Raw genomic sequence first — 72089 nt, 5'->3', positions numbered from 1 at the left:
GTATTTAGACAAGTTGGACACTACGATTAAGACTCGATATATGTAATCACATTTGGGACAAATATAGCGTGATCAACTATATTTTCCCGAGATCGGACCAATGTATATCGAGGAACGCTCGTAGTGAGCAACAAGTCAAAACATTCCAAAAACATCACGAAGATCAAACACAAGAATTTAAATACTATAGGAGTATTTTGTGCATACACTAGATTAATTAGTATTACATGTCTCAAGTTTTATTCAAATCTTATAACCCTATTCTCGTATAGTCAAATGGCTGGATTTCACCCGCATGGAGACCCCTACTACCCACAACAAGGCAACGGAGGATGGATTGAAGAGGATCCGAAGGAGGACGAAGAGCCCATTGAGTTGGATGGCGGGGACGACTCCGGGACAGCCTCAGAACCGGAAATAGTCAACCCTCCACCCATTTGGAGGAACTTTCAAGGACCAACTCCCGTTTGGGGAAGTCACCTCGTCCACTGGAGCCAACAACAAAGTATACGCTCTTCCTAAGGCATGTGCCGAGATTTCTACGATGTCCGAGGTGGAGGTTCAGCCGATCGGGCACTCCCGGTCATGTTGGGCAAACTCGCCAATCAGTCCTACCAATCGGGGGTTCAAGAAAACCGAATCCGAGAGGTCATCGTGGAAGTAAAAATCCACACAGCCGATATCAACCGCCTAGAGATTTTGCAGAATGACATCCACCTCCGCACCGAAGCATTCCAAGCACAAGCGAATGCAGCCTTCGCAGAATTGAGGGAACAACAAGCCGCCTTTGATAGGCGTCTTATGGAGTCGAAGCAATCAGATGCAGAATCGAGCTCCAAGCGCAACACCCGTCGCAAGTAGTACTTGTGAAAACCTCAAATTTTGTTATAACTTAGGACCTCGGCTAAAAGTCTTTAAATTTCTCGAACTTTGTAATCGGAGACCCTTATAGGGGTCAAATTTTCATAATCATTGTATCAACTTTTATATTAATATAAGTGACACTATTATTACTACGTTGAGTATTTCGTTCAGACCTTGAAAAGTCATCGAGAAACCAAATACTTGTTTCATACTTAGAGTCTTACAAATAACTTTCATTTTTCTATGCTATCATCTGTTGTTGAACCATGGCAATTTGGTTCATGAGACACATTCATTTGTCACTTATTCTTATCCATATCATCATCTTTTAAACGTATAGTTAAAGATGCCACCACGCAGGAATACCAGACGTAACCCTATCAATGAAACACCAATACAACCACCACCTCCACCTCCTCAATTTGATGCTGTCATGTTCCAAGCAGCAGTCACCGCAGCGGTAGCAGCTGCCATGTCACAGCTCAATAACTCGAGTACTAATGACTCGAGAACTGGCACACACCTATCCAACCATGGCGAGAGTCATGGGCAACCCCGAGAATGCACTTATAAGGACTTTACTAATGCCAAACCCCGTATGTTTTATGGAACTAGTGGTGTGATGGCTCTGAGACAGTGGATTGAAAGGACAGAATCAGTCTTTGAAATCTGCTCCTGCCCCGAGCACAACAAGGTCAAATTTGTAACCTTCACACTCATTGATAGAGCTTTGACTTGGTGGAACGGCCACGTTAAAGTACTTACTCTAATAGTGGCAAACTCCATAACCTGGGAGAGCCTCAAAGCCATGATGATGAGAGAATACTGCCCACGGGGAGAGATTCAAAAGCTCGAACATGAACTCTGGACTCTCAGAATGGTTGGTACCGACATCGCAACATATACCAACAGATTCTGTGAGCTGGCAATCCTTTGCCCAGATATGATTGCTCCCGAGAGCAAGAAAATAGAGAGGTACATATGGGGACTGACGACCCAAATACGGTCAAGCGTGTTAGCTTCCAAACCTAACACCTTTGAAAGTGCTAAGGAACTGGCACAATCTCTGATTGACTACGGAGGCCATCAGAACTCAACCATTTCTGCACCGGAACCACAGAGAGGAAACAACAACAACAACAACAATAGGAAGAGAGTTTGGAATAAAGGGAAGGGTGGGTCTTCCCAAGAATCCGCAAAGAAACAACTGGTTTCGGTGAATGCTGCCACGGTACCTACTACAGCTCCTACAAATACCTACCCAACAAAGCCTTATGAAGGTAACCATCCAAAGTGCACCAAATGCACTTACCACCACCATGGACCTTGTCGGGAAATGCAGTGCGCCAACTGCAACAGAAAGGGACACACAGCCCGTTTCTGCAAGGAGACCGCAAAGCCGATCACTCAAGTTCCCAGTGCAGGTATAGGCCAGACTTGCTACGGTTGTGGTGAGGTCGGCCACTACAGGAGGAACTGCCCTAAGGCAGCAGGCACCGGCGGTGTGGGACGAGTTTTGACTATACGCCACGACGAAGCTATAGCTGACCCAACTGTAGTTGCTGGTACGTTCCTCCTTGATAATTCATATGCATGCATATTATTTGATAGTGGAGCGGAGAGAAGCTTCGTGAGTCAAAACTTTATTCACTTACTTAAACCTAAATCTAGCAAACTAGAAAAATCATTCACTGTAGAGATGGCCAACGGAAAAACCGAAAACACTAACTACATATACAAGGACTGTACGTTAACTTTAGACGATCATTCTTTCTCAATCAATCTCATGTCGGTCCCTATTAAAAGTTTCGACGTCATAGTCGGCATGGATTGGTTAAGTCTTCTTCGCGCTGACATCATGTGTTTTGAAAAAGCAGTTCGCCTTAATCTCCCTAACAACGAGACATTAGTGATTTACGGTGACAAATCAAGTACAAACCTTCGTATCATTTCGTGCATCCAGGCTCGAAAGTGTTTACAGAAGGATTGTCGAGCATTCCTAGCGCACATCGTCGATACAAGTCAGGAACTGAAGGACATCAAGAACATTCCAGAAGTACGCTACTTTCCCGATATCTTTCCAGAAGAACTACCAGGATTACCACCACAATGCCAAGTCGAATTCAGAATCGACTTAGTTCCAGGGGCTACCCCAGTAGCGAAATCGCCTTATTGTCTAGCACTAGCAGAGATGCAAGAACTTTCCAGTCAACTTAATGAACTCCTTCAAAAAGGATTCATAAGACCAAGTTTCTCACCTTGGGGAGCACCGGTCTTGTTCGTAAAGAAGAAGGACGGATCGTTCCGTATGTGCATTGACTACAGAGAGCTGAACAAACTTACTGTCAAGAACCGTTACCCTCTACCCCGTATTGACGACCTATTCGATCAACTCCAAGGAGCAAACTACTTCTTGAAGATAGATCTACGATCCGAATATCACCAATTACGGGTACTTGAGGGGGATATTCCTAAGACAGCTTTCCGAACTCGTTATGGGCACTACGAATTTGTAGTAATGCCATTCGGATTAACCAACGCACCAGCAGTATTTATGGACCTAATGAATAGGGTATGTCGTCCCTACTTAGATCAGTTCGTCATTGTCTTTATCGATGATATACTTATCTACTCCCGAAGTAAGGAAGAGCATAGTCGACACCTACGAAAGGTCCTAGAAACACTGCGATCGGAGAAACTCTATGCGAAGTTCTCTAAATGCGAATTTTGGATTCGAAGAGTCAAATTTTTGGGCCACATGGTTAGCGAGAAAAGGATACACATGGACCCCTCCAAAATCAAGTCCATCGAGAACTGGTCGGCACCAAAGACACCTACATAAATTCGTCAATTTCTAGGTCTCGCTGGCTACTATCGCAGATTTATAAAGAACTTCTCTAGCATTGCGAAACCTCTTACTACATTAACCCAGAAAGGCGTGGCCTTTGACTGGGAAGCAAAACAAGAGAAGGCGTTCCAAACACTAAAACAGGCCTTATGCACCGCACCGATACTATCCCCCCCCCCCCCCCCCCCCCGAAGGGATAGAAGATTTCGTAGTGTATTGCGATGCGTCAAATCAAGGACTTGGTTGTGTTCTTATGTAGAGAGGGAAACTTATTGCTTATGCCTCCCGATAGCTTAAGACACACGAAGTGAACTATACGACACACAATCTTGAGTTAGGAGCAGTGGTATTTGCTCTGAAGATCTGGAGACACTACTTATACGGAACAAAGAGCACTATTTTCACCGATCACAAGAGCCTTCAACACACTTTTGATCAGAAGGAACTCAACATACGGAAACGACGATGGGTTGAGTTACTCAATGACTACGAATGTGAAATTCATTATCATCCTGGCAAGGCCAACATGGTAGCTGACGCCCTCAGTCGAAAGGAATACACTGGTCGGAGGGTCAGATCTCTGACTATGACTATCCATTCCCACTTATCCACACAAATTAAAGAGGCACAAATGGAAGATTTGCGACCTGAAAATGTGGCGGGTGAATCCCTACGGGGAATGGAAAAGAATCTAGAAGTTAAGGGTGGCGGAGCATATTATCTCATGGACCGAATCTGGACGCCGAGACAGGGCGGGTTCAGAGATGTAGTAATGACTGAAGCACACAACACGAGGTATTCCGTTCACCCAGGTTCAGATAAGATGTATATGGATCTTAAGAACTTGTACTGGTGGCCTAACATGAAAGCAGAAATTGCTACCTTCATAAGTAAATGCCTTACTTGCGCTAAGGTTAAGGTCGAGTATCAAAAACCGTCAGGATTACTACAACAAACAGAGATACCAGAATGGAAATGGGAACGGATTACTATGGACTTCATAACCAAGTTTCCCAAGACGACGGGTGGACTCGATACCATATGGGTCATCGTCGACAGATTGACCAAATCCGCGCATTTCCTACCCCTCAAGGAGACTGAAAAAATGGAAAAGCTTACAAGAACTTACTTAAGGGAAGTAGTGCGACTGCATGGTGTTCCGATATCCATTATCTCCGACCGAGATAGTAGATTCACTTCAAGATTCTGGCAGTCACTACAAGGTTCCCTGGGGACTAAGCTAGACATGAGTACAGCCTACCACCCACAAACAGACGGGCAGAGTGAGAGAACAATACAGACTTTAGAAGATATGCTGAGAGCCTGTGTGATTGACTTTGGAAAGGCATGGAATATCCATTTACCCCTTGTCGAATTTTCATACAACAATAGTTATCATACAAGCATAAAGGCTGCTCCATTCGAAGCCCTCTATGGTCGAAAGTGCAGATCCCCTATGTGCTGGACTGAAGTTGGCGATACCCAGTTAGCTAAGGGAAGAGTTCTTGAAAGCACTCTCACCGGTCCGGAAATCATACGAGAAACAACAGAGAAGATCGTTCAGATTCTTGAACGATTGAAAGCCTCTAGAGACCGACAAAAAAGCTACACTGACCAAAGGAGGAAACCTTTGGAATTCCAGGTATGAGACCACGTTTTATTAAAGGTCTCAATGTGGAAGGGTTTAATACGCTTTGGAAAGCGGGGGAAACTAAATCCAAGATACATAGGGCCTTTCGAGATTCTTGCCAGAATAGGCCCTGTGGCTTACAAGCTTAACCTACCGCGTGAACTTAGTAACATACATCCAACCTTCCACGTCTCAAACTTGAAAAAGTGTCTGTCCGATGAGACTCTTGTTATTCCACTCGACGAAATCGAGATCAACGAGAGCCTCGACTTTGTGGAAGAACCAGTAGAAATCATGGACCGAGAGGTCAAACAAACAAAACAAAGTCGCATACCCATCGTGAAGGTTCGTTGGAACGCCAAGCAGGGACCTGAATTCACATGGGAACGCGAACATCAGATGAAACAAAAGTACCCTCATCTCTTTCATGTTCACTAGTGTCTTTACTACTTTAAATTTCGGGACGAAATTCCCTCTAACGGGGGGATGATGTGACAACCCGATATTTCAACTCTTTGTAATGGCCTAATAGGTCAAGTATTGTAACCATTTTTGTGTTAAAGAAATTAACTTTGATAATAAAATGTCCAAAAAGTTTCTATTTAACTACCTGCTATGTTTAATATCATTAAACCGAGATCGTACGTAAAAAGAATGCCCAAATCCGGCTTCGTATACTGAAATTAAGATTTTTCCAAGTTCAGCTTAGAAACAGACAGCTAAAAACTCGAATCGAAGATCGAACGACTTTGGGCCGGAATGACCTAAACGAGAATTGAAGGTCTCAACAATGGTTTTTAGCGGTAAAAAGTCTGGCAAAAACCGACATCAGATAAAGGAGTTATGTGTTTTTAAAGAAATTCCTTAATCACGACATTTTATAAATAGATAATAAAAATAATTTCGGAATTTGCCGACGGAATCTAAACGAAAGTTGTAGAGTATGGTCTCACCTTCGCGGGGATATAAAGAACGTCGAATACGGAGTTCGTATGAAGAAGATATGAATTTTTGAAGTTTATTAAATAAATTATTATTTATTTAATTAAAAATCGGGTATTATCCGAAGGGGGAGTCAGCGTACTCATCCTAGTTACGCGCCGCGTACCCTCGTACCCCCCGCGTACTCAAGGCCAAGGCCTCGGATCATCCACGTCCCGGTCTATACGAAGCTAGCCCGTCCCATCCGAAGTCCGAGGCAGTCGAGGACTCGGTCATGCATGACGTACGCGTACGCCCCGCGTACCGAGGCGGTTCCAGCCTCCTATAAATAGGATGCGAGGGTTCCCGGAAAAATTGCTCATTCTCTCTCACTTTTCTTGCGTTTTGCCTCGTTTTCCGTGCCCGCACTACCTCGAAGCCCTGGTCATTTTGTGCAAGTCCCGAAGGTCGATTTTACTCCCGAGATTCCCGAGGATCCCGAGAAAAATCCGTTTCCCGAGACGAAACTCTGCCCGGTTTTCCATCTCGCTATCTTCAAACTTTCAAGTGAGTTCATACCCCTTAATTAACCCTTTTTAAATATTCTAAACGCTTTTATATGCTTTCTAAGGGGGGAAATACAAGTAAAACACACGACTACTATCGGGTGTTATATATAAAGATTATTATACACTTTTATTAAATAGAATCATATGTGATTTATAAACTTTATAGGGAACTCCCGTATACAAAATATATTACAATAGAATTCTATCTTTAAAACTATAAATTGTTGTAATGCATGTATAAACTAAACATTTTTCCTAGATTTAAAGTATATTGTGTCTGTCTTAGACTCTACAAAAATCTATGCTTTCATAACAAGTGATTCCTTTTCTAGATATTCTAAAACAAACGAGGCACACTTTTAGAAAACTATAATAGGTATAGTTTTATGAGGATATTGCTAACTTTTACATACTAGAAACACGATTTTCAAGAAATCACTTTCATGTACAATAACAAACGAACATTTCAACACGTAAATCTGTTTTTATACTACGGTTCTGTGAGACATTTACTTCACGTACGTTCGAGTACGCATTTCAAGTCCTGTATTATATACCAGAATCCCTTGGAGGGGGAGCATGGTGTTTGTGTATAGATCTATACGGGCTTGACAACCCGCGCCCTGACTGTTAGCTACAGTCCACCGTTTGGGGTGACAAACGTCATAACATTCCAACGCCTGAAGAACGTTGTGTATAGGCATCCCGATTCAATAGTATGGTTATAAAACTCACAGGAGGTATTAAAAATACATTGATTTACAAGGTTTTCAAACATATTGGTTATTTGTACACTTACATACATTTTTGGAAACAAACTTTGGTCTTGAAGGAAGACTACATTTATACTAGTAGAAAATATAGGATTTTCTAAAAACAAACAAACAAGGATAAGACATTTCATTTCATACAAACATTGTCATTAAATACTTATGAAACTCACCAGCTTAAATGCTGATCTACTCTTTCAAAATTTCTTGTATGTCCCAGGGATTCAGTAACTACAGGTATCATTATGCTTTTGATGAAGGGATGTTGCGGCGCCAGTTTAATCTCATATTTTGACATCATATTTGTAATTGGTTTTGAACATGTAACTTTTGACAAATGTAAACTTTCAAATATATATATATATATATATATATATATATATATATATATATATATATATATATATATATGATGGTTGTATTGCTTTCTTTACTATGTATTCACTTGTTATGTTACCACATGAAGTCATCCGCCCCCGAACGTTTCCGCCGTTCAGGTTTGGGGGTGTGACACTCTTGCATGTGTGTGTTTATATGCTTGTCGGCGGCGCCCGATGGCTATTTGTATGAGGAAGTTATGATTTTTTCTAAGTTTCAGCTTAGCAGTATGCAACCTGAAGTTCGAATATGAGATCGACGAATTTCTAGCAGAAACAATCTAAATGAGAATCTTGTCGATAGTAGTTCAACGGTAAAAAGATATACGAAAATGGACGTTGTATGAAGAAGTTATGAGTTTATAACGGAGTTTTCCTGTCCCGGACTACTAAAAATAATATAATAAAAATTAAAGTCAAAATTAGCCGATGAAGTCTAAATGAAAGTTGTAGATCTTGTTTTTACCTACGCGTGGAAAAAAGAACGTCGAAAACGGAGCTCGTATACGAAAGTTATGAATTTCTGAAGTTCGGGGTGCGAACCCCAACACTGTGTCAGAGTTCACGACGTGATAACTACTGAACTCACGACGTGAATCCAGAAAAATGGCCCTATAAATAGAAATCAAAGGGCAGACGACCATAGTTGCTAATCCCTTCACTCTCTCACTCCCGATACCCTCTCTAACTATCTTGAAGTACTCCTAAAGCCCTGGTATCATCCCAAGACCCGAAGCGAGTCCCGAAGCCTGAAGATCCCGAGAATAAAAGTGTTTCCGAGCTGAAGCTCTGCTTGCGAGAAGCCCGGTGTGAGAAGATATCCCAGTTTCACCGAAGAAATACTACTCTTAGAGCCGTAGTGTTACCCGATCATCTTTTGATCAAGTGAGTATATAGTCTCTTTCATATACACGATTTTAATACAACTATTGATGAATGTATTAGTTACTTTCTTCTAACACATAGATATAAAGTATTTTCTATGAACTACATGATATGTGTTTATACATTGTTTGCTTACTTGATATGGATGTTGAATGAATGTTTTATATACATGTTTTTAAATTGTATATATATTTTATATCTACGAATATTTCGGCTAAAACATGGGTAGATAAGTGATGTGGTATGAAAGATGTTATAGATAATCCTGACAGATACACCTAATGTCGAGTGTCATAATCCTAGCAGATGCGCTTAATAGTGAATGTCATAATCCTAGTAGATGCGCTTAATAGTTATATGATATAATCCTAGCAGATGCGCTTAATAGTGAATGTCATAATCCTAGCAGATGCGCTTAATAGTAAATGTCATAATCCTAGCAGATACGCTTAATATTAAATGTCATAATCCTAGCAGATACGCTTAATAGTTAAATGACATAATCCTGGCAGATGCACTTAATAGTGAATGTCATAATCCTAGCAGATGCACTTAATAGTTAAATGACATAATCCTGGCAGATGCGCCTAATAGATATCATTGGTAGTCGCGCCTTAAGTAACAATGGAATTTGTGTTTATTATTTAAAGTCAATCTTTAGGAATGAATGAATGAAGGATATGTGATTCTTAGGGTAAATCCTTAAGAAATAAAGGAGACAATGGGGATGAGTAATTGGATTGATTGTTTGATGACTGGATATAATAATTATATTATTGTGGGTTGAAAACCCTATATGCTCACCAGACTCCCAAGTCTGACCCACTCAGTTTTCTTTGTATTACAGGTAATGGCACAAGAGTATAAGTCAAATGACTTGACGAGAGATTTTGGATTATAGACCAGTAGTTATAAATAACTGTTGTAAGGTCTGTATTGTACTGTTTATGCTTTTGGTATGTATCGGAACATGACATCCTGAGATTTTGTTATTTAATGAAAATACATTTCTTCAAGAAAAGTTTTGATAAATTCTTATCATATTTTGTTTTGGGAACAAATTCTGCAATTGTTTTCTTTAAAAAGATTACTTTGATTTTAAAACGAAGCATAAACAAATCAGTTTTTTCTAGCCGTGAAATTGGGGATGTCACAACAACATAGGGCATATCACAGAAGTCAAATCAATACCACTGTTAACCAAATTAACTCTGGTAGGGAGTCTATCAAGAATGGTTCTCCAAAGACGAATATTAAGTTTAATAGGAACAAGCTTACACCAACGCGTCTCAGTCACACCTTCCAACAAAGTGATGTTATCAATATGGTTTCTAATGCTATTAATAGTAAAACCATCATCATAACTAATTGCCCACTCCCAAGTATCCGGCCGATCAACACAGGAGACATGAGAAATAAGCTCAATCAAACATGAGAGTTTGGAAGTCGTGACACCATCGTCCCGAATTTGACGATTCCAACTCCAAACCCAACCACTATCCCTCCATCTATCAGCAACACAACAATCATCCACCTCTTCCAAAGCATACAATCTCATAAATCGTAAAGAAAGGCTCTATTTGCCAATCCAAATGTCATTCCAAAATCTATTATTTTTCCATTATCAATTCATCTAATAAAAAAAAAAGAATGGGGAACAATGTGAAGAGCATCAATCTTATTATATAACTTTACAAGATTGGCCCACACCCCCTCTCTTCGGCTTTGGAGAATTTTTTCCTAACCCACCATGAATACTGTGAATCACCTTCACCCGAAGCGCTTCTCCCTCATTATAAAAACGCCACCTCCATTTAATAAGCAACGCCATATTAAAAGCTTTTAAACTTCCAATACCCAAACCACCTATATCCTTGGAATTTAACACCAAGTTCCATTTTACCCATGAAAATTTTCTATCTAAATCACTACGTCCCCAAAAGAACCGAGAGTGCATAGACTCTAAGAAACTATTCACATACCCTGGAATGTTAAACGTGGACATATAGTAAATACCAAGGCTATTAAGAACATATTTAATTAACGTCAATCTACCTCCCACATATAACAAAATTTACTTTCCAAGTAGCCAAGCGCTTTTCAAAATTTTGTATCACCGTTTTCCAATTAACCAAAAGATTCATATTTGCACCACCCGGTAACCCAATATAAGAAAATGGAAAATCAACTGGCGCACAACCTGTAATAACAACCATCTCTTCCACTTGTTGAAACGGAATACCTATACCATACAAAATCGATTTTTGTAGATTTAATTTGAGACTCGACACCAAGTAAAAGCAATGAAGAATGTCAACCAAGTTAGCAATATTTCGAGCATCTCACTCTCCTAAAAATAAGGCATCACCAGCATAAAAAAACGAGACAAAGAAAGACCACCGTCTCCGACCATTGCACCTCTAAGTAAACCATGACTCACTGCATCTTCTAAAGCCACATTTAATCCTTCCATAACAAGAATAAAGAGAAAATGAGATAAAAGGTCACCTTGACGAAGACCTCTCTAGGAGAAAACTCCTTTGTAGGGCTTCCATTCACTAGAATAGAGGTTCGGGAAGAAACCATGCAAGCTTTAGTCCATTGTATCCATCTCTGATCAAACCCCATATGCAACATAACATGTAATAGGTACTCCCAGCTAGGGATGAAAGTGGGTCCAAACCCGGACCGGATGGACCCGGACCCGAAAAACCCGGAACCGGTTAATGGGATTTTGTAGAACCGGAAACCGGACCGGTATATAGGAACCGGTTCCGGTTCGGTTCCGGGTACGGTTCCGGGTAAAGTGGGTCTAGAACCGGAAAACCCGGAAACAATAAAGTGGGTAGGATGGAACCGGATAAAGTGGGTTTAGAACCGGAAAACCCGAAAAAACCAGAATTTTTTGGTAATTGCTTACTACTTAGCGGATTAAACGTTGAAAATTTTCATATTGATATCCCGACTTTGGGGGACTGTAACTCATTGAATAAGAAACTAAAATTAACAAAATTATAGTCTAAAATCATGTACAAACTCTAAAATACACTCTGGAAAAAACCGCATGTCAATCCGACTTTAAACGAATCAGATATGCATGTGTTAACATTTTCACATAATACAAAGTACAAAAACAAATTGCTGAAAAGTTGAAAATTTTCAGTTTTGATATCTCGAATTTGGAGGACTGTAAATCATTGAATGTTAAACCAAAAATGACAAAATTAAAGTCTAAACTCATGTACAAACTGTAAACTACAAGTTGCAAAAAACCACATATCAATCCGACTTCAAACGAATTAGATATGCATGTTTTAAAACTTTCACCGAATACAAAAAAACAAAAAAACTAAAAACTTCCAGCTTTGATATCTCGACTTTGGGGGACTTTAAGTCAATGAATATTAAACTAAAAATGGCAAATTTATAGTCTAAAAACATGTACAAACTCTAATCTACATGTTGGAAAAAACCGCATGTGAATCGGAGTTGAAACGAATGAGATATGCATCTTTTAAACGTTTCACAAAAACCGGTTCCGGCCCTAAAAGTGGTTCCGGTTCCAAACACCGGTTCCGGTTTTTTGGACCCGTTTTACCCGGACCCGATGGACCCAAACCCGGATTACCCGGAACCCGGATAAAGCCAATTTTTAAACCCGGAATCGGAACCGGTTTTATATATTCCGGTTCTAACGGTTCCGGTTCCGGTCCGATTCCGGTTCCGGTCCGAGTTTCCGGATCTAAATCTCATCCCTACTCCCAGCTAACTGAATCATACGCCTTATTAAAATCAACTTTAAGAATTATCAAAATTTTCTTTTTTCTTTTATACCACTGAATGATTTCATTCAACATCAAATCACCATCAATGATTTTGTCTGCCTTTAACAAAAACAGACTGCACAAGATTCACCGGACCTTCAATCACCAAAGCTAATCTATTAGCTAAAAGCTTAACAATAATTTATATTGCACACCAATTAAGCTAATTGGTCTATAATCATTAAAAATCAATAGGTTATCTACCTTTGGAATCAAAGTAATGAATGACAAATTACAACCATTAGGGATATGAGCCGTACCAAAGAATTCTTTTACGTGCTTTTGGCCGATTTGATTGTTTCGGAATTTGTCTATTTTTAGTACCACCAAACCGAGGAGAAATTAATTATTTAATAAATTTGTCTTCTAGTTTTTCTTTGGTTTTTGAGTAGATTCCGTAGAATAAGGTTGATTGGTTTAAGAGGATTAAAGTCCCTATTTTCGCTTTTAGTTTTATGTAATTGTAATTTTTTTTAGATTTTTTTAATATCTTTTGTTCATTGAAAAAAAATACTATTGAATAATTACAACTTGGCAAATGCTTAGGGTGTTTGTAGGCATGCACAAATCCATTGCTATAATTATTTTGGTTAATAAGAATGATTGATTGGTTCATTTGATGGTGGTTTCATGATCTTTTGACTGCAATTTATATTTTTATTAGTTTGATGACAACTAAGGTGGTTGAAAGCATAAGAAGCCTCCAATTCATCATTGCTCAAATGTTGTTTAAAAGTTACTTCTCATATATACATTTTTGTCATCAAAAGAAGTTGCGAAATAAAATAAAAAATGTGAGATTTTGTTTGTAGCCAAAATTGTGATGTGAATGCATATCACATACTCAACTTAATAATATAGTCCGAAATTTATAATATAATTCACAACTTTAAGAATTCAGAAACAACTTTGCTATATAAAAATGGTGAAACGGCGAAATTACTAGAAATAAATTTAAAAAACGATCATCCCAAATTCGTTACATGTCGACTGTTTGTCGTGGATATAATATTTGTGATTGAGTTATCATTTTCTATGAACAAAATATTTGTTTTTACATACATAGATGATAAAATGATATTTTAAATAAGCCCTGAAGAATTGAGATACCATAACAAAATAAAGAATAAGAAGTAATGACAAAATGAGAAATTTTGTTCGCATATATAAAATAGACAACACACAAAACACACGTGAAATTGGAAGCAATTGTCAACCAGAAAAATGAAAGCTGCGCTCCAGCATTCCTTTATTTTTAATTTTTTATTAAAAAAATAAAAATAAAAAAAAACAAAGCTGAACACAGCCTCTGCGCCTCGTAGGCATGCCTGTCTGTCTGTCCACTGGGACTATGTGCTCTTGGCTTTTTGGTCAATTCACATTTTTAAGGATTATACTTTTAAAAAACAATTAATTTAAATTTAATCACATAAGATCAAAGGTTTATATAATTACTTTTAAAAGGATAAGTCCTTAAAACTATCTCAAAATGTACACACGTTTTATGCATAGACAGTGTAAATATTTGAGACAATTTGTAGTTTATGATTTGCATTTTTAACATCAATGTTATATGTATTATATTTGTAGAACAATTATACGAGTATAGATGCACTTTAATTTGTTGACGCGATAACTTTTTTGTTAGAAAGGCCAAAAAAATTATTAAAAAGGCAAAAACTAACAAACAGCTAGCAAAACAATAGTATGAACTTAAAAAAAGTTTAAGTTTAAGTATTCAATAAAACAAATGTAAAAATAAAAAAAAATTAATAATAAAAGAAATAATTAGTAGTGTCACTATGTCGTTATTCTATACAAATAGAAAGATGAATAAAAATAAAAGAAAGATGAATTCTTCATTTAATTTTTCAATTAAACATCATAATATTTTTTTTGTTTATATTCATCCACTTATTTTATATAATTAAGACACGTCATTTTTTTATTTTTTTTTTGTATACTCAATCAAATAAGACAATAAAATATAGACAAGTATCTTGATTATATGAATTGGTGCGAACAAAAGACAGAAATGTATTTAATTTTTCTATAAATGTTGACCCTATTTCGATTACTTCAAAAAGAAAATCTCAGTGATAACCTTTTAGGTTAAAAACTTATTACATTTTCAGAAGAATAATGGTGGAAGTTGGGATGTAATTATATGTGTAATAATGGTGGAGGAGAATAATGGCTCACATTTTCAGAAAAAGAAGGATCTCCTTTTTTGTTCCACTTCACATTTCCTATTGTTTAATAAATCTTTTGTATATAATAACTATTTAATTTGTAATTCTAACTAAAAGTCTTGACACCAATTTCAAGATGGTTTTACTCAATTTTAATACAATTTTTATATGATTTTGGACTTCTACTAAAAAAAATACTATACAATAAACATACATCGTGGTATTTATAACATGAGTATAAACATTACAAAAAAAAAGTTCAAAGAGACTATAAAAATAGATCATCATATATATTTAAAACATGCATATTTATGTCACAACAATAATATATTGTAAAATAAAGTTTTATCAGATGATTGTTATAATAAAACTAAATTTCAATTTTTTTTATTACTTTCTATTCATTAATAGTTATATTAAAAAGTATATAATCCATACTCTTTATCTAATATTCTTTTTAAGTTATCCATGAATTAATAACTTAAAAAGGCAAAGATTGCTTCATTATTGGTGTTAATGGTTCGGACAAATAATGGACCGTCAAATAAGGAACTATAGCGGGTGTGCCCTGCAAGGTTTGAAAAGTCAGAAGGGTAAATCCGTCATTTCACAGGCCACGAACAAAGCCTCTCTGCTTTTCCCCGCCTTACATATCCATCTTTTGATAACCGCCACATGATTTCTCCCTTGCCACTGAATAAAGCGATCGCTGTTACCAGTCCACCGTCCTCCTACTTTTCCTGCAACATTATATTATGGAGTGGTTCATTTCTAGTTGCATCTCTAAAGGAGAGGAAAGGCTATCTATTTTTTCTTATCATCATTTTTTTCTCAATTCCTACTTTCACTATTCTCATCATGGAAAGTTAGAAACTTATCTTCCTCATACTTTTCAATCCAATCAAATTTTATTTTTCTACTTGTTAAATTTAATATTTACTAAATTAAAATAAAAACTTTAAAAAATATAGCATAAAACTAAAAAAAATACTACAACAAATATAAATTAAATCCCAAAACGACAATCAAAATGATAAATGATAATAAAAAATTTAAAACAACAATTTAAATAGATAAACAACAATTAAAATAAATTAGTTATCTAAAGATAATATGTAGGTATGTTCAATGTAAATAGATAAACAACAATTAAAATAAATTAGTTATCTAAAGATAATATATAGGTATGTTCAATGTAATAATTAAGATTTGAAATGAAGTTGGTGGTAGGTTTTCATCCTTACACAATCACTGGAGTATTTCTTGGTCTACTTCTTCGTTAATGGAGGATCATAATTGTAACGGTCGGGATCCAGGTATTTACACTTCTTACCCTTTGTATGAAGTTTATTGTAAAATTGGTCCTTTCGTACGTTGGGCGTACTTGAGGAGTACACTTAGTGTACTAAGGTTGGTTGATCGCGGAGGTTCGTCACGTACACTGGGCGTACCAAGGGGTATGCGGGACGTACGTGACTGAAGACCAAAACTCTAATATTCGGGCTTGAGACCTATATAAATGTCCTTAAGGCTTTTGGACCAAACTGTAATTAGCGTCCATAGCCTCATTTCGTCCCTTAACCTTAGATTTCCTTGTGAGTGTGATTCTTGAACTTAAAAAGTGTGTTGGTTGCCATTTTAGAGAACATTCAAGAAGGAGAAGGTGGTGATCAAGTCTTAGGTGTCATTGAGCTTCTAGATCCTGCATCTAGTGCATCTTGAGGAACTTCTGGAGGTATAAAGTCATGACCTTGTCATCTCTTTTGATTGTTTGAGCTAGGGTTTTGTTATGGAGTCCTTTTTTGGCTTTTGGACCTTCTCTTGTGAGTTGAGCAACTCCATAGATTAGGATCGCTAGATCTAAGCTCCTTGAGCATGTTTGATGCATAAAGGTGCCATCTTGAAAGTTGTTTTGACTTTATGCATAAGTTAGAGGTCTTAAATGTGTTTTTAATGAGAAGAATGAAGTTTTGGGGCCACTCATAGCATTCAAGGGAATACACTTTATGCCCTAAGACATTTTAATGGACTCGAATCTAAAGTTTTGATGTTGAAATCTATAACGTCCGTAGATCTGGGCTAGTCAATTTAGAGATAATAGGGGTCGAAAATGAATTTTCGACAAAAGATTATTTAGAATAAATAATCTTAACAGAGTCATAGAATATGTCACAAGGTTTCCGTACATATAAAGAGCGTTGAAATCCGAGTTATAACGAAAAAGTTATGACCCGTCGAAGTTTCGCGACGGAACCGGCACGGCACTGGGAAACGTAAATAGTGAATTTATGATAGAGTGAGATTTAGCCTTAGAGAACTAAACAAAAGTCATAGAATACGTTAAACCGAGAGCGTCCATAAAAAGAACGCCCAAATCTGACTTCGTATGAGGAAGTTATGAATTTTCTAAGATTTGGTTTAGTAGTGCACAACCCGAAACTCGATTTTTAGTTCGAGCGGTTTTTGGATTACGCAACCTAAATGAGAGTTGAATATCTCATTAATAGGAACTCAACGGTAAAAAGATATACGAAAACGGATTCCGTATGAAGGAGTTACGAATTCTTCGTGGTCATTTAGCAGTCTAAACTACTCCTACTATTAAATTTGAGATCGGTCGAGAATTAACTGACGAAGTCTAAATGAAAGTTGTATATCTTGTTTTTACCTACACGTGGGAATAAAGAACGTCAAAAAAGGAGCTCGTATGCAAGAGTTATGATTTTTCTAAGTTTGAATGGAAAGACACGTGGGTATAAACAACGTCAAAAACGGAGATCAAAAGTCTTCCCTTTGCTAATAGACCTAGGATCCAAGATAAAGGCCATTAATGGGCCACATGGCCCAAGAAGACCCAACCAAAACAACTATGGCTAGAAACAGAAAATCAGCCCAAAATTCAAAATGGGACCAGACCCAAAACTAAATAAGGCCCAATAAGCTTACAAGCCCACACAAGCCCGCACCTAACAGGAGTGTGTACACCCTGCGTACAACTCCAGTACGCTTAGCGTACTAGACCCTTAAGCAGTACGCACTGCATACATGATATGACGCATGTCGTACAAGCAGGACATGCAACAATCGACCATTAAGTGCTTAATACTTGGGATTTCGTGACATCCCCATTTTCACAGCCAGAAAAGACCGATTTTGTTTATGCTTTATGAAAATCAGATTACTTCTTTTAATAAAAATGTTGCGGAATTTATTCCCAAAAAAAACACGATAAATACGTTATCAAAGCATTTCCAAAGAAACATATTTTATTCATTTTAAAACATTTGGGATGTCATCGTCAATACAGAAAAATAAGCATAAACAGAACTTACATTCAATTACACTAGTGATCTATATCTCCTTAATCTCCCAGTGTAATGTCACTTCATATCGACACCTGTGATAAAAATAAACTGAGTAGGTCAGGTTGGGAAACCTGGTGAGTACATAGGGTTTTCAACCCACAATAATATAATTATTATGTTTGAACAATCAAACAATCAACCCAATTACCCATCCCCGTTATCTTATTTAGTTTTAAGGATCTACCCTAATAATCAGTTATTCGTCATTCACTCATTCCTAAGGATCGTCCTAAGGAATCCGCACGAAGTCTATTGCTGCCACGGTTTACACAACTGGCACTAAGTCTGCATAGTCGCCAGGGTTTAGGCATCAAGTCTGCATGATCACCAGGGTTTAGGCATCAAGTCTGCATGATCACCAGGGTTTAGGCATCAAGTTTGCATGATCACCAGGGTTTAGAGTACACCGGATGAACACATCGTTCACAACACCTACAGGTTGCGAGCCTGCTAGTGTTCCACTGAACTGTCTAGAATAGTCCATGGTTGTCATCCATACTCTGTTGAATGACGGGGCCATCATTTAGGAAATGATTCTCACATCGTCCACCTCTCACCCTCACCTCGTGGTCTATAACACCTCTCAACTCATCATCCAACTCATATTCCATCTATTACATCTACGCATGTTTTACCCCAACATTATCGTAGATATAAAATACATATATACAGTTTAAATCATTTAAAACATGTATAAAATCGTTCATCTAGCATAGGCAACAAGTACTCATATAATATGCACACATAGCACGTATTTTATATAAAATACTTCATATCTATGTATAAGATGAAAGTAACTATGCACTCACCTGGGAAGGTGGTGACTCGGCGCTTGAACAACACTTCGTTATTCTTAACACAATTTTCCTCGACAAAACCTAGTACCAATATGACTAGGGTTTAGTCTGACGTTAACCGCGACTAATTAATAGTCTAGCTATTACTATTATTATATAAACGTTAAATAACACTCAATATAACTCATAATAATATCCCAAATAATTAATCTAAGGTCCTAATAACATTACTATATTGAAACATAAGCTACACTAAAGATAGGTTAGGCGTAGCTCACTTACAACGAGTTTTTCTCGAAAATCGGGCTTCGCTGGAGCAGCGTTCCCAAGCTAAAATGCTCTTTTATCGAGACTCCGGGAGCCTCAGGGCTTCCTTCGGGTGCTAGGGGTTTTACCTAGACTTTAGGGGGCTTAAGGGAGGTTAGAGAGAGAAACTAGAGAGAGAAAGTGAGATTTGAAGGTGTGAGGAAGTAAGGGAACCCGAAACCTCTATTTATAGGGGTGCTGACTGATGGACTCGCCGAGTAGGAGGACCTACTTGCCGAGTTGGGTCATGTGGTAGCCTTCTGGTGGTGCGACGTGTCCAATTCTAGTGGTGCCACGTCACCCCCTATCGCGTATCAGCCTTCAAACTTAGAAAATCATAACTCTCCAATACAAGATCTGTTTTTGATGTTCTTTATATCCACGTGTAGGTAAAAACAATATCTACAACTTTCATTTAGACTCCGTCAGCTAATTCTCAACCGATCTCAAATTTAACAGTATGAGGAGTTTACACTGCTAAATAACTGCGAAGAATTCGTAACTCCTTCATATGGAATCCATTTTCGTCTATCTTTTTACCGTTGAGTTCCTATTAATGAGATCTTCAACTCTCATTTAAGTCGCATAAGCCAAAAACCGCTCGAACTAAAAATCGAGTTTCGGGTCGTGTATTGGTAAGCCAAATTTTAGAAAATTCATAACTTCCTCATATGAAGTCAGATTTGGGCGTTCTTTTTATGGACGTTATCGGTTTAACATATTCTACAACTTTCATTTAGATCGCTAAGGCTAAATCTCACTCTATCGTAAATTCATTATTTACGCTTTCCAGTGCCGTGTCGGTTCCGTCGCGAAACTTCGACGGGTCATAACTTCTTCGTTATAACTCGGATTTCGACGCTCTTTATATGTACGTAAACCCTGTGACATATTCTACAAATTGGTTAAGATTATTTATTCTAAATAATCTTTTGTTGAAAATTCATTTTCGACCTCTATTATCTCTAAATTGACTAGCTTGGATCTACGGGCGTTACAATTATATCCCCCTTAGGATGATGACGTCTTGGAATCATCAATGAAATAGGGCTCGTATAATGACTCCATACGTTATATCTTCATCCTAGGTAATAATTATAACTTCTATATTCCTTTGGAGCTATCTCTTATACTTATTGACTGCATGCAGTACTCGATCTTACACCTGCTCTTTATCTCAGATTAGACTCCAAATTATGACCTTCAAGTCACAATCTTGATCCTTACTGGATACAAGCTTAAGATAAGTTCTTTTATTTCTACAATGGAACGATGTGTCATATTCAAATGACCTATCATCGTATGTTGCAATGCTTGGACTCAGTCTTTTAGAGTCAAATTCCAGAACAGGCTATACCTTCCTTCATGTTCTAATCACATCTTAAAAGGTAGTATTTCTAGCTACAAGCAACCGTCGCGATACCTCTACCGATCACTTCGATTATCTTTTACTTCGATCCTATGGCTTAAGTCAGATGTTACATCGAACTTGGTTCTCTGAACCATGTAACATACTCATCGTATTCGGACTCAATTTGATATGACCACTAGGGTCAAAATAACAACAATCTTCTTAGTCATTACCGAAACAATGGTAATGAAATGCTTGAATAAAACGGACTCAATTATTGGCTTCTTGATAACATTGTGACTTTCCCTAATCCAAGCGTGAGTCCTGTGCTTCCGGTAGTATATGCATCTACTACCTTTCACACCTACTCATACTCGTCCCAAGTATTGTCTCGCAGTCCCCAAGTCACCATACAGGAAAATCACATAACAGTTTAACACATCAGATAAAAAAACAAAGGCTTTATTATTTATTGAAACTATTACATAGGTTTTCAAGTTCACCCTAGACTATGCCTCTAATAGGCTACATCATATGGTTTATCTCTTTGGCTACCTCATAGCTTGATCTTCGAGTATGAATTCCTCATCCTTGGTTCCTCGTATTGTTTTCTGCTTCGTCGAGGATCATGTGGAATGCCCTTGGCCTTGGTGGCGTGTTTGGCCTTACTGCCTCGTTTTTCTTTGGGCAATCCCAAAAAATATGCCCTTATTTGTTACATCCATAGCACACCTTCTTGTTGGATGCACATTTGCTGGCGTAATGCTCTGTCTTTCCACATTTGTAGCAAGTCACCTCCTCACTACACTTCCCAAAGTGCTTCTTTTTACACTTTTCGCACCACTTAGCCTCACCTCCTCCTCCTTCGTCAATCTTTGAGAATTTCCTTTATTTGTTGGATTTTGAAGATCCTTCATGCTTCCTTTTCTCGCCAACTTCAGCTCTCTCCAGACCCTTCTCTCGTATCTGGGTCTCCACATTCTTAGCAGCCCAGATGACGACTTTCAGAGTGGTAGTTATCTTGACCATTGGACCAAAGTCTGCTGGTAATCCAAGGTCAAATTTGTTAACCTTGGAGAGTTCAGTTAGGACGAGGTGAGGAACAAGCTCAGTAACGCTCATTCTTCCCTTCTTCAGATTTTGGAACTCGTTGTTGATCTCCAGAAGATCCTGTTCAGAGCAGTATTGCATCTTCAACTGCACCAGAAAATCCTCCCACGACATCTTGCTTGCTTCACCTTTGGGCATTGAATCAGCTAGTAGCTTCCACCAACTTAGTACTCCATATTTCAATAGAGGAACCATAAGAGCAGACTTCTGCCTGTTGCTACACTCGCAACTCTCAAACATCGTCTCCATCTCAGAGATCCAGTTCATGACTTCCACCGGCGTCAGGCTTCCAGATAGACTCAGTGGTTTGGACGCCATGGAATCCTTGTATTTGCATCCACGTCCGTCATTTCCTCCATACTGGTGGTTTTGCCTAACTATCGGTGGGTTAGCTTGACCAACAGTCCCACTGTAGTTTCCCTCCTTAGTCTGCCATTCGTTCAACTCGGGCTGTTCGATATGTATGGTCGCTTCCTCTCGATTTTGCTGGAGTAAATGTCTGGTTTCCTCCATTTGACAATCCAACATCGCCTGGATCATCGCTTGCACTCCGGCCATTGTTATTGGCTCAACAGCGGCTACCACATCCGATATTTGCTCAATCACTGGGGGTTGGTTTCGGTTCCCATTTGCATTCACGTTTCCACTACGGGTCCTTGCCATCTTGATCTAAACACCGAATAAGGTGAATCTAGATCTTTATTTAGGATTGACGTTTAAATCATCCTTATCACTCCGAAACGTTTATATGCTAGTTCTAATATCGTATTTGTACGTTTAGAATCCTAAACACATAAGGTTTCCAGATCCGGTCGACAACTGTAACGCCTGCATTTCCAGGCTAAGCATTATCATTGATGTAATAGTCTAGGTTAACCCTTGTAACTCTTTTTGAAGTATTAATGAAGAAATATTTGAGTATTATGTGAATTATGTGTTTGTTTTCTTAATTATTATAATTTAATGAATTAAGAATAAAATAAGCGTCAAATTTGAAGTGTGGGATAATCCCAATATCTTGAATAAAGATGTATTGGTCGAAACAAGGATTCCGAAGATATAAAGAATGCTGAAATTCAAGTTATAACGAAGAAGTTATGACCTGTCGAAGTTTCGCGACAGAACCAACAACGCTGAATGACATAAAAAGTGAAATTTACGTTAGAGCAATATTTAGCCTTAGTGATCTAAACGAAAGTCGTAGAGTTCGTTAAACCGAGAGTGTGCATAAAAAGAACGCCTAAATCTGACTTCGTATGAGGAAGTTATGATTTTTTGAAGTTTCGACTTAGCAGTATGTAGCCCGAATACTCGATTTGAGATCGATCGGTTTTTAGCCGAAGCAATCTAAACGAAAATCGAAGATCTCGTTGTTAGTAGTGAAACGATGAAAAGTTAGGCGAAAACGGACGTCGGGCGAAGAAGTTATGAATTTATAACGAAGTTTTCCTGTCCGGGCCTACTAAAAATAAATAATAAAAATAAATTCAAAATTAGCCGATAGAGTCTAAACGAAAGTTGTAGAGCATAGTCTCACCTACGTGTGGATATAAAGAAAGTCGAAAACGGAGTTCGTATGAAGAAGATATGAATTTTCAAAGTTTATTAAATAATTAATATTTAAATTTAATTCATATATCCGATATTATCCAAAGAGGAGTCACCGGACTCATCCGAAGTACGCCCAGCGTACCGCGAAGCATGACGCACCTCGCACTCGAGTTCTTCGAATGACGCATGCCATGACGAATTCGGAGGCGTACGCTCCGCGTACGGCTGTACGTCCAGCGTACTACGAGGCCTCAGCCTCCTATAAATAGGATGCGAGGGTTCCGGGTATTTTTGCTCATTTATTCTCCTTTTTGTGCTGAAGCTCTGCGCATAAACCCCCAAAGCCATCCCGACACCCTGGATCTTATATCCAAGTTGAGAAGGAAGTTTTACGCTCCCGAAGATCCCGAGAAGTGCGATTCCTGAGCCGAAGCTCTGCCCGCGAGAAGTCCAATTTTTGTGAAGATCTTCCAGATCTGCCGAAGAATACTACTTCTATAAGTTGTAATGTTGTCCGATCATCTTCTGATCAAGTGAGTGTGTGGTTACTTTCTTCTAACGCATAATTATGAAGTATTTTATACAAAATACGTGTTATGTGTATATTTTGTGTTATACGTGTGAATCTATATTCACTTTCTTCTATCTCATAGATACGATTTATTCTCTATGAAATACGTGTTATGTGTATGTGTCTCATCTGTTGTTTTGGAATATGTATTTAATGAGAATGCTATACAGGTTTTAAACTACGTATAAAAATATATATTTCTATCTACTAATATGTCGGGTTGAACATGGGTAGATAGTTGTGTGATAAACAAATGAGAGGCCTCGATGTTGTTTTTGATTCAGTCATTTAGCGGAGTTTAGATGACGACCAAGGACTTTTCTAGACAGTCCTGTGGAACGCTAGCAGGTTCGCCACCTGTAGGTGTTAATGAACTTGGGTGTTCATTCGCTGTACTCCATGCCCTTCATGGTTGCCTTATTTGACATATATTGTCGGGAAACCCCCGAATGCATGTGTTGTTGCCCCGATGAAATATTCTAAGAATAGGTCCCTTGTGCTAGTTGTTTTAGGGACGTAAAGTGAGAATAACGGGAATGGGTAATTGGGTTATTATGGTTGGTGGAATTAAATATAATTATTTATTGTGGGTTGAAAACCCTATATGCTCACCAGGCTCCCAAGCCTGACCCACTCAGTTTTATTTGTATTACAGGAAGTGGCGTAAGGGCATAAGATGGATGAATCATCAAGTTGTTTTGTTTACAAGTCTGTATATGTATATATTTGTTGAATGACTTGTAATGTTATCGTTTATGTTTTATGGTCTGTATCGGAACATGAAATCCCGAGTTTTGATTATCTAATGAAAATACATTTCTTTTATGAAATGCTTTGGTAAATATTATTTTATCACATTTTGTTTTTGGGAACAAATTCCGTAACTCTTTCAAATCAAAAGGATTTACTCTAAAATTATTTTAAAAGCATTTATGAAAATCGGTCTTTTCTGGCCGAGAATTTGGGGATGTCACAGCAACAGACCATAGATCCGATCAAACTATAGCATAAAGCATAATAAATCATTTAGCATGTAAAAGCAGTTTAGGCATCATTCCTAAAATAAGCTAGTGCTTGTGTTTATTCAGGTGTATTACCTAAATCTATTAGACACACACACCTCACAATCATTACTTAGCATTCTAAGTTTAAGTCTAGAAATTTCCTACAAATTCCTAGTTCGCTTAAACTAATGCTCTGATACCAACTGCGACATCCCCATTTTTCACGGCCAGAAAAGACCGATTTTGTTTATGCTTTATGAAAATCAGAGTACCTCTTTTAATAAAACTGTTGCGGAATTTATTCCCAGAAAAAACACGATAAATACGTTATCAAAGCATTTCCAAAGAAACATATTTTATTCATTTTAAAACATTTGGGATGTCATCATCAATACAGAAACATAAGCATAAACAGAACTTACATTCATTTACACTAGTGATATATATCTCCTTAATCTCTCAGTGTAATGTCACTTCATATTGACACCTGTGATATAAATAAACTGAGGAGGTCAGGTTGGGAAACCTGGTGAGTACATAGGGTTTTCAACCCACAATAATATAATTATTATGTTTGAACAATCAAACAGTCAACCCAATTACCCATCCCCGTTATCTTATTTAGTTTTAAGGATCTACCCTAATAATCAGTTATTCGTCATTCACTCATTCCTAAGGATCGTCCTAAGGAATCCGCACGAAGTCTATTGCTGCCACGGTTTACACAACTGGCACTAAGTCTGCATAGTCGCCAGGGTTTAGGCATCAAGTCTGCATGATCACCAGGGTTTAGGCATCAAGTCTGCATGATCACCAGGGTTTAGGCATCAAGTTTGCATGATCACCAGGGTTTAGAGTACACCGGATGAACACATCGTTCACAACACCTACAGGTTGCGAGCCTGCTAGTGTTCCACTGAACTGTCTAGAATAGTCCATGGTTGTCATCCATACTCTGTTGAATGACGGGGCCATCATTTGGGAAAGGCTTCTCACATCGTCCACCTCTCACCCTCACCTCGTGGTCTATAGCACCTCTCAACTCATCATCCAACTCATATTCCATCTATTACATCTACGCATGTTTTACCCCAACATTATCGTAGATATAAAATACATATATACAGTTTAAATCATTTAAAACATGTATAAAATCGTTCATCTAGCATAGGCAACAAGTACTCATATAATATGCACACATAGCACGTATTTTATATAAAATACTTCATATCTATGTATAAGATGAAAGTAACTATGCACTCACCTGGGAAGGTGGTGACTCGGCGCTTGAACAACACTTCGTTATTCTTAACACAATTTTCCTCGACAAAACCTAGTACCAATATGACTAGGGTTTAGTCTGACGTTAACCGCGACTAATTAATAGTCTAGCTATTACTATTATTATATAAACGTTAAATAACACTCAATATAACTCATAATAATATCCCAAATAATTAATCTAAGGTCCTAATAACATTACTATATTGAAACATAAGCTACACTAAAGATAGGTTAGGCGTAGCTCACTTACAACGAGTTTTTCTCGAAAATCGGGCTTCGCTGGAGCAGCGTTCCCAAGCTAAAATGCTCTTTTATCGAGACTCTGAGAGCCTCAGGGCTTCCTTCGGGTGCTAGGGGTTTTACCTCGACTTTAGGGGGCTTAAGGGAGGTTAGAGAGAGAAACTAGAGAGAGAAAGTGAGGTTTGAAGGTGTGAGGAAGTGAGGGAACCCGACACCTATATTTATAGGGGTGCTGAATGATGGACTCGCTGAGTAGGAGGACCTACTCGCCGAGTTGGTTCATGTGGCAGCCTTCTGGTGGTGCCACGTGTCCAATTCTGGTGGTGCCACGTCACCCCTATCGCGTATCAACCTTCAAACTTAGAAAAATCATAACTCTCGCCTACGAGCTCCATTTTTGATGTTCTTTATATCCACGCATAGGTAAAAATAAGATCTACAACTTTCATTTAGATTCTGTCGGCTAATTCTCGACCGATCTCAAATTTAACAGTAGGAGGAGTTTAGACTGCTAAATGACCCCGGAGAATTTGTAACTCCTTCATACGGAATCCATTTTCGTCTTTCTTTTTACCGTTGATTTCCTATTAATGAGATCTTAAACTCTCATCTAGGTCGCGTAAGCCAAAAACCGCTCGAACTAAAAATCGAGTTTCGGGCCGTGTACTGCTAAGCCAAATTTTAGAAAATTCATAACTTCCTTATACGAAGTTAGATTTGGGCGTTCTTTTTATGGACGCTCTCGATTTAATGTATTCTATGACTTTTGTTTAGATTTATAAGGCTAAATCTCGCTCTATCTTCAATTCACTATTTACGCTTCCCGGTGTCGTGCTGGTTCCGTCGCGAAAATTCGACGGGTCATAACTTTTTCGTTATAACTCGAATTTCGACGCTCTTTATATGTACATAAACCTTGTGGAATATTCTACAACTTGGTTAAGATTATTTATTCTAAATAATTTTTTGTTGAAAAGTCGTTTTCGACCCCTATTATCTCTAAATTGACTAGCCCGGATCTACGAGCGTTACACCGAGTGCACTCATATGACTCATCGAGCCTACTCGTTCCTCATAAGTCTCATGAAGGTCTAGCTCATCGAGTTAACCCCTAACTCGTCGAGCTATCGCATAGTCCAGCTCATCATCGGGACAATCCCCAACCGACTCGTTAAGTTGATTCATGGACTCGGCGAGTCCCTTCAATCTGGCATCTCATTCAGATGCTTTAAGGCCGATATAACACTCTAAAAACTAGATCTAGCATCCTTGTAACATCCCGAAATCCAGATACATCTGTTTAACCCTTCTTCTTTACCAAGTTGTCAAGTTTAGCCCTTGAGTGGGAAATGTTGTAAATGAGTACGCTGGGCGTACTGAAGAGTACGATGCACGTACTCATGCGCTTATATTGGTCACGAACTCAATTAGGTACGTTGGGTGTACCAAAGTTACGCTGGGCGTAACTGGCTCAGATGCAAAACCCTAAATGAGATTTGAGGACTATAAAAGGAATGATAAGGCGCTTACCCTAGCCTCCATATTACATGAGTGAAACCCTAAGAGAGAAAAAACCCGTTATAAGCTTGTGTGTGTTATTAAGCTTGAAAGGGCCATTTTGTGGTGGTGAAGGAGAAGAGGAGGCCATTGTGGGAGCTACAAGTTGGAGGACAAGCTTAGATTTGAGTTCTACAGAGGTTGGAGCTTCATTTGGAGGTAAAAAGCTTAAAGCTTTCCTTGCCATTGTTGATTTGTACCTTATGGACCCATTTTTAGGGTTTTAGGTTCCAAGGTCGAGACTTTATGAGCAAAGTGTCACGGGATGCTTCAATCACCGTGTGCCACTTAGTATTTTCTCCGACTAAGTCAGGCTAACTTCGACGATCTAGATGTACTAACGAACTTAGGAAGCAAGAGTTACGACAAGGGACACTTCAATAAAGCTTCTATTATATAAATCAACTTCTTTACAAGGCAACTTCTTGATGGTTTTGACAAATGAGTCCTCCCCCCTATTTATAGGAACCTTACACCTCCTCAAATGGAAGTTTCTAGGTCCCGATCATTCATGACTAATCTAGACTCTTCCTATTATATACATGGATTTTACAAGACTCTAGAATATTGTAAACTTGTATATGATGCTCTAGAAATCTCTAAGTCTTCCCGACATTATCCAAATCGTTCTTGTATGATCTAGCGTGTTCTAGATCCTTCCAAAGTCTTCTGGGTCGTTCTAATTTCTTCTAGTGCCTTCATCATTTATTCTGGATCATTCTCCTTAATTCCATGGACATCTATAATATTCTAGCACCTTCCAGGGTCTCGTAGAGCATTCTTGATTTCTCCGGAGATTTCTCGAGTATACTTGATCGTTCCAGAGCTCTCTAGACAATTGTAGACTTTTCCAGAAACTTGGTCCGTGACACCCTCCCCCACTTAAACCCTTGACGTCCTCGTCAAGTCTTCTATACATATGTCTTGATCTTGTCACGGGGCTACTTCGTGTCTTTTCATTTTCTCCAAAGTATCTCTTCGAGTATGGCGTGCTTTTATTTCTCGATGTACTTTGATTCCTATCTCTTCTCTCATCCTCGTAAAACCTTGAGTAACTCTTCATGTAGGATATGGATCCCTGTTCCTTCGAACGTGCCTCGCTTATTCGAACTTCCCGTTTTGGCTTCATATTCTTCTTGATTATATTGCTCTTATCATAACACAACTTCATAGTTGAAAGGGATCGAGATTTTGTCTTTCTTCTTTCTTCTTTCCAAGGGAATTATATGGATAGTTGATCCCTTGGTTATACGCAGAGTGTTGTCTCTTTTGAACGACCAAGGACATACCATATCCAGGAAATCCATTCCTAGTACCATGCGATAGTCGTCCATCGGAACCACTATCAAGTCGATGGTCCCTTCCCATTCTGCGATCTTCATGGGTATTCCACGAGAAACTCCGAGGATCGGATTAGATGGAGAGTTGACAACCTTCAACCGACCTAACTCCTTTGTATAATGAATACCCAACTTCCTTGCTTCTTCCTCTGCGATGAAACTATGGGTTGCTCCAGAATCTACTAGCGCCTTAGTGTTCCTTGCATTCACTTTAACTTCGACGAACATGAGACTCCCTCCTTTATTTTCTTCCTTCTTAGAAGATTTTATCTCATCTTTTGATATTGAGTTCAAAAAACGCATTGAGCTTATTTGTGCTTCGTCTTCTTCTCGCAAAACCATCGCATAGAAGGTCTTTTTCTTCGGACAGTCTCGGATCAAGTGAGGACCATCACACAAGTAGCACTTGATCTCCTTTCGCTTTTCTCTTCGGTTTCTTCCTTCGATTTCTTTTCCTTTTGTATTTAAAGTTTGGGATGTGTTTTTTTTTGTTCCAGTTCCGTCATAGTTTGTTCTCCCCCACTATTCTTTTTAACCGTGCTTTCTTTTCGAAATTCCATTAGATCTTCTGCCATGGCAATAGCTTCGTCAATGTCTTTGGCATTTCTCCTTTTGAGCTCGTTGTAGGACCAAGATTGTAGTCCATCCATGAAATAGAAAAGTTTGTCCTTCTCCTGCATGTCAGGTAACTCTAGCATCAAGGTCGTGAACTCGACTATATAGTCTCCGATGGATCCCGTATGCTTTAGTCCACGAAGTTTCTTCATCGCTATGTCTTCAACATTGTGTGGGCAGAATTGTCTCTTGAGTTGCCTCTTGAATTCTTCCCATGTGTCTATGGTATATAATCCTTTTTGAATATTACCATGCTTCCTTCGCCACCATAGAGCTGCACTCTCGCATAGATAAAGTACGGCTGTATCTACCTTCGTCTTGTCGTCCTTCACTTGACTAGCATTGAAGTAGCATTCCATCGACCAAAAGAATTCATCAAGTTCTTTGGGGTCGCGTTTACCTCCATACTTCAATAGTCTGGGTGCTTCTATGTGCGGAAATGTTCTTGCAATGGTCCCTCCAGTGATTGCTGCCTTGCACAGGGTTACTTCGGCTTGTAATGCATCTACCTTCTCACGGAACTCGCTCCGCAGAGTGTTAATAAGTCCAAGGACTTCTTCCTTGATGACACCGATGGTCTCCTTCAATCCATCGCTCGTGTCACTTATCTCGGCAACGAACTGATCGACGGTATCCTTCCATTCAAGGATCTCACCGACGTTAATCTCTGTCCTTGTAAGCTTGTTCTCTAGGCTTTCCAAGGCATCTATCGATTGGTCCCTCTTCCTGGACTTTCTTCCTTTCTCCTCGACGACAGGGGGCAGGCTTGCGACTTCACTACCTCCTGCTTCCGTAGTCATGATCTCTTGCTTGTACAAACTCCGGCTCTGATACCACGTGTCACGAGATGCTTCAATCACCGTGTGCCACTTAGTATTTTCTCCGACTAAGTCAGGCTAACTTCGACGATCTAGATGTACTAACGAACTTAGGAAGCAAGAGTTACGACAAGGGACACTTCAATAAAGCTTCTATTATATAACTCAACTTCTTTACAAGGCAACTTCTTGATGGTTTTGACAAATGAGTCCTCTCCCTATTTATAGGAACCTTACACCTCCTCAAATGGAAGTTTCTAGGTCCTGATCATTCATGACTAATCTAGACTCTTCCTATTATATACATGGATTTTACAAGACTCTAGAATATTGTAAACTTGTATACGATGCTCTAGGAATCTCTAAGTCTTCCCGACATTATCCAAATCGTTCTTGTATGATCTAGCGTGTTCTAGATCCTTCCAAAGTCTTCTGGGTCGTTCTAATTTCTTCTAGTGCCTTCATCATTTATTCCGGATCATTCTCCTTAATTCCATGGACATCTATAATATTCTAGCACCTTCCAGGGTCTCGTAAAGCATTCTTGATTTCTCCGGAGATTTCTCGAGTATACTTGATCGTTCCAGAGCTCTCTAGACGATTGTAGAATTTTCTAGAAACTTGGTCCGTGACAAAAGGGTCTCCATAAGCTTAGATTTGCCCTATTCCAGTGTAATATGTGTTGTAGGTTCATAAAATCCAATCTTAGACGTGAATATTAAGTCATGCATGAGATATAGGCTTAATGAGGAAAGAGGAAAGGTGTTTAGAGTGACTGGAGACCTTTACAGCCATGCAAAGGCTTAAAGGTTTCGACTTTTATGGATTAAGTGGCCTTAGAATAGTCAGATCTGGAATTTGAGCTTATGTCTTAACCCTTTATTAACAAAAATCAATAAGAGCATGAAACTGAGACTTACGCTGGGCGTAACTCTCAAAATGCGTCGCGTAAGGGTTTGAGACTTAGATTCTGGATCGCCGAAGTACGCCCCACGTACAGGAGCTGGTATGCGCCGTGTACTTCCCTATGTTGACTTTCGTTGACTTTTAGGGTTTGGTCAACAATTAGACATTTAGACCATTGAAGGGGTAAAATGGTCTTTTCCCCCTTCTAAGAGATTATAGAAATGGTTTAGTCTAGCTTTTGAGAATCGTGGTTACTTAGAGGTAAAATACTTTATGTGATTAGGCAGAGGCTAGATTAGAATTTCGAGTTCGAGACTTTCTGAGATTTCCCGAGGTGAGTCTTCTCACTATACTTTACCTAGAGTGGTAATCAAATTTATGTGACAGAGTATCTAGTATGGTTTTTGTATGATGTGATTTCTATGTGATTTGTGCTATGTATGATTCAGAGTTTACAGAGTTAGGACTGGAAGGTCCACAGAGTTAGGACTGGAAGGTCCACAAAGTTAGGACACACAGTTAGGACCAGGAGGTCCACAGAGTTAGGACCAGAGGGTCCACAGAGTTATGGGACTGGTGGGTCCCACTGAGACACATTGACCAGCGGGTCATACAGAGTTATAGCCTCGAGTGGCTAATATTTGTTGTATGTGGTATTATGGGGAACTCATAAGCATTTGTGCTTACAATGTTATGTGTTACGTGTTTCAGGTACTAGCGAGGATCGCGGGAAGGTGCCGACATGATCCGTACACACAGACAGAGGATTGTATTTTGTGATCTTGGGATATGTTTTATTATGATGACATTTTTTGAACATGAGATTTGAGAATATTAAATGAGTTTTATGTTGTTTGAAAAATGAAAAAAATTGTTTTAATTTTTCACGTCATTACAATCCTAAGGCTCGATTGTCACGTAAAGCTTCGATCTTTATGCTCATGCATGGTGGTTTTGCTCCAATCTACCAATACATGTTCTCACAAGGTGTTAAACTCCATACTCCTTACATGGATGAATAAAGTTAGGACCTTTGGGCTCTAGGGACCTTACATGGTCTAGACATGAGGTTTAAACCTCTTCATAACTTAGTATGCTTAAAGTCCTAAATAAAATGGGATGAAAACCCCAATTTCTCAAACTCATGAGATCTAACCAAAAGGGGAAAGATTCAAACTTTATACCTCCCTCTTGATGCTTTGGAGGAAATGGCCTGAACCCCAACAACTCCTTATTATTCGTTCCCGAACAAACTCATCTTCCTCCTCAGAGATGCACTAAAATCCCTCAAGATCAGCTTGGAGACTCTCTTAGCTCACTACACTCGTTTAGGGTTTCACACAGTAAGGTTAAGCAGTTGATGAGCCATAAATGAGGCTATAAGTGTCCTTATATAGGCCCCAAACCCTGTGATTTAGGGTTTCACTGCACATCGTCTACTTGGTGAGTCGACTCTCTGACTCGTCGAGTAGATTATTAATCCCACGTGGCACAACGTGACTCTACTCGACGAGTTGTAGCATCAACTCGTCGAGTTGCTTAATAGTCCTCAAATATAAATAAATAGATAATATACTTGGGAGTCCGGATGTTACATTTTTACATAACTAATTATTGTATATCTAAATTTTGAACATAACTAAAAAAATTAAAAATCTCACAAATCTTGCGAAACTTATAGTTACACAATTAACATTTTGTTGTGAGGAAATAAGGTTTTATATAGAAAAGTCTCATTATTTTGTGAATTTTTTTGATAAAGTATTATTTATTTTTTTTAACAAAAAAGTCATGAGTATTTAATTTTACACGATAAGCTGTCATTTATTATTAAAATTAAAATTATAACTTTTTCATTAATTTAGGTAAAATAGTAAATAATCGAATTTTTTCTGTTCAAATTTTTTTTAGGATTTTATCAACAGTTTTTCCAAAATTATGAGATTTTTCTGCATAAAACCATGAAGAAATATATTTCATAAAATTGAAGTACACATATTTTTCGAAATTGTTTTTTTTTTAATCTAAATTCAAAAACAATAATTTTGTAACTTTTAATTTGGTGAAATAGATGGTTATATTACAACAAAAAGCTAATAAATAGTTATCAATGATGTATATTTTTTTTATTTTTGGTCTAATAAATAGTTATTAATGATGTATATTTCTTATTTTGGTTGAGTCCACAACATAAAGAATAAATCTAAACAATAGATAGAATAATTTATTTTGGGAAATTAAGTAATTTAACCATAATTTAATGTATTAAAAAAAATAACCTAAAAAAATTTATTTTTACTGAAAATAACAATTTCGTTCGGAATGAACATTCTTGACCAAGAAAAAATATTTTTCTTGATGAAAAAAATACATTTTAGAGTGACATTCTGGATTTCGGACCACCTTCTGGATGTTGGACTAAAATTTTGGATTACGCTGAAAAAACTCCGAAAATTTTAAGAACAAATCTGAAATTCGATAAACAATTCCAGAATTTTGAAAAAAAATTTGTTTTTACTTAAATCTAACAAAAAGTTAAACAAACACAACAAATGTCAACTATATTCGATATTAATGTAAAAAATCAGTCAATTTATTGAAAAACGATGACATTAAGCACATCGAAATAAATATTTCAGACATAAATGATTATATTTCCTTAAAAAATAATTATAAGAAAACCAAAAAATACTACTTTGAAATTTGAAAATAAAACTTATGGAGGTTTTTGAACGAAACATTCTATCAAAAAAATATATTTTGAAATATGAAGATAAACAATGGCCAAGAAAAAAACATTGGAAAGAAAATAATTATTTTTCAAAAAAATGAAAAAATAATTATTTATTTAAAAACCTCACTAATACATGTTAGATTACTTAACAATAGCCAAGAATAAAACACCCTTTAAGAACCATAATTTGCTTTATTTGTTCATTGTATCCTTTATTTTATTTATTATGGTTTAAAGAAAACAATGATGTTTATTTTAATATAGAGATACACTATAGAGTATAGATAGAGACAAATACAGGAAAGAGAAGATGGAGATTTAACAGAATTTACTATTTAGAGTGGGTTTCCGATTTAAAATCAAGACCAAACACAAGATATCCTAAATGTTCACCTTCCTTTCTATTGTCTCTCCACAACTGTTACTTCCTTCATGTTCCTAAAAGATTCTTGAAAACTGTTAGCAAATTATGGGAATGAATTTTCTTTCGAAGAATTGGATGATTCCCATTTGGGTTTTGTCCTCTTTAATCGTAGTTTTAGAGCCAACCGAAGCTATCAGGACATACCCTCCTCTTTCCTCCATTGCTGATCCTGTTCTTCCCACCGAGAAAAAGCCTCCATTTTCTCACATACCCACGGACAATGAAGCTCACTCTCCAGGTAAATCTCACTAATTCTTCATAAAAAAAATCGAATCTTCTTTTACGTTTGTGATTCGTCACTGTGAGGTGTAAAACTGTAAATCACACTCCAGTTTTGAACCGATGAATCCCTTGTCAATCTCGAGTAAAATGCACTCCATCTGTTCGATGATATGATTCACCTGTAATACGCTTCTATCATCACCTCTCGATGATATATTTTACGTATAATTTCACCAAAATGGGTTCGCAATCGCAGCGACACTCGCTTTATCTAAACGATTATGTTTAAACAGGAGTATCAGAAATCAAAGTCGTTCACCACGAGGATTTGAACACGACGATTCTTATCGCACTCATCATCGCTTCAACTCTCCTTGCTGCAATCTTACTGTTCTTATTCTGTTTCTGGATCTTTAAACAAAAGAATACAGAACCCCTGAATATGAACAAACCCCCAAAACCCCAAGGTATCTTTAATCTTTTTCCCCGACTAAATCATTCCAAAAAAATTACCTTTTTCTAATATTATCATCACATCATATTCATATAGATTCTTCAAAAGGGTTATCATTAGGTCCAATCTTGGACAAATTTACCCCTACAAGAATCACAACCGGTAGAAAGGGCTCTGCAACTGTTATCGACTACGATTGGTTGATTTCTGCAACGAACGATTTCCATGAAGATCATATCGTTCGTGTAGATTCATCTGGGCATATTTATAAAGCTCGATTCAATGATCATTTTGTTGCAGCTGTGAAAAGAATCCATGGTAGAGGTCCAGATACCCAAAGAGGATTTGAGGTGACAGTTTTAACCTTCGTTAAATTACAATTATACCCTTTTTGAATTTAATTCATTGGGTTCTGTTTACAGAATGCTGTAGATTGGTTAGGCAAACTGAAGCATCAAAATATCATCAATCTTTTGGGTTATTGCATTCATGATGAGAATAGATTTTTGGTGTATGAAATGATGCATCAAGGCTCTTTAGAATCCCAATTGCATGGTAAAGTTTCTTTACTACTTTCGCTTTTCAAGCATAATTCATAAAGGCATAAACAAAAAGAATAATAATAAAAAAAAAACTACTTTTTTAAAAATGAATAGCTTTTCGACTTTTTGTAAGAATGTTTTTTTTTTTTTTTTTATAATACATTTTACAGTTTTGCCATCATTCCATGATTGTTCGTTCTTGTTAAAGGTAGTGATTAATTGATTATTGATTATCTAAAACGATACAAGGTTTTATTAAACATTATTTGTGAAATTACAATTTTAACCCTCTCTTGTTCAATATACCTTTAGGACCTTCTCATGGATCAGCTTTAACATGGCATCGTAGAATGAAAGTTGCACTTGATATCGCAAGGTATCCACATTTATTTTTCAAGATTATGTTTTTTTTTTTTTTTTTAAATCTTTAAATTAATAATTAAAAAAAAAAAAAATTAAACAGAGGATTAGAGTATCTTCATGAACGATGCAACCCACCTGTAATTCACAGAGATCTCAAATCATCAAACATTTTGCTAGATTCCAACTTCAATGCTAAAGTAAGATCCTTTATAATAAATATTTATCAATAATCTATTATAATTTAATTTCTATATCTAATTGGATTAAATAAAAATTCAGATATCTGATTTTGGACTTGCTACAACTGAGTTTCATGTCAAAAACAAAGTAAAGCTATCGGGAGCTTCAGGTTATGTGGCCCCTGAATATTTATCAGATGGTATGAATTATGATTATGATTTAATAATATAAAATCGTAACCTTTTAATTAAATTATTCTTTTTTAAGATTATTAAATAATGTTGTTATAGGTAAACTCACTGATAAAAGCGATGTGTATGCGTTTGGAGTTATACTTCTCGAGCTTTTAATAGGGAAAAGACCTGTGGAGAAAATGTCACCTTCGTTATTTCAATCTATTGTCACATGGGTAACGATTTTATTTTATGTTAATGTTAATGTTAATGTTAACATAACTTATTTATTAAATGAAAAATCACAACATATTAATTTGATAAACAGGCAGTTCCTCAACTAACAGATAGATCAAAGCTTCCAAACATTGTTGATCCTGTGATTAGAGATACAATGGACTTGAAGCATTTATATCAAGTTAGTATAATATATTTAAAAAAAAAAAAAAAAGTTAAAGTCGATTTTGTTTTTTAATTTATTTAACATTTTAATGAAATTATAGGTTGCTGCTGTAGCTGTGCTTTGTGTTCAACCTGAACCGAGTTACAGGCCATTGATAACAGATGTATTGCATTCTTTCATTCCATTGGTTCCTGTTGAGCTTGGAGGATCATTAAGAGCTTAAAAAACTATGTAAATGACCGTTTTACCCTTAAACTTTTAAATGAACATTTTACCTTTACGTTACAAAAAAAAAAAAAAAAGTTTCGTGATGTTAAATTTTAACCACGAGAAGAATGAGAAATATGGTTTTATGAATTTAAAAAAAATTGTACGCTTCTTTTCATGTAGTTAAAATTTTAAATATCTCATACGTGAATTTTGTTAAAATATTTGTAGGAAACTCGTGAACATTGGCTCCATGTCATTTATCATTTTGGGTATCTAATGATGTTATTGTGGGTGCTACAATAGCTGTGTGTTATGAGGTACGAGTGTACCTTTTGTACACGTGTCAAAAAAATATGATCTAGAGATGTGAAGAGAGGGGTCATACGTCATAGTAATAATTTTTTTGGAACAAGAGAGTACGATGTACATGAGTTAACATTTAATGTAATAGAAGAGTAGAAGAAGTAGTACATTGGGCTCTTTTGTGTTTTTTATTTTATGTACAGGTCTAAAAAACATCCTCTCGTTATGCGAATTTTAAGTGGGTTTTTCATTTTTGTTTTGAATTAGTGGATTGAAAGCTCCATGTTATCACGTTGGATTTTCTGTCACATGATTTGATTTGGATAGATTTTGTGAAATCTAGTGTGTGGATTGGATTTTGTGTGATTTTGGTTATGGGTCGCTTTCGGGTCAAACTCGAACCAGATGTAATAATGGTTTGAGATTCTGTTGTTGTACTTTCAACAAGCTTTAACTTGATCGGTTTGATTTACTTTCGTTTGGATGGTGTTAGTTTCATGTGGTTTGTAGTAACATGTTTTTGGTGTTTTTTGAGATATACATTTCATGTGTCTAAAACAAAAAAAATTTATGTAATGATGGTGAGTATGTTATTTTTTTATACATTCAAGTAGATGTGCCAAGGACTTTGCTTGGATGCTATGATTATGTTTGGCAAAGTAAGGGTAAGTTACATCCTTTCTTGGGCAAGCTAGTTTTATATGATCAGTTTCTTCACATCCATAACAAACAATGGATTCCTTGTCTATTTTGCATTGATCCGGATGATTCCTTTCACAAACACGACATGAAGGCGATTGAATAGAAAAAGATTGTGACCTGCCGCGGCCACGAAAAGCACTCTGAGATTGTGCTTGCTTGCTAGGATCAGTTCGAACAGATTGAGCTGGTGGAATAGTGTAAACATGATTAGTTCTTTCAGTATGTAGATGCTTCGGAGCAGTAAGAGTGGCTCCACGTATCTTTAAATCATGCTCACGCCTTCGAGCATACTCAACAGCTTTATCAAATGACAGAACATCCCGATTGGCTACAAAATCATGGATTTCATGTCGTAGTCCTTCTAAGAATAATTGAATTTTTTCGTCCTCAGTTGGAATATACTTTGCAGCAAACCGTGCTTTTTGATTGAACTGAGTTTCATACTCATTCACAGTCATTTCTCCTTGTTTAAGCTCGAGGAATTCCTTTTCCAATCTTCTCCTCATATCTAGAGAACAATACTTCTCTAGCACACGAGTTTTGAACAACTCCCAGGATAAATTCTCCTGGTCATATCCATTGAGAGCTTCATATGTTGCTTCCCACCAGACCAAGGCTTCTCCGATGAGCATTGCAGAATCATAGATAGCCTTGTCTTCATTATCCACATGAGAGACGCGAAATACTTTCTCGGTGTTCTGAATCCAAGTTAGAACAACTATGGGATTAAGGACACCAGAAAACTCCGTAGCACCAGTACTCTTGAAATCTTTGAACGAGGGACGTTTCACCTTTCTGCTTGAAGATTCTCCATTGGCTTTCTCTTTTCCTTTATCACCATTCTTTTTGTGTTCTTCGAGAGTCTGTCGAATAGCACCAGTAAGTTTACCCAAGAGTCGCTCCTCACGAGGAGATACTGGAGTATTCACTTCCTCGGGTTGAGGACCTCCACCGACCTCAGGGGTATGACTACTTGCTTGTTCAACTATCGTTCTGAAATTTAGGAGTAATATAGAATTTTAAAATATTAGGATTTATTAAAGCCTAATACTTCACTTAAGTTTTTCCTATGGTTTGTATCCATATACTTATGATGATTCAGTTCATATATTGAACTTCCAATAGTTTAAGTCTAAATACCAATTCGTGGCATTTAGTTCGCTTAAACTACTGCTCTGATACCATGATTGAAAGACCCCAACTTTTGTATTTCTGAAAGTCCCAAACTTTCATACTTCACAATACTATTACTCCAAAACATGATACTTGCATATTCATAAAAACAATATTTTACATTGATAAAGAGGTTACAAACTATTGGATACAAACCGACTATTACAAAGTGTTATATATTCCATAACTATCCAGGATATTGTAATTTATACAAACATAAACTGAAGTACAAAAGTATTATTACAAACTATTCTAATTCTTTCAACAATATATGATTATACTGGTTACTTATCACCTGCAATTGTTAAACATTGATAGGGTAAGCGGTGACGCTTAGTGAGTTGAATAATAGATACAATATAAAGTTATGTCATGTATATATACTTCAATATGGCAGAAGCAAAGAGAATCAAGGAGCAACAAATGCATATGTGAATCATGTGTTAAGCTTTCCATATCAAACAATGACTTGATTCAAAGGTATACAATCAATTAGACATAACAATTTCCAAACTTGATATACATCAATAAAACTTCGGCCCAAATGGCACAGAAGACATAAGATTTCTGATTAATATCTTGGTAGATTTCAGGCTTATAGTCCTGTCTAACCATTTGCCAATACCATAGAATAGAAGTCATTCTCTTACGGAGACATGCTCTACATGGCCAGAGGTTACGTACCAGTACCAATGTGAATCTAAGTCCTTTCACTGATCACATGGTCAAATGTATTACTTTTGCTATAAAAATAGCGAATAAAATAACACGGGAAAATAACTCGGAATAATAACATTGAAAATCACATAACACATATAAAACATAACATACAGTTATTCCTATATATTAAACTCACCTTGAAATAACGGGGTTAAAATAATAATTTGGGCAACACTTCGGCTCCAAATATGACTTTCTGGGGCGAAACCGGGGTTTTTAGTTGAAAACTGGACTTTACTCGGGCAGAGTTTTGACTTGAAAATAAGATTTTCTTGGGAACTTCGGGGTGTCTGGGCTTGCTTTAGATGTCGGGGATGATACCGGACTTCGAGGGGTTAAAAGTGGGTTAAATGGGTGAAAGAGGGTGTAAAAGAGTGAAAATAAGCAATCATTTCCGGAGACGGTAGACGTGGCTTCTATGTGGCGACCATGCGAAGACGGTAAACGTGGCTGACTCTGGACCGGATACGTGCGAGGTACGCTGGGCGTAGCCTCGTGTACGTGGGGCGTATGGCCTCTGATAAGATTTTGATTTTTCATTTATTTTTATTTAATAACTTCAAAAATTCATATCTTTTGCATACGAACTCCGTTTTTGACGTTATTTATATGCACGCGTAGGTGAGAATATACTCTACAATTTTCGTTTAGACTCCATCGGCTAATTTTGACTTTATTTTTAATATTATTATTTTTAACAGACCGAGACAAGAAAATCCGTTAAAAATTCATAACTTCTTCATCCGATGTCCATTTTCGTCAGACTTTTTACCGTTGTACTACAAATGACGAGATCTTCAATTCTCATTTAAGTTGTATCGGTTAAATATCACTTGATCTAAAATTCGAGTTTTTAGCTGTCTACTGCTAGTCCGAAACTTAGAAAAATCATAACTTCCTCATACGAAGTCAGATTTTTGTGTTCTTTTTATCGAACTTCTCGGTTTAACGAATACTACAACTTTTGATTTAGATCACTAAGGCTAAAAAGTAGTTTATCAAAAACTCACATTTTACGTCATTCGGTGCCGTGTCGGTTTTGTCGCGAATCTTCGATTGGTCATAACTTCTTCGTTATAACTCGGATTTCGACGTGGTTTTCGCCAACAAGTTTCTAACAAGATTATTTACAACTTTCAATAATAAAATTTTACTTATTTCAAATTTTATATTTTCACTAAATTTCATTATTTGACTTTTAATTGGAATCTCATAAGACTTCCAATATTTTCTGAGTGATTCTAAACATAGTTTTACTTCATTGTAGTAAAAACTATCTGTTAGAACTCAACACTCAATTTTACCACTACTAGAAAAAAGGCCTTTTACGACGCGCAAAATACGACGCTCATTGATCTATGTTACGCAAAGAAGAGTGACATTAGAAAAATGTCATCTCTTCAAAAAATTTAAGGATAAAAGGCACGCATTATTGCGCGCCCTTAAATCAGTGTCTAAAAAAAACACGGAGGGCACCTATAATAAAATGCGCGTCGTCTAAGGATGTCGCTTTATAATTTTTAATGGAACGCGCGTTCCATCCTTAAACAGTAGGGGGAAATGAAATTCTGAAAAAATTAAAAATCCCGCCTTCCTTTTTTTCTCCTTTCCCTCTTGCCCAAATTATGGACGCTCCTTCCTTCCCCCTCCCGACATTGACTGCTGCCTACTTCTTCCCTCACTTCTACCTACTGGAACCACCATATCTCCCACTCGATGTTGAAATTGTTAGAAAAAGCCCTAATTATACTCTCAAGTCTAAATACAGAAAAAATAGAAGATGGTGAAGAAGTAGCAGTAGAGGAAGTGGAGGATGAACAGTCGAAAATGGAAGGAATGGCATCAATAGCGTTGTTACTAGATGGGTCAATCTCGGGTCATTTTGTTCAGCTTCCCGAGTCCGTTTATTACCAGATGGGTCAATCTCGTCTTTTCGTCTCGACTTCATATCTCTCTGTAAAGCAACCGACGACCCCCACACCACCATCTGCAAACCCTAAGCCATTGTCACTACCATTGAACCCTAAAAACTCATTCACACTCCACTAGATTGGGCTCCAGCGGTGACTCCTACTCTACCTCCCGTCTACCATAATTAGGAAATCCTAGAAATTAAAAAACCCTAATTTTGTCGATTTAGGGTTCGGACTTCGTTCCATCTCTCAGTCTCCGCCATTCTTGCCAACTGGTGTTGCAACACTGTTGTCACCATCTATCCCATCACCCACCACAATCGAAGTTGATGAAACCCTACCTCCTCCTGCTTCCAACGCCTCAAAATGGATTGTACATGTCGACGTTGCTTGCGTTTATTATCCTATTTCTCTCAAAATAAAATCGACCCAAAACCCTATTTCTTGTTGTTCAAATTAATTTCAATGTTGAACCTTCGAATTCATAGTTTGAAGAAAAGATATTAGAAACTATGTATCAGAATCCAGTAGTGGTGGTAATTGGTGAGAACGGTTCATGGAAAAGAACTCAACTCCCGTAGATTTTACACAGAAATGGCTAGACGAAGACCAGAACCATCACAGTCACCCATCCCCATTGTGTCGCTGTCATCTTTATTTCTAGGTATTCATATTGTCACAGATAGAATCGGACCTTAATTTTTACCTCTCATGTGGTTGTCAATTACGTTTAAATGGTTACTTCCCAATATTCTTTTTCTTTTTATTTACTAGTTCAGAAGGTTTTCTTAAAGTGTTGACAGCATTGGCAAATACTCTTCCCCTTATCCATCACAAAGGTATTTCTTATTCGTTTTTTTTTTTTTTTTTTTTTTTTTTTTTTTTTTTTTTCTGATTTTAGCAGTGGGAAAAACATGGAGGAAGTAGCTGTGGTTGTTGAGTTGATTACAAAGCTTCATGAAGGTAATATCTTCTGCGGGAAAACATGAGTTTTCTTTGAATGTTAAAACTGTTATTGGGTTCCAAGGGTGTGAAGAGGATGTGAAAATCATTTCAACTGTAATTGGAATTGAGAGTGGATATATTGGTTTTCTAGCTAGACCTCAAAGAGAAAATGTGGCTCTAACAAGAGCAAGGTTATACATAATTAACTTTACAAAGAAAAAAATTCAAATATTTATGCCTGAAGAAATGATTTAATCTGTTTATTCTCTGCTTCATCAGATTAATGACCATATTTTTATTTTTATTGTTTTTGTAGGCAGAGGAGCTAGCTGAGGTTAAAAAAAATGATAAAAACCCCTGATTTTTTCAACAAGCTTGTTGATAGTATGGCCCCTACTGTTTTTGGTCATCAATACATCAAGCGAGCAATTCTGCTTATGCTTTTGGGTGGAGTTCATAAGTTCACCCATGAAGGGATCAATATCGGGGGGGGGGGGGGGGTGGGGGGGCATTAATGTTTGTATTGTTGGAGATCCAAATTGTGCTAAATCTTAGTTTCTCAAGTAAGCATATCTATTTAAATCTTGTTTTATATATAATATGTGCAGAGTTTGACAATTTTTTTTCTTTTTCTTTTGTGGGTACACAACAACCTTAGTTTCAAGATCTTTTTACACATCTGGGAAATCTTCCTATGTTGTTGGATTGGCAACCACTGTTGCAAAAGAACCAGAAACCGGAGAGTTTTGTATCGAGATACTAGTTCTGTAAACTAAATACTAAAACTGATGATATATACATTATACAAAGGACTTTAATGTTTCCTTCCAATCAAGCATATGATATATACATAAATCTTAAGACGGTTGTTTATGACGATTTTTTGCATAATTTTTAGTTTTACCCTTTCTTAATTATATTTTTTGCATTTGCACAAGACATGACTTTCTCAGTAAAATAGACGGAAACTAATTAACATCACATTTGCATGCCGATTTGATGTTTACATGGATTATCAACTTTTTGAGCATCAGGTGAACACTATAACTCATGTTTTCAGTTCCACTCATGAGGGTATAACTGTCTTTTTGCATCACTGCAGATTCATTAGTTTTCCACATTCAATTCATTTACGATGGTTATCTTCTTGACTGGATTGGTGTCGATGATTTTAATAAGCCCCCAAACATGCTAGTTTACAAAAGAAGGAAACACAGGGGTAAACTGGTCACAAACCCAGAGGACATGGTAACATCTTGATAAATTTATCAAGTAAGTCTTCCTTAGGGTAGCTTAAAGCTAAAAAAAATTCCTTAAATATGTTAGTTTATGATATAATTTTAATTTCATGGGTGTGCTTTTAGGGCTTAAGGCTTTAAGAGTACTCAATTTGGGATTCAATGATATTGCAGATGCTGTTTTGGTACATCTGAACGATGCTTCTTGTCCTTTGATTATTTTTATTTATGTTTTATACTAAACATGTATAAAGTCGAAGTTTTTGATGTCTATTAAATTAGAAGATTATATGTTTTTGTGCCGCTTGATGCAGGTTTAAATAAACTGGAGAGCTTGAATCAGATTCATGTAGAATTCGGGATAATGGACTAATTAACTTGGTAGGTGATTCTTTTGTTACTTATCTTTTTATTATTATTTAAGTATTTTTTTAAAGCTTTTTACCATTGCAAAAACATAGTTATCGGATAATACTTTTATAACTACATATACAATAATTTTATTATCTTTGTATACGTAAAATATAAAAAAAAAGTCCTGACATAGTTATTTTATAGAAATATGGCGTGTGGTTCAAAAACGACAAATTAGATAATCGTTAAAAAGAAGCTTTTGTATTGGAGAAGACACTTGAAAATATGTTTTTGATAATAAACGTAGCGGAATAGATACTCTTATTCATATTAAAGATTTTTTTTTTTTGCTAATTATCTAGCATGTAATTTTTTTTTGCTAATTATCTGGCATGTAATTTTTTAGGATCTAACAGTGCACTTTTACACAAGGTGTAAATAAATTTTATTTTTTTCTTTGTTTTCTAACTTAATCTTATTAAATCAATATTATTTATATGATAACATTTCTTTCATGTTTCTTGTAGCCATATGTTGATGGCCTCCTGGTATTTTTTTTTATTTTTTTTTCATTTATCTTTAAAAATGTGGTTGTAAAATATGTAAAATAACTTACTAGTTGAGCAATTTTTCATCAGGTTGCTATTAGTGCCATTGGAGATAAGGCCAATGACTTGATCTTGGATATGTATAAATCAGTTGTGTCAACATTTGAGTCATGGAAGTGCAACCAAGTTTGGTGAACAAGGGATTGTTGCTTAAGTGATATTATATCATAGCTTGTTCAAGTCTACTACCTGTGAAAGATCCTTATATGCATGCTGGAACAACAGTGCATACATGCTCTTGGTTCACTTCAACAATGACCTGACTGGTTGACAACCAGCTTTCTATAAGTATATATGCTTTATTTGTTCCTAAATTGTAGTTTATCATTTCATTTGTTAGTGTATGTTTAGACAAGTATGTTGCTACTTCTTTTGTTATCTTAAGGACTTCATAGGAACATGACCTAATATATGGGTATTTGGTCCCCATTAACTCCCAACTTTTAACAAATTTGTGTTGCATAACTTATTAGGTCATATTACATAGCTTATTAAATACAAACACTTGATATATTGTCTGATAACTGTATTCATGATGACAGAGATGGGATACATTTTACAGCAGCTGCGAGTGGAACAGTGGCAATTGAGATCTAAAACTTGATGAGAGTGAAGATGAGAAACAGAAGCAGGATGGTCAGTAGAAGGAGTTTGAGGGGAAGAAGCTTGTTTCTGCAACCAAAGAAGGTCTAAAATTTGTATATGTTGTATATCTTGAGGTGAGTAGTCTCTTAATTCCTTATCTTTTTTCATTGTTCTTTTCTTTTTTATTAAAATGTATATCTTTTTTTAGGTTCTGTATGTGTACAGTGATTTAATGTTGCATATCTGGATAAAGTGTTGCATATATAAACTACTTTTTATTCCTGGACTGAATAAACCTTCTAAATGAAACTAAATAATCATATATATTACCCTTACATTCCAACAAACAATTTTCAGTATTCATCCATTTTATTTCTCATTTATTACTAAGTTAGGGTATATGGTTTTAGTTGAAAGGTGAAGATGAACAAAGGTTTGTCTCTTTTTATTTCTCATTTATTACTAAGTTTAGAAAATAAATGGAGACTAAATAAATGTCATAATTTTTGTTTATAGCTCCTTCTCTTCAGTTTGCTTCTTGCTTCCAATCTATGTCAGATAAAAATGGAGATTGATGGATGTCGGTTAATAGCCTCTTCTGGAGCGTATAAAGCAGTAAGTTATTAATCTTTTTTAAATAAATAAATGCTCCTCAATTTGCAAAATGAAAGGGAATAAAAGTAAATAAATGTTGATATTTTTAATTTGAAGGTGGTGGAGTGTCTAATTAGGTTGGTTGAAACCTGATGACATTTCCTTTTATATAACTATTTAAACAATTTTTTATAAGGCACAAATATACAATCATATAACTTTCTACTTTATATAATGTCTAATCATTTTTTTTTTTTTTTTTTTTTTTTTTTTTTTTTTTCAGTCAACTGTTAACTTATAAGTAATTGGAGGTAAGGAAAAATTATAACCACGGCTCATTTGCAAATTATCAAATTTTGATTTATTAATACACAGGTAAATGAGGTGAAAGGAGAGGATGTTTGATAAAGAATTCTGTTACTCTATCTGGTTCGTTATTCACCTTGCATGTATCCCAAATATGTATTGAGCTGCCAACTCTCACTGATAAAGATAAGGAGCTGAAGTTTGTCTTTTGTGATTCCATTAGATGTTTCTTATCATATACTCATTTAAGTTGTAAGTTTTATGGAAAATTGTAGGTTATTAGCACATGGGGAGTGCGTAACAAGATTTTTGCAAAGATAGAAAATTTTGAGGTCGGATGCTCACATTTTTCAAGTTGTATGTAATCAAATTGTCTCTTATGTCACATTGGAGAGATTACTTTAATGTCACATTGAAATTTCATCGAATAGCATAGCGATAAATAGAAAAAATAACAATGTACTTTCATCTATTATTTGTATGACATTAAATATTATGCAATGGATTTTATTTTTTTGTATATGGTATTTTAATTTTTATTATGACACATTAAATACAAATTTAATTTGAAAACTAGTAAATCTATAAATAATATATTTTTTAAACATTTAAAATTATGATACGCAAAAATGTGTGTCGTCTTCATTTATGACATGGCCTTTCTTGACATGGGCTTTCTTGATACGCATTGCGTGTCATTAACATGCGCGTCGTAAGGTTACGACACACAAATGCATGACATCTTCCTTTATGACAGGGCCTTCCTTGATACGCATTGCGTGTCGTAAACGCGTGTCGTAATTGCACGTCGTAAATGCGCGTCGTCTCTCTTTATGACAGGGCCTTCCTCGACGCGCATTTGCGCGTCGTCTGAGCCTTTAACGACGCGCAATGAGCGTCGTAAAAGGCTGTTTTTCTAGTAGTGTACATTGTATTTCACAATTTCATTCATTATAAAACACGATTTCAAAACATGTATGTTACAATGTATCACTAATGGGACCATGAGATCAAGCTCCATCCGATCCTACCAATCCAACAAAATCATGAATACCGAATATATTCATACTCATTTACCATCTATTTCTTCACTTTTTTGAACCATAAAGGACCATAAGAGTAAGGTAAAAAATGTAGATTTTTTCCCTTTATCCACTCAAGAAACTAGTCACGCCCCAAAATCAAAGGAAAACTCAAGAAAAGAATGAGAAAGCAACTCAAATCAAACGAAAGATCGAGAAGCAACCATCAAGATTGAAGATATTGAACATAAAAAGGTTAGATTGTGCTTTTTCATCTATTCACCGATTCCACATAATCAGTTGTACATAAATTACCATGATGAATACATTAGACTAGTGGTTGGTAGATGTTGGTGCAAGACATTACCAATTATTATTTTAAAATATATTATATAATATTTGTCATCGATGCTTGAATTTCGTATAACTTCTTAAGAGTCAAATGATGGATGAAGATAGAATGGACTAATTGGCTTCATAATCCTATTAGTGCTTGTAAGATGTTGTAATGTCTCTCTTTTTCTAGCTTCTAGCTAGTTTTAATAAAAATCCCGCCGTTCAAAAAAAAAAATGATGGATGAAGATGTATTTTTCATGTTTTAAATACTACAAATATGTAATTTTTTTTTTGTAAGATTTTAGGAATCAAATTTTATCTTCGATCTTGTAAAACCGAAGATGTTCCTACCATAAAATTCAGATCATAATTATCTTCCTTAAAAATACTATCAATTCTACATTAATGTATAAATACCCATGGATCCATCTTCTCCAACCTTTCATCAAATGCAAAGCAACATCACAAGTTATTTCACTTGATAAGCTCTACAACTTTAATTCCCATGAATCCCACTTTTCCAACTTTCATTAAATTCTATCACTTTTAAATCAATTTCTTTGAAATTCCGCCACTCTCTAAGATAGATATTGAGAGAAAAAAAATACAAACATTCAATGCACCCACTCCTTTGAAATTCTATCACTTTTAAATCACTTTCTTTGAAATTCGGGCTTATATTTGGCCACCTTACGCGAATACTCGTGGCTCTTTTTGAACCTTTCACATAAGTACTTAATACCGACAATTTGGTACTTTTGCAACATGCATAGTGTAATAAAAAAATGACTTCCAAATAAACTACATAGATAGAATACGAACTAAAACTATATTATGGACTAAGAACAAAGAACGCATGCTAATTCTCATCGGACATGTAATGAATGAATGCTTCATAATTTCCTCAGCATATAGAGTATATGGTTTTATGTTCTCTTGTATGTGCTTTTGCATTGCGTAATGCCTAATGAGAATATGAGATAAATGGGTTCCTTTTGACACTGACGACAATTGTATCCCAATGATGAGTTATTTTCCATTGCATAAACTTCACTGATGGTGATTATGTCGCTTAGACTTTTTCTTTGAAAATTTTATAACAAAACTAACAATGAGTTTAAAAATTGGGTTTTGAAACTACTCAACCCAACGAACATTAAAATAAATTAAGAAAAACAACTATACTGTCAAAGAACAAATCTTTAATAGGAGGTGTATCTCTAAATAAAACTCCGTTTCTAAATCTCAACCTGGTGCAACATATATAAAAGTTGGTGGTGAAAGGAAGAGCCAAATTTTTATTTCATTTTTCTTATTACTAAAACCAACTTATATTAAGAGAGTAAGTTGGAAGTGTGAAAGAGGAAACAACTATTTATAATAGAAAATCTTCACAACTTTTTTTTATAGAAAATCTTTACAACTTTTTTTATGGAGCCTGTGTGTGTGATAGTTTCATACCAGAAAATATGATATGCTTTTGATTGTCTACGGTTTAGATTTTTTTCTTTCATTTTTTTTGTTAAACACATCAAGATGGATCTTCCAAAATTTTTAAGATAGGTCTTAAATAAATTTTAAATATAACTTATTGTAAAATTTTAAAATTTAGGTGGATCAAAGGACCAACCTTAACATTACCTAGCCTCGTCCCTGATTACTCCCATCTCCAACTATTTTTCGAAAACAAAAGTGGACAATAATACCTTGATCATACGTCTTGTTTAACTAGCTGAAATTATGTGTTGTTTTTGTATATGATAAAAAAATCTATATATAAGATTACAAAGAGAACTTCGTCTTATCTTGAATATTTTTTAAGCGTTAAATATAATGGGTTAATAGGCTTTGAAACCGTAGATCGATTATGAAATTGCAACATATTTGATGATCTGGTGAGTATGCCATATCTATGGTTTCGTTGACTAATTTTAAATAAACATTAATTTTTTGCTAAATCATTACAGAAAATCGACTATTTTAGTAAATTTAAAGAAATTAAGAAAAATTACCAAAATTTATTTTAGTTAATAACAATGTTAAGGACGTATGTGTGTGTTATTTTAATATTTCCGTTAGTAATTAATCAGTTACCAAGTTTCTATAACAGTAATAACAATATAATATCCTCTACACTGGTGCGGTGCTACTGTGAATTTATCAAGTCTACCGGAAGAATTAGAAACCATGAGCCTGGTGCCGTTCCCAAGCGGCGGAGATGATAACCGGAGCAGTACAAACTCCGCCAAAACTCCGCCGCTGTCACGCGATTCCCTAGCAATTAATTCGCCCTCCTCCCCTATTCCCCGAGGTATATGCTACTGTAATACATTTACCAACCAAGTCTCACTTATTTCACTCCAATTTCCCTGTTTTTGAATCATTTAGACGATTTTTGCTCATAAACTGCATGCTTTAAGACTTTAAGCTCCAAAACCCCCCTTCTCTCATTTTTAGGTTTTACTATAAATAACTTGTTACTGTGTTTTCATTTACTTATTTTTTTTGGTATCGATTTTCTCCCGGAGTAAGATCCGGTCAAGTTAACAGCGAGATCATGCTTGTACGAGCTATGTGCGAAAAGTCGCTGGAAACGTCCGGTTTTCACTTGTTGCAACGAAAATGGTCCGACTAATCTCCGATCGTAAGTTCATACACTCTAATTGTTATTCCATTACAGAAAGGATCAAAATTCGGAACACAATCATCAACTTCCAATTTCTAGTTCACTTAACACATTCATATATTTTGATTTGAATAAACTGTTTTCAATTCCATGTTAACCCTAGAGATGATGTACATGAAACAGGTTCACCTACAAGGCAGTTGTTGAGATGAAAGAAGAAGACTCAAAGTCATGGATACTGGTGGAGTGTATTGGAAAGCCTCAATTCAACAAGAAAAATGCAGCAGATTCAGCTGCTGAAGGAGTTTTATGGTACCTTGTGCATCTAGGTTACCCCAAAAAAGCATGATTCGCTCAAGAAATTAAGGTGATTTGTAGTTTAGGTTAGATAATTTCCACTATCTTGCTGTTTATTTATTCCAAAATCATATTTATCTAGTAATGTGCATCTATGTGAAATCCATACATCATCCAACCTTATGCTATCATGATATACACATTGAAGAATGAACGCATAGAGATAGAGAGACAAAGTAAACAGTAACATAGATTTCTACAAGGAAAACCGAGTTGAAAATACAATGATTTTAGCAAGGAAATATGAAAAATCATGCCTACAAAGGCTTCTTTTAGACCCATTTTTATTAATATCTTTTATTCCAACATCTCTTTCATGAAAAAACAACGTTCCTATACCCTTATTTCTCTTTGCCAAAATCTTTCCTCATGTGAGAAAGAACTAAAGCTATTTCCACCTTCACCCTCTAATGTTGTTGAATAGTGTCTATGTCAAGACCTTTCAGCTTCACTACTGATTCCACATTCCCCTTTAGTGTATGAAGCTCCCTTAGTCTACAAACAAAAATGAATATTATTAATACACAAGAAAATATGGTTTTTTTTTTTTTTGTAGTGTGAAACTTAAGTTAAACCCTAACCTTGTGTGTAGACTGTAGGGTGATTAGGTTGACTTCACCTAGCCACGTCAGCCCTGAAGGCATCTTTATCGCTAAAAGGCCCTGATTGCTCTGGCTGTTGGAGCCCGTGTAAAGTCCGTTGGGCCACGGCCCATTGGGCTTCCCTTTCTCCTTTACCATAGTCCTTTTTGGTTGTGAAAGCGGTCTAGTTTCTCATGAAAAGTCATTCAATCAATCAACTTATAGAGTTAATTAGCACTTAAACGTAAATTTGAACATTTTTTTTACCTTGTTTTGGAGCATATGGTTCCATGCTTTTCCACTCAATGAAAAGCGGATGATAAATTTGAACAAGTCTAGAGGGAAATAGAAGATGATACTGTAAAGCCAAATCACACCAGCCCATCCCCAACCTATTCCATGGATTTTTGCAAAATCCCAGTTTGCGTACACAGCAATAAGTGTAGCAATCTTCAATTTCATTAAACAGTTATTAATTATTACGTTACAAATACAATAATCATTTTATAAAGTTCTAGAAACATATGAAAGCTTACCAACTGTGCTATGAAAAAGGCTGTCAAAAGTAGAAGACCAGGGCGTTCAGCGTATGACCAACTTCTTGACCTTGTCACAAAAATAAGTGCTTGACTAACAATGCTAACTTGAAGATAAAGAGCTGCTGTAAGCTCATAATCATTGTCTTTGATTGAATGAACACCAAATTTCTCCTGAAAAATAAACATAATGTCATTAATTAGGCGCAAATTACTAAAGAAGCGAGAATATAAATGCGTTGTGAGATAGAAGTAAGGAAGTAATATCTTACGGAGAAAAAGTCGGATTCTTGAGCCAACCAAAAGAAGATTACAGTCATGACAGCTAAATAAGTACCGTAAACAACTCCGGTAATAAAAATTTCTTTCAATTTCCATGAATCGGGCATAGGTGAAGGCTTGACTTTATCCTTTGATATGGTCATGATGGTTCCATCATTAAGAATGGCAATGATGAGAACCATGAAAGGCGAGAAGTCAAACTTCCAAATAAGAGCAATTAGCATGAAACCAAGAACAACACGAATGGTGATCGAGACAGCGTAGATGGTGTAGTTTTTCATTCTTTGAAAAATGGCTCGGCTAGTAAGGACCGCACTCACAATCACACTTAGTCCTGGTTCAGTCAGGACTATGTCTGATGCACCGCGGGCCGCGTCGGTTGCATCTGCAACCGCTATTCCTATGTCGGCCCGCTTTAGTGCTGGTGCATCGTTCACACCGTCTCCCGTCATCCCTACAATATGGTTTCTTTCCTGTAGCTTCCTAACAATTTCGTACTTGTGCTCTGCGTTCAACCCATTTTTTAGAGTAAGTTATTATGTATAAATACGGTTAGTTATAACTTATAAGTTATAACTAGAACCAAGTGAAGCTAAAACAACCTCTAAATGGTTAAGAGAAGGTAGGGTCCCTTAACCGTTTAGAGGTTGTATGCTTACATATTCAGATGTGACTTCATATCTGAATGTGTGAATGTGTCTTTACCAGGGAAGACTCCAGCAAAGCCATCGGCTTTCTCGATTAGCTCTTCAATAGGGATGTTAGCAATAGCCGAATCTTTGTTTTGACCAAGGAGTGAGGAAGAGGGGTACATGTTTGTCCCCATTCCAAGCCTCCTACCGGTTTCTTTCCCGATTGCCAGCTGGTCACCGGTGATCATTTTCACGTTGACACCAAGGTGGAGGGCCCGCCGGATGGTTTCGGCACTGTCGTGCCTTGGTGGATCAAAGAGAGGGAGGAGACCAACAAACACCCACGGGCCTCCGGAACTCTCTTTGGATTTTTCGGGCACCGTCTGCATACAATTAACCACCAAAAACACTTCAAAATCACCCATTTCTAAGACTAGCATTGGGAATCGTCTGTTACCTAGAAATACAAAAACTCACCTGTGTACAAACAGCTAGAGAACGAAGCCCACGTTCAGCAAACTTATCAATGATGTTGAAAACTCTGTTTCTAGGTTCATCCTTTAAGTTGCAAAGCTCCACAATCTTTGAAAAATAGCAAGCTACTATTTTAGTAAAGGAACAAAAGAGAATTTGTTTTTATTTTTTTATGTTCAATTAATTATATATTTATTATATATACCTGTTCAGGTGCACCTTTACTGACTCTATGCCAGTTTCCACTTTGATCGATATACGTCATTGCTGTCCTTTTGTCCACAGGATTAAATGGCAAAAAATGTACCTCAGTCACCCCTGCTCTTGCCTACATCAACAAAACCATAACTCTATTAGGTAAAACATTATCATTTATTATATTAATTTGATAATTTCTATACAATATAATAATCAATTACCTCTTTAGGATTACCAAGCATTCCCACAATACAAGCATCAATTGCATCTTGATTCTCCACTCTTGAAGCCCTTGCACCCATTAAAACTACCGTGTCTTTATCCATATCCTTTACGAAAACCTCAATAAGAGTTTTATCAACTGTTAGCTTGTTAAGTGTTAGTGTTCCAGTTTTGTCACTACACAAAATATCCATCCCCGCCATTTCTTCAATGGCTGTCATTCTTTTCGTTATAGCTCCTTGTTGTGATAGCTTGTGGGACCCAATAGCCATTGTCACCGACAACACTGTCGGCATTGCAATTGGGATTCCACCAATCAATAGAACCAATAGATTGTCAATTCCATTCCTGTAGGTTCGTTTCTGAATTGGGTACATTATCACTATTTCTATCACCAGTCCAACCGCAATCGAACAAATACAAAAGTTTCCAATCGCCGTCAACACCTAACCCAAAAAAAAAAAAAATCATCACAATCGTTGTAGATATAGCACATCTCTTTGGAGATTAGTCTATGTGATTGTAATCATTTCTCATATAATAAATTCGGTCTTCTTTGGTTTTTTGCTCTTTTAAAACTATATTGTGTTTTTAACCTACCGGTTTTGGAGTTTCCACGTATATTCTTGTGTCCAATTTTCTCTCTTATCTATCATCAAACTAATTTACCTTTTGGAAATGGCCAACTTGATTTGTGCTATCGACTAAGTGAGCAGCTTTACCAAAGAACGTGTGCACCCCAGTAGCAATCACAACCGCTTCAATCTCACCCTGTTTACACGTGGAACCGGAAAACACACTGTCCCCAGGCTTCTTAGTAACCGGCAAGGATTCACCGGTCAACGCCGCCTGGTCAATTTTTAACGGGTCACCTTCTAGAAGACGCGCGTCAGCTGGGACAATATCTCCGAGCTTGATGCTAATAATGTCTCCAGGGACAAGATCCGCCGCTTCCTCTTCTGACCATTTTCCATCACGTAGAAGCTTCGTTTTTGGAGCAAGACCCGCCATTAACGCCGCTGCTGCGTTCCCTGCGTTGTTTTCTTCTATGAAACTTATGGTTGAGTTTATAAATAGCAGTGTTGTGATTCCAACAAAATCTTGCCAGTCTGGTGGCTTCCCCTGCACCATCCATATTTCACCATCAACATACATATATACATACACATACATACATACATACATACATATACATATAACACATACCCCTCCATTAGCCAAGACAATTGCCATGATGGCTGCAGCCTCCATGACCCATGAGAGAGGATTCCACATGAATCCAAGGAACTTGAGGAGCTTGTTTTCCTGTATTAATGTTGTAAATTATATATATATATATATATATATATATATATATATATATATATATATATTGATTATTAAAAGTACTTAATATCGAAACATGTGAAAGTTTAAGCAACATCAACATGGTGCAATGTTTGGAGAAAGATGGTGTAAAATAGACTGATTTATATTGTGTGGTTTTAAATTTGGGTAATGAAATTACCTTTTTCTCCTCCAATTTATTTGGACCAAAAATGCCAAGCCTTCGTCTTCCTTCATCACCGGTTAATCCCTGTTTCGTGCATTTCAATTGGTCGAACAGCTCATCCATCGGCATATGCTCCTGTGATAATAATAATAAAAAAAACGTCATTGGTGATTGGTTTTGGATATTTGTTTTCGCAAAAAAAAAAAGAATAGAGGTGAAGGGTAGAAAGGTCATTAGTACAAGATCAACAGTCTCCTTCATGATGTCATCCCAGGTGATGCCACCGTCTGCCATTGTTGAGTCTCAAGAAGCTCTGGGAAAGCTTGTAGGGGCAAATAGTAGGTTATGTGAATATAAGAAAAAGTATATGTGTGATATACAGAAAACAGAGGTCAGAATAGAGAAAGAAGTTAAAAGAGCAATTCACGTAGTAGTAATCGTTATCACAACTTACATTCAAATATGTATATATATATATGTGTGTATGTACATTACACTTGTTTACTTTTTCAAACTAGTGGATGCGATTTAGAGAAGACCCATTAGGTTAGGAGTCTACATTTACGCCTCTGTTATTACTTTAACCATACAATTACACAAACTTACTTACTATCGCATCTTCACTAGTTTTTTTCTTTTTCTTTAATTAGTTTCCGTGTTTTTCTACATTATATTCGTTTCATGTCTTTATAGAAAACATAATTTGTTACGTTATTTTGTTATTCTAGGGCCAATGCATGTTATTACATGCGAACTTACTTTCTTTCATGTAAAATGGTAAGGGAAGAGAAGAAAAGAATTTACATAAATGATATGATTGCTACGTTAAATTCTAAATATATACAAAATGCAAGTTGCGGTTTGTGAGTAACTATTACTGTAGCTAATTATACATATTGTTATGCTCAGTGTATTATAATATGTTAATATGTGAAGTTTAAGTTTAATCCTTCAAACTTTATATAATTTAATCACTTGCAGCCCTTTTGTTTGTAAAATGATATTTTTCCTCCTTTTATTTTTTTAAATTATCATTTTCACCCTTCCACCTTCAACTTTGTGAAATATAAACTCTTATACATAATGTTATGCACAATGTACAATATGAACTTTAATCACTTAACTTTATATAATCCTTCACTTCAACCACTTTATTTTGTAAAATTGTATTTTCCTCCATTTTTTTTTGTAAGATATCACTTTCACAACCTCCACGTTCAACATTGTAAGATATCATTTTTACCTTTTATTTTTTCTAGACTTCTGGGCTTATTCTCTGTCCCTTTAGTTGAAAAGCTAGTTGATATTTGAAAAGCTAGCTGTTAAGTAAAAAGCTAGCCGAGCTGAAAAACTAACTGATAAAAATTAACGTTTGGTAAAACTAGCTGAAATATATAAAATTACATAAAATGATATTTAAGAGTATTTGTTTCTATAATTAATTAAGGGGTATATTTGGAAATTTAAAAAAAAACCCTTGTAAAAAGCTAGTCTAAGTAGCTTTTCAAAAAGTTAGCTTATAAGCTACTTTTTGGTTTGCTAAGGTTGTGCTTGGCGTGCCACAGTTAGCTGATAAGCTAGCTTATTTTTCGAGATTTTTTATGTTGTGTTTGGCAAACAAAAAAATATCTTATAAACTAGTGTTTTGAAAAGCTACTTAGACTAGCTTTTTATGAATTTTTTTTTTTTTTTTTTTTTTTTTAATTTTCAAATATACCTCTTAATTAATTATAGAAAAAAATACTCTTAAATGTCTTTTTACGTAATTTTATATATTTCAGCTAGCTTTTCAACTATTTTTACCAAACATTATTTTTTATCAGTTAGCTTTTCAGCTATCAACTAGTTTTTTATTTAACAATTAGTTTTTCAGCTATCAGCTAGGTTTTCAGCTAGTACGCCAAACATATCTTAAACATGACAACATAAAAAAGCTTGAAAAATAAGCTAGCTGTGGCGTGTAGGGCTGTCAAATCGGGCAGTCGTTTCGTGTTTTTGTCTGACACGACACGACACGACAAGGTTTTGGATGACACGAACACGACACGACACGATGTCGTGTTTTTTTTCATTAACACGAAAACGAACCAATTAAAACACGACAACACGACACGACACGACAAAGATAATATTACATAACTATTAGTGTATTTCATTCATAGTTAAAGATATATAACACGACAAAAACGACAAACACGAAAAACACGCAAACCATATGCTTAGTCGTGTCAATTTCGTGTCGATTTATGAACACGACACAACGCGCCATCGTGTTTTTTAATTTTGACACAAACACGAATTCAAATTTTGATTTCGTCCCGATTTCGTTTCGTTTCGTGTATTTTTGTCGTGTCGTATCATAAATTGACACCCCTAGTAGCGTGCCAAACACAGCCATAATATGATTTTTACTCTACATTAAACATGCATCTTCTACCCTTCTATTTTTTAAATGTTACTATGATCTCCTAAAATTTGAACTTTGTAAAATTCCACTTGTTTAATCAATTCTCATTCCCAATATACGCAATAAAAACACGTAAAAAGCCGCGGCAACACGGACCCAACTACCAGTAATTAACATTTAATAAAGTAGTAATTAACATTTAATAAAGTAGTGTAAAGTGATAGGGTTATAAATGGTTAAAAAGAGAATATTGCTTGAACTATTTTCATATTTTGCAATTTTTTGAGCTAACAACTAACCCATTGTAATCTACAATTTATCGGTAAACCAAACAAATAAGACACTAAGGTGTTGTTTGTTTTTCTATAAAAATCTCTTCAAACCACTTATTGCTGCGCGGTGCAGCACACGCGCAACATTTTCTCTCTCCAGCAGTTTGTTTTTTGGAAGACTTCAGACTACAAAACCTTTGCGCGTGTGCTGCGTGGCGCAACACTTGACTTGCCTCTTCTAACCTCTTCACCTTTCATTTTTTCTAAGTGTTTTTTTAAGAATTTTTGTATAACTTTTTTTTTTTAAAAATTTGATTTTCTTAAATTTTTATTTACGGATGTGATACAATTTATTTTTATAATTTCCACGATTTTTTTAATTTGTTTTTTATAATTTTTTTTACTGTTTTATTAATAATATTTTCAATTTCAGTTACATTTTTTTAACGTGTGTAATTTTTTATGAACTTAATAGACAATGTTTGCAATACTTTTTTGATTTTTTTATTATTTTCATTTTTAATGTTTTTTAAAATTAGTTTTCTTTTCTAGAATAAAACTATTAACTTCTTTTACATTTTTTTATGTTTTTTTTTAAAAGTTTTATATTTTTGTTTTTTACATGTTCTTGTTATTACTATTTTAATGATTTAAGACTAGAATTATTAAATTTCAATGTTGAGAATTATTTTCAGTTTATAAAATTAGTTTATTTAAATTTTAGTTTATTGCAGCAGTCTGCAGATGTTAAAAAACAAACATGCTTTTAATTATAAGCTGCAGCCATTTGTTCCACCTCTTCTGCTACAGAGGATTGCATAGGTGGTCTGCAGACTTCATGAATTTTCGTTTCGAAAAAACAACCAGCATCTAATAGTTACTAATCCTTTTTGTTAATAAAGTCAATTTTGTTTTGTGTCCCTAGACAATCGTCAATTGTTTAGAAGCACTTTGAAATCAGTTAGTTAGTTTTTTTTTTTTTTTTTTTTTTTTTTTTTTTTTTTTTTTTTTTTTTTGTGGGTGGTGAGTTGGGTAATTGAAAGTGGAAGAAGGTTATGTCAAGTAAAGAAGAGGAAGGTCTTGGAGTGGAGAGTTTGTACGCTCTTAATAGACCTCTATTGTATCAAACATGTCAAATGTGATTTTCATTTAGAGCTCACATCATTCACAAAAAAAAAAAAAAAGTAGCAAAATGTCCTACTCGTTCAGACATGGAGTTCAACACAATTGATTTTGGTTAACCAGATGATCTCTAAATAACCCAAAGAAACATTTTTACCGGTAGCATGTTACATGGGAAATGAAGGATTTGAAAAAATGAAGTTCTTTTGCCAACGTTCTCAATTTTTTTAATTGAAAAATGAACCCCTCAAACAAAATAGATTAGTTTGTCCTAATTTAATTTTAATCAGGATTCTTGAACATGATGACAAACGTGAGGAAGAAGATGATAAATAGAAATATAATGGGCATTTAGAAAAAGTTAATAGATAAGCAGTTAACTTAGACGAAGTATGGACCAAAAATGTGACACAAATAGTTCTTAGGGGATGTAGGCTAAAATTGAAAAACTAATCTGATTCAAAATAACAAACTATCCACAAGGACCATTTTTGTTGTTGTCTTAAAAATTTTAATAGAAATATGGTTTGCATTTTTTTTACTGAAATATAAAAAATTTTAATATATAGTTTTTATCATTCCTTTCACATCCTTTTGTCCCTGTCGACATTAGGTTCAAGAAAGCAATTTGTAAGCTTCTCATTATAATCGATTTTAGTACTAGTGCCTTTGTTGTTTTCCTGTTTAGATTTTCACTTAAATTTCTTGGGTTCTACTTTATGATTTTTGTGTTTGCCTAGTGTTCATAATATTACAACATGGACCAAAAACATACTAAAAACTCTAATAAGCACCAAAATCTTAAAACCATTTGCTTTTGACCTAAACCCAAAAAGAAAAATATGTTGAACACATGAACCTATTTGTGATTTTGCTGGAACACGGAATTATATTAAACTACCAGCAATGAGCTAATAAAGACCATATTACAAGGACGTAATAGCTAGAGAATGGTTATGAAGTCAACTGTCCTACTCCACCTTACACTTTTTACGTTCGTTACAAATCCAAAAGAAAAACGGAACAATGGTGTAAAAGATAAATGTTTTTCTAGCAATAGTTGTTACAAAGACAAAGCTGTTCCAAAATTTTCACTAGGGGCGAACGCAGGAATAATTTCATAGTAGGGAGTATCACATGAAATTTTAGTAGTATTTTGAAAAAAAATTTCAAATTTTTTTGCACTCTGTTCGGAAAAACCAAACATTATTGGTGCCACTACAGACACCATCGTAAAACCGCCCCTGCACCTACCCAAAAAAGCGGTAGCAATCATTGGATCGAAGCATTTCCGTTCCACCACATTTCAGTTAGAGTTATTCGTCAACTTTAACAGACCGAGTTAGAATTTGGACAATCCAAGCTCCACCATCTACCAATGAGCTTCAAAATATCCATAGTCATAGACTCATAGACATAGGGTATGAAAATAAAAAGATTGACTCACAATCTAGATGTCACCATTGTAATTTGAACCATTGATAGTCTAAATCTATATTTTTATCAACAAGCTTCAAGAGTAAGAATAGAATTAAGGATCACGACCAAATAAGATATTCAATTTGATAGGAACCAAATTATCTTTTAGTTTATAAATTTCACTTGCCTAATGGAATTTATGATGGACAAAATTGTAAAAATGATCTATGTGGTTTGTCAATTTCTTTGGTAAGGTCTAAAAAAAAATTATTAACAAAAAAGTCATTATTTGGTGGTTTTGTTGTGTTTTTTATTCTTACCTCGTTAAGTTTAAAAACATGGCTGTTAACTTTTGGCAAATGATGGATTTACCCTTATGACAATTTCTGCAGTTTTATCTTTTTACCAAACTACATGGACCAATTACGCAATTTTTGTTTTTCATTTTATTGAATTATTGTATATTAATTCTTTTAATTAATTTTTAAATTTTTTTTATTATTGTATTATTTTTTTATTGAATTATTATATATTAATAAATATTATTTTTAAGATATTATTTTATATATTAATAAATATTAATTATTAATTTTTTAATTAATTTTTTGAGTTTCTTATTTATTGCATTAATTATTTTTATTGGATTATTATATATTAATAAATATTATTTTTGACATATAATATTCATTTAATAATAAGTGTTACTTTATTTGATTATTAATTTCATTTAATTAATTTTTAAATTTTTTTTATTGCGTTCATTTTTTTATTGGATTATTAATTTAAAATTATTATTTTTATTTATAATAAATAATATTTTTAATTGTTTTTATTTTCTTTTAATTTCTTTCTTTATTGTTTTAAATAAAAATACCAAAAAATCTCATTTTAATTTTTTTAAATATTTGGAAGATAACATCTTTTGAACAACATCACCACCATCACTCAGTCACAACAAACTACTATCAGACTGTCTCCAACAGATAAATATTATATGTATATAATTTCAGTAACAACAAATCACTATGACTGACTGTAGTCGATGATCGACGATTTCCAGTGAGATGATACGACGATGCAAAGTGGTAAAAAGTAACATATGAAGGAGCTGGCCAGGAGTGTTTGGATAGGACCTCCTTGTGGTTTTAGCAGAATATGGTCAACTTAGTAGCAGATATAGAAGATTTCGACGGATATAATAGAATATAATAAAAAAATATTTATAAAGGATTTCGACTACAGTCTGCCATTCTTGACGAAAACTACACCAGTCGATTATCCACACAATGTGCAATAAACCCCCGAAAACATACAGCCTCCAACCAACCATTCATTACCGAGTGATGGTGGTGGCGTTATCCAAAATATGTTATCTTCCAAATATTTAAAATAAATTAGAAAAATGTGGAATGGGTGAGATTTTTTTGGTATTTTTATTTAAAACAACGAAGAAAGAAATTAAAAGAAAATAAAAACAACTAAAAGATATTATTTATTATAAATAAAAATAATAAATTTAATTTAATAATCCAATAAAAAGAATTAAAACAAAAAAAATTAAAAAAAAAATTAATTAAATGAAATTAATAATCCAATAAAGTAACAGTTACTAATAAATAAATATTATATGTTAAAAATAATATTTATTAATATATAATAATCTAATAAAAAATAATTAATGCAATAAATAATTAATTAAAAAAAACTAATAATCAAATAAAGTAATATTTATTAATATAAAAATATAATATATTAAAAATAATATTTATTAATATATAATAATCCAATAAAAAAATAATATAGTAAGAAAAAGTTAAAAAAAAAATTAAAAGAATTAATATACAATAATTCAATAAAATGAAAAAGAAAAAAAATGTATAATTGATCTTTATAAGTTGGTAAAAAGATAAAACTGCAAAAATGATCCCAGTAGGTAAATCCATCATTTGCCAAAAGTTATAGAAATACTGTTAAAATTAACGAGGTAGGGATTAAAATCACAAAAAAACCACCAAAGATGAAATTTTTTGCTAATAAACTTCTTTTAAACCTTACCTAAAAAAATTTACAAACTACATAACATTTTTGAAAATTTGTCTTTATGATGATACGATTGCTGATTTCATTTACAAAAATAAGAACAATATTTTTATTATATTAGGACGTAAGAACCGATTTGTGGGAGGGGCATGTGAGAAATGAGAATAACACAAAACACATGAAACATCATGGCAAGTGTGTCTCACATGTGAGTCTTGGACATATGAGCTACAGCATAATTTGATAGCAAAACTAATTAAGTAATCTCTAAATAATATTTTTCATTTTCTACTTTTACTTTATATTTAAAGAACAAAAAGTTAACCAATATTTATTTTGAAAACTTTATAAACTAATATTTCAGTTGTATCCAATCTTTTGTTTTTTTGGGTTTTCTATACACACACACACTTACAAAGCATGTCGATGAGATGCACTGAATTTTGATTCTTTTAAACTATGAAGTTACATGACTATAGTGTTACATTTATGAAGCTCAAACTCAAATTAATAAAAAAGTTTTGTATATGAGTATGATTTTAAAATTTTTATTTTAACCCAAAAACTTATAATTCAAAAATAATTTCAAGTAGTTTTTAAAAAAATTTAGAAGCTTTTTATTTTTAGTTTTTTATGCTATTTTACACATTTCAAAACATATATGTACTTTTCTTGAATAATTTTACACAAATAAAAGCTTTAGTTTTACGTTACCTACTACCAACTATTAACTTTCAGCTATAATTTAAAATATATGTCATATTTTAAAATAATTATAAGAAAAAACAATACCAAATAGTAAATTAAGGGTGACAATGGATTGAATTGAGTCATAAACGGAAAATCTCTATCCAACCTAACTTCTTTAAGTAAGCGGGTCGATAATTTTCAATCCAATCCAACATTTTTAGTAAATGAGTTGAAATCAGGTTGACCTATTAATTGTTTTTCTACCCAAACCTATTTACTAAATATGTTAAACACAGGTTAGACCCGTTTAATTTTTCACAAAAAAAAAAAAAAAAAAAAAAAACCCCTTAAAAATCAAATAATCCATCAAATAAAATTATATACAATTTAAAATATATAATAATTTTTTCAAGAAAGAAAATCTCTATCCAACCTAATTTCTTTAAGTAAGCGGGTCGATAATTTTCAATCCAACCCAACATTTTTAGTAAATGAGTTGAAATCAGGTTGACCTATTAATTGTTTTTCTAACCAAACCTATTTACTAAATATGTTAAACACATGTTAGACCCGTTTAATTTTTCACAAAAAAACAAAAAACAAAAAAACCCTTAAAAATCAAATAATCCATCAAATAAAATTATATACAATTTAAAATATATAATAATTTTTCAAGAAAGAAAATAATACACCAATAACTTTATAGATCCATAACACAAACATAAACCAAATGTTTACAACCATAAAACATTATAAATGTTTAATTTTTAAATTTTATCCAACTCGACTATCACTTTTAGCGACTCGAATCTAGTGAAGATTATTGACCATGTTTTTTATGAATAAAAAATAATCAAAATATAATAATCAACTAAATAATAATACTATAAAAATATAAATTATAAAATATTAAAAATTTTAAACGAATTGACGGGTTGGAAATTTCAACCCTAACCCAATTCATTTATTTAAACGGGTTAAACAGATTGATTATTTAATTAAATGAGTACACAAATTTAACCCAACCTCCTATTTATTAGATTGTGTTCGGAAATTGGTGGGTTCGAGTTAGGATTATCATCATCCCTACGATAAATCGTGCATAAAAAAACACCCCGATTCTAAAATATATCTTGCGATAGAATGAGAATGTTGAACGATATATTTGTGTAATCTCTTGTGGTAATTGCTGTGGACCACATTTCATCATTATCCCAAACTCAAATTAAATATTGGTTTAATAAATAGTTGATAAAGGATTAAAGCATTATTTGTTGAAAACAAATCAAAGCAAGGTTTATGAAGTTTGTCTCTTCTAATAAAAAAGAAACCAACATTAGAAGTTGTTCCTTTTGGCTTTTGTCTAATCAAAGATAAAAGAAGATGTAATATGTGACAATATTATATGATATGCGGGTCAAAAGAAAATAACTTTTCTGTCGAAAGTAAATTACAACTTCTAAAGCTATAGAAAATATTTTAAAATTATTTATCCATTTGATAACAATTTTATGATATATCAGGACTATTTTATTAAAAAAAACTGATATTGATAGAATCAATGGTAGACTAGTAGTCCTGTGTTACCCTTCAATTTTTCTGTGTAGTGTAAATTTTTTGAGATTTTTTTTTGATATTTTATAAATTTCATGGCATGTTACCCCTAAAATTAGTTAATTACATATGCTACTTCCGATTATTTTATTTATTTATTTATTTATTTTAGTCTACCACCACTGGATAGAATAATGAAATGTTTAGCATGAATGGTTTATAAAGATTGGTAAACACATAACGGTTCGTTTTAATTCTAAAAATGAAATAATGTTACAAATGTTAAGAAAAGAGATATTTTTTATGTAATTTATTGATTATTTTAAGAAAAAGGTCGAATAGCCAAAAACTATAGGAAAAAGAAAAATGTCATTATCCGATCGAAAGTAGAGTTGAGACCACTTAAAAGAGATGATGACATTGAGCCATTTATTCTCTAGTCTTGTTCATATTAACGTCTCTTTTTCAAGTTACTTCATCATATGCTTTGTTAAGATCCCCAAATAAAGGATATATAGTTATCGATGTTGATGGAGAAAGTTTATTATAATATATTATATATATATTTTTTATTAATAGTGATCTATAATATATTTTTAAATTCAATCTAATATTATAAGAGAACAATGGCCAATGGGTTATAAAATGCGAAACAATTGAAATTTGGAGGAATAATAATCCATTAAGCATCTTGTTGTTAGAAATAAATTGAAATTCAATATTAAATATACATTTTTAACCTTTTATTTATATATAAATATTCATAATACCATTTTGACGAATTTCGTTAGGTTTGAATTCCATTGATCTATCAACCAAATTCATCAATGGATTCTGAAATCCCGATTTAATTGAATTTCATGAATATTTAAAATATTATTATGTGATAAGACCTGAATCCCTATAGGTTTATTTTTTATATTTTTAGATTTATATTAACATTATCATTTCTTACAATTTTAATAATTTATAACAGTTTTCAGATAAATAATTATTTATTATACGATGTCATTTCTGGACAAAAAAAATCACATAATCATTTTCATTTTTCATGCTCGGGGTGTTCAACCGGTCTACAAAAGAAACAAGTATTACATATAAAACACATGTTGCATTACAAAATAAATCATTTATCCATTTAATACTTACTCATTATTAAACATTTAATGGAATAAAAAAAAAGTTTATCACTCATGAAATTCATACCACTTCGACCCTTAACGAATATTGAACAACATACATAAATTTACGCAAAACTTTGTCGAAAGATCAAACATTTTTGGTATCTAAAATTGCTATCCGAGGTTCTTATGGAACGTGTCAAACTTTTTATTATCACTCCTATATCCACATCATTACATGTTTATCGATAGTGATACCAATTAGAGTATAATTTGCAATCAATCATCTAGAATCTTTTTGGAACAGTTTTGTTTGCAATACTAAAATAATCATATACACGAGATAAAAAGTCACGACAATATAATCATAAGGTCAGTGTCCTGAAGTATAATATTAGACATCATAACATGCAAGATTAGTATCTTTTAACAAATTTTGTAATACCCAAAATCATAACTCAAGTACTCATTTATTTATTTTTGGTACAAAGAGTGAAATCAACCATGATGAAAATTACAAAATTATCCCCCCTACTGTATTTGCTTGATTTTTTCTAAAATGGTGATTTTTTTTCGTTCGATATTAAGGAATTGATTGATACTCGAGGCTTCACTAACCACTAATAATAAGTGTGGATGAACGGTGTCGTTTTGGTAGACCAAAAGAAAGATGATTCGTTTAGTTTTGCACAACAGAACAAAACTCGATTGTTCCATAATCAAGCAACTCCTGGATCATTTGCTCTATATGCTCATCTTCAGAAGATTTATACTGTTGAATATTCTCTACTTTACCCTCCCAATTCACGATATTCCCGAAATTGCCCCTGTTCTCCATGAACTCCTCCCCTGTATCAGAGCAGGGAGACCGCTGATGAGACTGTTGATCTTCTTGGTTACCCACCACTGTTTTCTTCGTCATTGCAAGAGATGTCATGTGGCATTTATGTAATTTTGCTCTTAAAGTTGCAGACAGTAGCTTTGAAGAAGATGACTGCGATTGCGATTGCGACTGCGACCCTTCGAAGTTTGTCCGCGCTCTTGTACCACACATGAGCCTAGCCGCTTCGTCGTACGCTCTTGCTGCATCCTCTGCTGTCTCGAATGTCCCTAGCCAGATTCTTGTTTTCCTGTTCGAACAAATGTAAAGATTAGAAAACGAAAATGTTTCAGAATTATGCCTAGCTAGCACCAAGATTCAGTTGTCGTGTTTGAAATGAGAGGCATCGAGATTAGAAATTTACAGGATAGGGTGGCGAATTTCGGAGACCCAAGATCCCCAATGTCTTTGTCGAACTCCTCTGTATCGTTGTTGAGATCTAGCCATGGTGATTTGTATTGTGCAGAGGTTTTGATGGGTTGTCGTGAAGGTGTTTGTGATATTGTCTGAGTGAGAATGGTAGGACTTATTAGGAGTTGTATGAGTGTGAGGACTGAGGAATGGCAGATTTTATATGGGTTCTTTATAGGGACTTTGGACACTTCTTTTTAACCGTCGATCGATGTGGCCCATGTGGATGGGAAAAAAAAAATTCTCCGACAAAATTTCAAACAAAAACTTCTTGTATATGGTTTTTATTTGATTAATTTTTTAATTTTTAGTTTTTTGAAATTATTTTTTTCATAATCAAAATAAAAAAGGGTGTTTCTTTATATGTAACTTTGTTTGTTTTTCTCAGTCCCTGTGACCATGGAGGTTTGTCAGCAGTGGTTCCAGGACATGAGATATAGCTTCATGTTTGCAGCCGACGATTAGTCGGTGCGCAAAAATTGGCCTGGAAACCTTCGTTACGGAAGCTTTTTTCCCCTAAAAAAACTTTGCTTGCTTCCCTAATAAATAAAATGACTCTATCTTCGGCCATGACCAATTTTTCTTCTTATGTAGGTTGTGTTTGGTGTACCACAGCTAGCTTATTTTTTAAGTTTTTTTATATTGTCGTATTTGGTAAGCTAAAAAGTAGCTTATAAGCTAGCTTTTTGAAAAATTACTTAAACTAGTTTTTTTAGGAGTTTTTTTAAAAAATTTCTAAATACAACCCTTAATTAATTATAGAAATAGATACTCTCACATGTACTTTTATGTAATTTTATATATTTTAGTTAGCTTTTCAGCTATATTTATCAAACGTCATTTTTTATTAGCTAGCTTTTCAGCTATTAGATAGTTTTTTGTTTAACAACTAATTTTTCAACTATTAGCTAGCTTTTCAGCTAACAACTAACTTTTCAGCTAGTTTGTCAAACATAACCTTAGTATGTTGTCTTTTATGAACGATCCATTGTCGATGAGGATTATGAAGGTGCTAAGGATATGTCTACAACTTAGGTAATTTTAAAACAATTATATAGATTTTAAGTAATCAATAATATTAATATATTTTTTATGATGCTCTTTATGATGAATTCATCGTTGATGAGGATGTTGATGGAGTACCAATAAGCATGCAAAGATGGTAGCTTGTTTAATAATTATTCAATTTGTTTAGCAATCGTTATTATTAATATGGAATATGTTTTGTCATTTTAGGATGGATCAATTATCGATTAAGGGCAACGTACAAGGTACCAAAATTTGTGATACAACATAAGTACGCAAAATGCCTAGGAGCATAATTATAATCATCGCATACGAGTAACCATTGGACTCCATGAGTATCCATCCTCTTTTTCAAGATAGCATTGCATATTAAAAAAAATTACGGTCTCTTCGATAAAAGGGATGTAACAATATGGTTGGCTAGATAGTAAAGTATGTAATCTTATGCATTTAAATTGAAAATATAACTAAATGGATTGGTGACTAATTAAAGGATTCCCCTTCTTCAACAACATATTGAGACATAGAGTCATTTACTATTAGGATAGTGTTGATTTGGTAACTTTCTTTTCAAATTCATAAGGGTTATTATATCAATTTAGATTTCAAATAAATCTCACATCATAATACATATATTTCCCCCCATTAATAGTAAATTACTCATTGGTTAGGTAGCAGTTTAGATCCAAGGACGTGGGCTTTAACAATATTTGACAACATGATTTCAAAAGTCTTTAATGAATATATATTGGAATAGTTATTAGCTTTCAACTCTCATACAATTGTGTTCTTAAAGTCGATAAATTATCGTACAAATGATATACAAGTCGATCTACGAGGACTTGAACATTCAATATGTTGAAGTTATGCTGCAACAAGATGATTGACATGGATTGTGGAGTTTTTTGTATATAGTTAGAGTATTTAAGTAGGGATAAGGAGTTGAAAATTGAAGAAGCTATTATCGTGGTCGAATGTATGGATTGACGTAGGCGAATGAGATGGATTATCTAAGCATGTCATGATTCATATGAATACAAATTTTAATCTTTGTTTAAAAAAAATAAGTTAAATGTTGTAATAGATGTTACATTAACTAATTAGTAAAAACTATATAATAAGTAATTGTATATTTCTCCGTACTTCTGAAAACTATAATGGATACCATAGTTTTTCGTCATCAATAAATCTTTTCTACATAATTCTAATATCATTTTCAATATAGCGGAACTCTTGGAAAAGTAAAAAGGTTTTCATATATGTATATATCCTCTTGAGTTTAATAAAAAAATAGAGATTGTGAGATTAAACATCTGCCAATGGAACTAAACCTCAACTTTCGTCAATTGTTAAATAATGCAAGGGTATAATAGTAAATTTCAACTTAATGTTTAGAAAGCATACACCTTCTTTCTCTAAAAATCATCATATCGCTAAATCATCAATTCTCAGTATCAATCACGTAATCATATCATTCAAGTTTCAAAAATCATTCAATATCATCTTAAAGTTCATAGTTTTACTGAATCTGTTATCAAATTAATCACAATCTTCAAATTGAAAAAAAAAAAAAAACAATTGAAACATTCAAGGGGTAATCCAATCTCGAGGTTGTGGATCAAGTATATATTATTTATATATGTTTTGTTGTGTGGTATTTGGAGAAAACTCATTAGGTTTGGCTTACAATTTAAGATTTATATTTAGGTACTTCAAATGATCGAGGGAAAGAAAATGTGTGATCGTGCACATTCTTCTAATTTTATGATATTTGATTTGGGGATACCCTGATTCGTGATTATTACTTTTGGGGACTATGGTTTGTAAGCAGTTATGGTTTTTGGTTGGATTTTAAAAATATAAAAATTTTTCCTTGATTTTTGGGATGTTACTAAAGTGTTAAACGTTTTTTGGAATGAATGATTTGAAAGAACGATCTAAAAGAATGCGATGAAGGAAAAAATATTTTTGAAAACAAATAATGTTTTGGAAGAAGGAATGTCTTGATAACGTGTTTTAAATGTTTTTGAAATATAGATGTCTTAATTTTAGAAATGAGTATTTTGATACTAACGCATGAAATGTGTAAAGAATGAAATGTAATGAAAAGAAATGAAAAATAATGAAACTAAATGAAAAGTAATGAAAATAATTATAAAGTAAAGGAAATAACATATTGATTGAGCCATGATATCCCCGTAACGGGATCTAGAGGAATCTACTTTGGTGAAGTCCCCCCCTTCGTGAAGTAGATGTCCTAGTTAGCACGATGTCATGGTGGATTGATTTGTTCTTTCCATCTTGGTATAGACTTGGGGGTACCTTGAGTATAAAAATGACAACGGTTTCATACCAGAATCAGCCATTAATGATAAAAGAGAATGAAATGTGGAAATACGTCGTTTGAAAGGATGAGATATGAAATGATATTTATGATACGTTTGAAAATAGTTTTCCTTGATAATGCTAGAAGAGGTTTTATGGTCTAAAACTATGTTATGTTATAAATGAAATTATTTTTCATGTAAATACTTAATATGTTTTGTGTCTCAAACCCCTCATGCGGTATTTTCGTCTTACATAGTCTCTTTTTAATGCAATGTATCTAAGGTTATATTGAGGGAGAAAGATGATATATGAAATTAGAAGTTATGAGATAGAAAATTGTGTGGAACTTGTTAAATTCTTTATATATTATATAATTTTTATTTGTTTGCTATGACTTGTGTGATATTTAATGGTAAGACCCAATGAAATGGAGTGGTAACACCCGTAATGATTTTGTTAAAACTATAACATTTTAAAGTTTTAAAAATTTTAAAAAATTTAAATTGTTACATAAATCTCTTTATATTATTATGTTTCATGTTGCTAAACATTGACAAAGTGACGAGAACCTACATGTCACCGACTTAAATGCCTCGATTTAACTTTATTAAACATGAGAATAAAATCAAAAGAACATAGTTCAAATATAGCATCAACAATTCAACATGCCCGATTATATACTAAATTTTAAGGACATCCTACATGCATCACGTTAAACTTCCTAGTTATAGGAAACAACCCATGTGCCTAATTGATAGGATCAAGATATATACATGAACTATATTCATATCGTGTACTCCTTAGTTTTTAATATAAATGTTAAAGATAAACTATTTGTTTAGATTTGTTATTAAATTTTTATAAGGGTAAGTCATATGTAAAGAGAATGTATTTTTAAGATTGAGTGTTATTTTTATTGCAGATTTCAAAGTTAAATAGAAAAAGAGGAATTTGCACAATTATAGTTTTTTTTTTTAAAAAAACAAATTATCTTACTCCTAATCTAATCCTAAACACAACATATATCTCCTAGTGAAACTTGAACCCATTACTTTTTATTTGAGAGAGTCAATTCTTACCATTAGACCAAAGATCCTTTGGTTGCACAATTATAGTTGATCATCCGATTTGACTATGAAGAAATGGTTCATGATGAACAAAAATTCCATGTCTTTAACCACGAACATAAACACATGGATGTCATATCACAAACTTGTTG

At 34.7% G+C, this 72089-nt stretch overlaps 4 protein-coding genes across 7 annotated transcripts; 2 read left to right on the top strand and 2 right to left on the bottom strand.

Annotated features, from left to right (window-relative positions):
• The first annotated feature begins 34773 nt into the window (after positions 1-34773).
• On the top strand, positions 34774-37953 carry LOC145042688 (putative receptor-like protein kinase At1g80640). The gene is made up of 11 exons (XM_078991152.1): positions 34774-35091; positions 35369-35542; positions 35626-35879; positions 35952-36084; positions 36384-36447; positions 36535-36631; positions 36714-36813; positions 36905-37023; positions 37116-37205; positions 37291-37421; positions 37629-37953. Exons 1-10 carry the CDS (start codon positions 34899-34901, stop codon positions 37411-37413), a joined length of 1347 nt encoding a protein of 448 aa, XP_078847278.1. The 5' UTR covers positions 34774-34898; the 3' UTR covers positions 37414-37421; positions 37629-37953.
• A 12369-nt stretch (positions 37954-50322) lies between these two features.
• On the top strand, positions 50323-51341 carry LOC145042687 (RNAse THREE-like protein 1). Its single transcript, XM_078991151.1, has 3 exons — positions 50323-50511; positions 50733-50844; positions 51010-51341. The coding sequence occupies exons 1-3, from the start codon at positions 50388-50390 to the stop codon at positions 51173-51175; spliced, it is 402 nt and encodes a 133-aa protein (XP_078847277.1). The 5' UTR covers positions 50323-50387; the 3' UTR covers positions 51176-51341.
• A 31-nt stretch (positions 51342-51372) lies between these two features.
• Positions 51373-56034, bottom strand: LOC145042686 (ATPase 9, plasma membrane-type-like). Of its 4 annotated transcripts, none has more exons than XM_078991150.1 (13): positions 55841-56034; positions 55616-55735; positions 55315-55413; positions 54778-55230; positions 54108-54554; positions 53894-54016; positions 53692-53796; positions 53288-53597; positions 52516-53087; positions 52301-52474; positions 52032-52214; positions 51803-51948; positions 51373-51678 (listed from the first exon to the last, which is right to left on the bottom strand). In XM_078991150.1, exons 1-13 carry the CDS (start codon positions 55892-55894, stop codon positions 51591-51593), a joined length of 2874 nt encoding a protein of 957 aa, XP_078847276.1. In that variant the 5' UTR covers positions 55895-56034; the 3' UTR covers positions 51373-51590. The 4 variants fall into 4 exon arrangements, with proteins under 4 accessions (XP_078847276.1, XP_078847275.1, XP_078847274.1 ...); XM_078991149.1 differs by having other exon boundaries at positions 52573-53087; XM_078991148.1 differs by having other exon boundaries at positions 51568-51678; positions 51765-51948; positions 52573-53087.
• Positions 56035-66679: 10645 nt separating this feature from the next.
• LOC145038773 (ethylene-responsive transcription factor ERF003-like) lies at positions 66680-67651 on the bottom strand. Its single transcript, XM_078987025.1, has 2 exons — positions 67470-67651; positions 66680-67355 (listed from the first exon to the last, which is right to left on the bottom strand). Exons 1-2 carry the CDS (start codon positions 67550-67552, stop codon positions 66905-66907), a joined length of 534 nt encoding a protein of 177 aa, XP_078843151.1. The 5' UTR covers positions 67553-67651; the 3' UTR covers positions 66680-66904.
• Between the last annotated feature and the right edge of the window lie 4438 nt (positions 67652-72089).

This window comes from Lactuca saligna, chromosome 4 (genome assembly GCF_052625555.1).
Source record: "Lactuca saligna cultivar CGN05327 chromosome 4, ASM5262555v1, whole genome shotgun sequence".
Lineage (NCBI taxonomy): Eukaryota > Viridiplantae > Streptophyta > Magnoliopsida > Asterales > Asteraceae > Lactuca > Lactuca saligna.
This window is presented reverse-complemented; position numbering and strand designations above follow the sequence as displayed.

Coding starts and splice junctions, on each gene's coding strand:
- LOC145042687 (XM_078991151.1), top strand. CDS start 50,388: ATGAGCCTGGTGCCGTTCCCAAGCGGCGGAGATGATAACCGGAGCAGT. Junction 50,512..50,732: donor CTCCTCCCCTATTCCCCGAG/GTATATGCTACT, acceptor TCCCGGAGTAAG/ATCCGGTCAAGTTAACAGCG. Junction 50,845..51,009: donor GGTCCGACTAATCTCCGATC/GTAAGTTCATAC, acceptor TACATGAAACAG/GTTCACCTACAAGGCAGTTG.
- LOC145042686 (XM_078991150.1), bottom strand. CDS start 55,894: ATGGCAGACGGTGGCATCACCTGGGATGACATCATGAAGGAGACTGTT. Junction 54,555..54,777: donor AAGTTGGCCATTTCCAAAAG/GTAAATTAGTTT, acceptor TTTTTGGGTTAG/GTGTTGACGGCGATTGGAAA. Junction 52,475..52,515: donor TTTATATTCTCGCTTCTTTA/GTAATTTGCGCC, acceptor TTTATTTTTCAG/GAGAAATTTGGTGTTCATTC.
- LOC145038773 (XM_078987025.1), bottom strand. CDS start 67,552: ATGGCTAGATCTCAACAACGATACAGAGGAGTTCGACAAAGACATTGG. Junction 67,356..67,469: donor GAAATTCGCCACCCTATCCT/GTAAATTTCTAA, acceptor TTGTTCGAACAG/GAAAACAAGAATCTGGCTAG.
- LOC145042688 (XM_078991152.1), top strand. CDS start 34,899: ATGGGAATGAATTTTCTTTCGAAGAATTGGATGATTCCCATTTGGGTT. Junction 36,448..36,534: donor GTTGCACTTGATATCGCAAG/GTATCCACATTT, acceptor AAAATTAAACAG/AGGATTAGAGTATCTTCATG. Junction 37,206..37,290: donor ACTTGAAGCATTTATATCAA/GTTAGTATAATA, acceptor ATGAAATTATAG/GTTGCTGCTGTAGCTGTGCT.